This window comes from Hypanus sabinus, chromosome 17 (genome assembly GCF_030144855.1).
Source record: "Hypanus sabinus isolate sHypSab1 chromosome 17, sHypSab1.hap1, whole genome shotgun sequence".
Classification (NCBI taxonomy): domain Eukaryota; kingdom Metazoa; phylum Chordata; class Chondrichthyes; order Myliobatiformes; family Dasyatidae; genus Hypanus; species Hypanus sabinus.
The window spans coordinates 2526266-2587213 of record NC_082722.1 but is presented as its reverse complement, the minus strand read 5'-3'; the positions used below and the strand labels follow the sequence as shown (position 1 = coordinate 2587213).

At 46.4% G+C, this 60948-nt stretch overlaps 2 protein-coding genes across 2 annotated transcripts; one reads left to right on the top strand and one right to left on the bottom strand.

Annotated features, from left to right (window-relative positions):
* The first annotated feature begins 18637 nt into the window (after nt 1-18637).
* On the top strand, nt 18638-21015 carry LOC132407111 (uncharacterized). The gene is made up of 3 exons (XM_059993404.1): nt 18638-18647; nt 18939-19037; nt 19583-21015. The coding sequence occupies exons 1-3, from the start codon at nt 18638-18640 to the stop codon at nt 20881-20883; spliced, it is 1410 nt and encodes a 469-aa protein (XP_059849387.1). The 3' UTR covers nt 20884-21015.
* Nucleotides 21016-21052: 37 nt separating this feature from the next.
* On the bottom strand, nt 21053-51606 carry LOC132406657 (oxidative stress-induced growth inhibitor 1-like). The gene is made up of 7 exons (XM_059992479.1): nt 51470-51606; nt 46623-46747; nt 41800-41907; nt 36149-36285; nt 31128-31319; nt 28240-28331; nt 21053-24316 (listed from the first exon to the last, which is right to left on the bottom strand). The coding sequence occupies exons 3-7, from the start codon at nt 41846-41848 to the stop codon at nt 23320-23322; spliced, it is 1467 nt and encodes a 488-aa protein (XP_059848462.1). The 5' UTR covers nt 41849-41907; nt 46623-46747; nt 51470-51606; the 3' UTR covers nt 21053-23319.
* Nucleotides 51607-60948: the final 9342 nt, after the last annotated feature.

Here is a 60948-nt window from a genome sequence, read left to right as displayed (position 1 = left end):
AAGAAACTTTGCCACATGGGGACTCTTTCAAACAAAGGGGGGGTGAATGTGGCGAACTATGTGCCTGTCTGGACACGCCCCCTTCTGACTGCTCCTGTGGCTCCTCCCACAGGCCCCTGTATAAAGGCGATTCAGGTCTAATCCTCTGCCTCATTCTCTAGGATGTAATATGATGGTCACTCACTGCTGGTTCCTTCTTCAGTCAATAAAAGGCGATATCTCGCCTACGTCTCAGTGTGAGTTATTGATGGTGCATCAATCATATTCATTAATAACTATCTAATAATAACATTAAAACACACCACTGTCTGAACGTGTAGTATCTCTGATTCAAACAATAATCTATTTTTTGGTTCCTCTTACTGAAGAGGGTGACTCACAGTTGCCCGTGTTAAACTCCAGCTGTTGTCCTTTCAATCGATCTATTTTTATCATGTTGCAGAACCACAATATCCTGATTACAACATAAACTTTTGCTTATTTTCATATCTCCAACAAACTGGGGAAACTTTACATATTGTTTCCCACTTTCAATTAAATAAAGTAAATGATAAACACTTGCAGGCAGCAAATCAATTCCCCTGGCCCACTGGTTGCATCCTTCCAGCCCGAAAAGCAGCCATTTATTCCAACTCATTGCTTTTAGTGTGTCAGCCAGCTTTCAGTCCTTCTGAGGTAGATCTCACTGAACTTCGTAGATTTGCAGTCTCTCTCCATTTAGAAAATAATCTGTTTTTTGATTCAAACTTCGTGTACATCTGTGTGAGGGCATGTAAATTAATTTTGTCTGTGCATCTCAGTCTTCGTGACTATTATATATTAATTACCTCACTCACACTTGCCCACATTAAACTCTATTTTCAGTGGTTGTGTTCAATCACAAACTCCCAGGCAAATGAAACAGGTGCAGTGGGGAAGAGCTGGCAGGGCTGGTGCTTTCCACAGGGAGAGTGGCAGAGTGTACGTCACAGACAACAGTCGGTAGTGGGGACTGGGCAAAGTTTGATACAGTGGTCTCTATACAGAATGGCTGCCAGGCTGCCAGAGTTCTCGGTGCCACCCACAGGTGTAGTATGTATCAGGACAGGGTTGAGAGCTATCAGGGTGTGAGGTTGAAGGGGCAGATGAGTCCCGGCCTCCACTCTGGGGTCCAGTGAAATGAAGAGAAGCAGTGGTGGGGTGGGGGGGATGAAGCATGGTAGGGTACTGCTGAAGAAATGTAACTTGATAGCCCTGTTGAACACATGTGCTATCACTTTACTGGTGATCGGAAGTAGACTTTTTGCTAACTAAGCGACACAGTGAAGCAATGGGTAAACAGTTCCAGTGCCAGGGACCCAGATTCAGTCCTGATCTGTGTGGAATCTGCATCTCCTCTCTGAAATGTTGTCCAAGTCGCATGCCATCTTGGACAATGACTCCCATCCACTCCATAATGTACTGGTTAGGCACAGGAGTACATTCAGCCAGAGACTCGTTCCACCGAGATGCAACACTGAGCGTCATAGGAAGTCATTCCTGCCTGTGGCCATCAAACTTTACAACTCCTCCCTCGGAGTGTCAGACACCCTGAGACAATAGGCTGGTCCTGGACTTATTTCCACTTGGAATAATTTACTTATTATTATTTAATTATTTATCATTTAATATTGCTATGTTTCTACACTATTCTTGGTTGGTGTGACTGTAACAAAACCCAATTTCCCTGGGGATCAATAAAGTATGTCTGTCTGTCTGTCTGTGTAGGCTTCTGACTGGGCGCTCTGCTTCCCTCCGACCCAGATAGGTGGGTAACTTGACCACTGTGAAGTTTACGAGTAGTACAGGCTGGGGGAGCTGATGAAATGTGGAGAAGACAGACAGTAATATTCATGCTGCATTGGTAGAGATGGTGTTGGTGGTCAGCCTGGACTCAGAGGAGGCTCCGTCTGTGCTGCATCTACCTCATTGATCATGATCACGGTGTCACTGCGGTCCTCCACTACATCCTGCTCTTCCCCGATGTGGGAGATGAGCCGGTGCATTTGGGCCCACAGTTACCGACAACCAAGTTTTGGAAATTCAGCAGAGGTACCCAATGTACGTGGAGCTGTGTAGATTTTATCTGATGGTCTGTATTTTCACTTTCTCAGTCAGGGCTGATGTGACTGTACCAGACACACTGAGCACCCTGTCTTAGTTGAGGTGGGCTCTGAGTGTCCCTCACAGTATAACTGACTGCCTCTCTGTCCTTCACATTCATAAGACCATAAAATATAGGAGCAGAAGTAGGCCATTCGGCCCATTTACTCTGCTCCGCCATTCAGTCATGGGCTGATCCATTTCTTCCATGTCCCTGCTTTCACCCCATACCCTTTGATGCCCTGGTTAATCAAGAACCTATCTACCTCTGTCTTAAGTACTCCCAAGGATTTGGACTCCACAGCCGCTCGTAGCAACAAATTCCACAGATTTACCACCCTCTGACTAAAGTAATTTCTCCACACCTCAGTTCTAAATGGACATCCTTCAATCCTGAAGTCATGCTCTCATGTCCTAGAACCATGGGAAATAACTTAGCCATATCTAATCTGTTCGGGTCTCTTAACATTCAGAATGTCTCTATGAGATCCCCCCTCATTCTCCTGAACGCCAGGGAATTCAGCCCAAGAGCTGCCAGACATTCCTCATACGGTAACCCTTTCATTCCTGGAATCATTCTCGTGAATCTTCTCTGTGGAAGGACCTGTTCCAATAATGTATGACTCTAAGTCTCCCGGTGTGGATTCTCTCAGGATGTGAGTGACCTTCACAGTGCAATAACTCTGAGGGGGATGCGGGGGTCAGCACCAACCATTGTGCATGACCTCTGGTCACCTTGCTAAAGCCTGGTTAACCATAGTTATGTTCACCTGGATGTATAATGACAACTGCTCTGTAAGAAAATGCAGAGAGCTGTGTGTACTGCTCAGAACATCACGGGAGCCAAGCCTCTGTCACTGCCTCAGTAAAACAGTCAATATGATCACAGACCCCACCCATCCTGGATATTATCCTTGCCTCGTCCACCATTCAGGAGATATCAGAGCTTGAAAGCACATGCCACCACTCCAGGACAGTTTCTCCCCGCTGCTAAAAGACTATTAAATAGTTCCCTATATTACAGAGACTTGGATGGCTCAGGGACAGGAATAGTTACTTTGAGTGCCGGGCTTTAGATGTTTCAGAAAGGACAGGGAGGGAGGCAAAAGAGGTGGGGGTGTGGCACTGTTGATCAGAGATAGTGTCACGGCTGCAGAAAAGGTGGAGGAATTATCTAGGGAGTCTCTGTGGGTGGAGGTTAGGAACAGGAAGGGGTCAATAACTTTACTGGGTGTTTTTTTATAGGCCACCCACTGGTAACAGGGACATCGAGGAGCAGATAGGGAAACAGATCCTGAAATGGTGTAATAATAACAGAGTTGTCATGATGGGAGATTTTATTTCCTCAAATATCGATTGGCATCTCCCCAGAGCAAGGGGTTTAGATGGGGTGGAGTTTGTTAGGTGTGTTCAGGAAGGTTTCTTGACACAATATGTCAAGGAGAGAGGCTGTACTTGATTTGCTATTGGGAAATGAACCTGGTCAGGTGTCAGATCTCTCAGTGGGAGAGCATGTTGGAGATAGTGATCATAATTCTATTTCCTTTACAATAGCATTGGAGAGAGAGAGGAACAGACAAGGTAGAAAAGCATTTAATTGGAGTAAGGGGAATTATAAGGCTATCAGGCAGGAAATTAGAAGCTTAAATTGGAAACATGTTCTTAGGGAAAAGTACAGAAGAAATGTGGCAAATGTTCAGGGGATATTTGCGTGGAGTTCTGCATAGGTAAGTTCCAATGAGACAGGAAAGTTATGGAAGAGTAAAGGAACCGTGGTGTACAAAGGCTGTAATAAATCTAGTCAAGAAGAAAAGAAAAGCTTACGATAGGTTCAGAGAGCTAGGTAATGTTAGAGATCTAGAAGATTATAAGGCTAACAGGAAGGAGCTTAAAAAGGAAATTAGGAGAGCCAGAAGGGGCCGTGAGAAGGCCTTGGCGGGCAGGATTAAGGAAAACTCCAAGGCATTCTGCAGGTATGTGAAGAGCAAGAGAATAAGATGTGAAAGAATAGGACCTGTCAAGTGTGACAGTGGAAAAGTGTTTATGGAACTGGGGGAAATAGCACAGATACTTAATGAATACTTTACTTCAGTATTCACTATGGCAAAGGATCTTGGTGATCGTAGTGATGAATTGCAGCAGACTGAAAAGCTTGAGCATATAGATATTAAGAAAGAGGATGTGCTGGAGCTTTTGGAAAGCATCAAGTTGGATAAGTCGCTGGGACCAGATGAGATGTACCCCAGGCTACTGTGGGAGGCGAGGGAGGAGATTGCTGAGTCTCTAGCATTGATCTTTGCATCATCAATGGGGATGGGAGAGGTTCTGGAGGACTGGAGGGTTGCGGATGTTGTTCCTTTATTCGGGAAAGGGAGTAGAGATAGCCCAGGAAATTATAGACCAGTGAGTCTTACCTCAGTGGTTGGTAAGTTGATGGAGAAAATCCTGAGAAGCAGGATTTATGGACATTTGGAGAGGTATAATGTGATTAGGAATAGTCAGCATGGCTTTGTCAAGGGCAGGTCGTGCCTTACGAGCCTGATTGAATTTTTTGAGGATGTGACTAAACACATTGATGAAGGAAGAGCAGTAGATGTAGTGTATATGTTTTTCAGCAAGGCATTAGATAAAGTACCCCATGCAAGGCTTATTGAGAAAGTAAGGAGGCATGGGATCCAAGAGGACATTGTTTTGTGGATCCAGAACTGGCTTGCCCACAGAAGGCGAAGAGTGGTTGCAGACGGGTCATATTCTGCATGGAGGTTGGTGACCTGTGTGTGCCTCAGGAATTTGTTCTGGGACCCTTACTCTTCGTGATTTTTATGAATGACCTAGATGAGGAAGTGGAGGAATGGGTTAGTAAGTTTGCTGATGTCAAAAAGGTTGCAGGTGTTGTGGATAGTGTAGAGGGCTGTCAGAGGTTACAGCGGGACATTGATAGGATGCAAAAATGGGCTGAGAAGTGGCAGATGGAGTTCGCCCCAGATAAGTGTGAAATGGCTTATTTTGGCAGGTCAAATATGATGGCAGAATATAGTATTAATGGTAAGATTCACGGCAGTGCGGAGGATCAGAGGGAACTTGGGGTCCGAGTCCATAGGACGCTCAAAGCAGCTGTGTAGGTTGACTCTGTAGTTAAGAAGGCGTACGGTGTATTGGCCTTCATCAATCGTGGAATTGAATTTAGGAGCCAAGAGGTAATGTTACAGCTATATAGGACCCAGGTCAGACCCCACTTGGGAGCACTTTGCTCAGTACTGGTCGCCTTACTACAGGAAGGATGTGGAAGCCATAGAAAGGGTGCAGAGGAGATTTACAAGGATGTTGTCTGGATTGGGGAGCATGCCGTATGAGAATATGTTGAGTGAACTCGGCCTTTTCTCCTTGGAGCGAAGGAGGTTGACAGATGACCTGATAGAGGAGTACAAGATGATGAGAAGCAATGATCGTGTGGATAGTCAGAGGCTTTTTCCCAGGGCTGGAATGGTTGCCACAAGAGGACACAGGTTTAAATGCTGGGGAATAGGTACAGAGGAGATGTCAAGGGTAAGTTTTTTATGCAGAGACTGGTGAGTGCGTGGAATGGGCTGCCAGCAACAGTGGTGGAGGTGGATACGATAGGGTTTATTAAGAGGCTTTTAGATAGGTACATAAAGCTTAGAAAAATAGAGGGCTATAGGTAAGCCTATTATTTTCCAAGGTAGGGACATGTTCGGCACAACATTGTGGGCCGAAGGGCTTGTATTGTGCTGTAGGTTTCTATGTTACTATTACTATGATATTTGTGCATTGACTTCACAATCTGCACTTCCTTTGCACTTATTGTCTCCCTGAACAGCACTTTTTTCTGTAGCTGTTACTCAACATTCGGCATTGTTATTGTTCTACCCTGTTCTTCCTCGATGTACTATGTAATGTTTTGAAGTTGATAGTAGTGGATGGCAATCTGTTGTTGTTGAACAAAGGGCTGGGGCCTCTGCCTGGGCTGTAGATGGCTTTGATAGCACTGGATGCCAATACATTGTTGAACAATAGAGATCAGCCTGATTGCATTAACTATCATGAAGTCAACTGCAAAGGAAGTCACCACAGGGTCCTGTCACTGCTATTCTCTCTACAGAGGTTGATAAAATCACGGTGGGTATTGGTGGGATACATAGGCACAGCCTTACCTCCAGGGTCAGGGAGTACAAAAACAAACTTTACACTGTGTCGTGGTACATGTGACAGTAATAAAGCAGCACTCGCCCAAGTGCCTTTCGATGTGGTCATTGACCCTTTATCCATCATCTCCTCCGGCAACAGGTTCGATAGAACCACGATAACCACTCCTCCACCCTCTGTGTGGAAACCATCACCCTCATATCTGCTTCTCATTTCTTCCTCCTGTCCTTAAATGTAGTCAGCCTCCTAAGTTCCTGTTAGAATATATCTCTTTCGCATTTCTTCCTCCTGTCCTTAAATGTCATCAGCCTCCCAAGTTCCAGTGAAAATATAGCCAGCCCATCCAATCTATCCTTTTAACTACAGCCCTCCGCTCCAGGCAATACCCTGGCAAATCTCATTTGCACTCTCTGAGTTGCTGCCACCTATTTCCTGTAGTGTGGCGAACAGAACTATACACAAAAGCTCTAACAGCAGGCTACAAGTGTTTTGTACAATTGCAACATAATTTCCAAACTCTTATACTAAGTGTGTCAGCCTAAGAAGGCAAGCACAGAAATGCCATCCTCACTACCTACAACACTATCATTAATAGACCATGGACTTGTACAAGGGTCACTCTGAAAGACCTTACCCAAATTTCACTGGTGGTTTAGGAGCCTTGCTCTTCTAATGTCATTGGCACATTCGGGGGACATGTCAACATCGAATTCAAGATGAGGAGAGATTAGACGGACAGTGAGTGGGACTTCAACCTATGGTATTTTGTGTGTCAGGAGTCAATCGCTCGAGTTAGCCTGTCTGAATTTCAAAGCTTAAGCCCCTGGATTTAACATTTAGTTCCCTCTCCTATCACAAGCATGTCAACCATGAGGTGATTTTCTAGTTTCCCACAGCAGGGTTCTATTTCCATGTTAACCCTTTCAGCCTGATTCAGAAGGGAATTGAGCTCCTCAGTCAGGCTCCAGCTAATTTTAGCTAATTCCATGTCTGCATTAAAGTCCATCTGCAATTTCAGCCCATTTTTCCAGCTGGTTCCAATCCCAGTGCAACCTTTGATGGTCTTCCTTGCTGTGCAGTATACTCTCAGTTATGGACAACTCACGTTGACAGTCACTGAATCTATGACCAATTTCTGTAACTAGCTACACAGATATCCGACCACATGGATCTTCCAGGGATTCTGCACTATTCAACTGATGACAGACATCTGCCCTCTACTTCGTGCTGACCATGCCAAGGGTGACATTGCCTTGGAAACACAGAACACAATTCCATATCACAGAATATGGAAATAGAGCCTGTACCCTCCATTAATCTCCCATCTACGCTGATCCTGCTTTATTCCTCCCACATTCACAGACTCGGGGCAATTTACAGCAGACAATTAGCCTTGCAACCCCCACACTTTTTTGGACTTGGAATAAGACTGAAGCACCCAGGGGAAAGCCAGTTAGCCACCGGAGAATGTGTAAACTCCACACGGTCGGCAGCTGAGGTCAGGACTGAACCCGGGTTTCCAGAGTTGGTCAACAGCAGCTCTGGTCACTGTGTCAATCCCTGCATTTTGGTGATGTTGTTTCTTAAAGCTTCTTAAACCTTGTAAGACCTACAATGAAGAGGAGAGGCTGTAATAGACCTCTACCTTTTTTTCTCTGGAGCTTACAATGCTGAGGGTGTGAACTTACAGAGGTGTATAAAATGTGGTTAAGTAGTCTGTATCCCAGGAAAGGGGAGCCTAAAACTAGAGGCCATAGAGTTAAGGTGAGAGGCATAGATTTAAAGGGGTCATGACAGGCAACTTCTTCACACATAGGGTACTGGGTATGTGGAACAAATTACAAGAGGTAGTGGAAGAGATGGGTACAGTTGTAACATTGAAAACACATTTAGATTGGAACACAGACAGAAGAGGTTTAGAAGGACATGGGTTCAATGCAGTAACATGGAAGCAATTTGCTCAGCATGGACAAGATGAGACAATGTGCCTGTTTATAGTACCATAGTGTCATAGAACATTACAGCACAGAGGCATTCCTGTCAGCCCATCCAGTGCATGCCGAACAACATCTCTACCTAGTTTCAAGGAGCTGCACCTGGACCATAGCTCCCCAAACCCTTCCTTATTTATCTCGCTATCCAAATTTCTCTTAAATGTTCAAATCAAGAGTGCATCAACCACTTCCACTGGCAACTCGTTTCACCCTCTGAATGAAGAAGCTCTCCCTCATGCCCCCCTTAAACATTTCACCCTTCACCCTTAACCTCTGATCTCCAGCTCTAGTCTCACCCAACCTCAGTGGAAAAAGCCTGCTTGCTTTTACCCTATTTACACCCCTCATAATTCTGTATACCTCAATCAATTCTGCCCTTATTCATCCACAGTCCAGGGAATAAAGTTCTAGCCAATTCAACCTTTCCCCACAACTCAGGTCCTCAAGTCCTGGCAACATTCTCTGCATCCTTGCAATCTTACTGATATCTTTCTTGGATGTAGGTGACCAGAACTCCAAATTAGACTTCACCAATGTCGAGGACGATTTCAATATAACATCCCAACTCTGTACTCATTACTTTGATTCCTGAAGTCTTTACGACCCAATCTGTCTGTGATGCCACTTTCAAGGAATCATGGATCATCCCTCTGTTCTATCACACTCCGCGGTGCCCTATTGCTTACTGTGTGAGTACTACCATGGCTTGCCCTCCCAAAATGCGACACCTCAAACTTGGCTGCATTAAATTCTGCCTGTCTAAGACCTGCAGTATTCATCCGAGCTCCATTATGTAGGATCTGATAAAAATAGGGTACCACACTACGAGTAACCGGATCAAATTTATTTATTGCCTCCAGAGACTCATGTTCGTCTAAAACTTCGAAATTAGGTATATATTTCCTAACATAACTTCAAATTTGTAAATATCTTAAAAAACCTAGATGCAGGGATATTGTAAACTGCTTGTAACTGTGCAAATGAGGCAAAGTTTCCATTTATATATGGGTCACCTACACTGCAGATGCCACAGATTAGAGTTTCCAGGACTCTAATTAATAATATTGATAGTTTCTCAGGTTTCTCTATTAATTGGGATAAGAGTGAACTAATGGCAGTCACTTATAATGGAGCTCGAGTGAATACTGCAGGTCTTAAACAGGCATGGGTGGATGAATTGGGAATAGAACTGACAGAGGGATGAGTGTTTAAAGAGTATACATGATTGTTCGGTCAATGTCAGCCACATACAGTTTAAAACAATACATAGACTCCATTATTCCAAAGAAAAGTTGCACAGCTTCTACCCTGATGTTTCACCAGTTTGTAATAGATGTAAATCTGTGAACAGTAACTGGTCACATTCATTCTGGTCACGTCGTAAGCTTTATGCACACTGGAAAAGTATTTTTCACTGTTTCTCTGAAGCTTATGGGAAGCGGTGGGAACCAGACCCGCTCACAGCCGTCCTTAGAGCAACAAGCTCCCTACCTTCAAATGGCTGTATTGTTTGGAATGGTGATTGCTAAGAAGTTAATCCTGCAAATGTGCCTGTGTACGATCTGTGGCTGAGAGAACTGACAAATACTTTACATTTGGAGAGACTGAGACTATGTAATGAGCACAGAGGGGACATCTTTGAAAGGATATGGGGCCCTGTTCTTACGGGGTGTGGCTGAGGTTTTTTGGTGCAGAGCACCTCTGCTGTGTGTTTACTTTTGCCTTGATATTATTCTCCCTTTTGCTGCTCAATATTTAATTTGATTTTGTTATGTTCATGGTTTTTGCGGATGAGTTTGTTTGTAGAAAAAAAAGAATAAAAATATATATTAAAAAATTTCTACCTGTCATTTTTCCAGATTGTGCAGATCCTGCTGCAAGCTTTTCTAGCCTTCCTCACTGTCCACTATGCCCCCAATCTTGGTGTTGTCCACAAATTTGGTGATCCAGTTAATCACATTATCAGCCAGATCGTTGATATAGGTGACAAATAACAGAGGACACAGCAACAATTCCTGCGGTACTCCACTACTCACAGGTCTCAAGTCAGTGAAGCAACTATCTACTGCCATTCTCCGGCTCCTCCAGCAGAGTCAAGTCTAACCTATTTTGCCTCCTCATCTTGAATGTTAAGTGACTGAACCTTTTTGACCAACTATCTATGCAGGACCTTGTCAAGGTCTTACTAGCATCTATGTAGACAACATCCACAGCCTTTTCTTCATCAATTTTCCTGGTGGCTGCCTTACAGAACTCTATTAGACCAGTTAGACACAAGCTATCTTGTACAAAGCCACGCTATTCAGTCCGTGTCTATCCATATACTTATATATCCAGTCCATTTCAATACAATACTGTGCAAAAGTCTTAAGCACATGTTAAAAAATCTCTAAAGTGAAGGTGATTTCAAAAATAATGAAATGAAAAGTTTCTAAGTATAAAAATATTTATAAAGAGCAGTAAACAGAAAAATGCTAAATCAAATCAATGGGTGACCATCCTTTGCCTTTAAAACTGCATTAGTTCTTTTAGGTACACTGTTGTGCAGTGTTGTAAGAACAACAGCTGGTAGGTTGTTCCAAGCATCTTGGAGAACTTGCCGCAGTCACCTGCAGACTTTGGCTGTCTCACTCGTTCCTGTCTCTCAAGGTAATCCCAGCTGGCCTTGATGATGCTGAGGTCAGAGCACTGTGGAAGCCATAGCATTTGAAACCAGATTAAAAATCTAGGGTGCCCAAGACTTTTGCAAAGTACTGTACTTTCCAATAACTCACCCGCTACTGATGTCAGGCTCGTTGGCCTAACATTTCTCAGTGGACTCTTACACCCTTTCTTAAACAGGGCAGCATTATCTATCATCCTGTCCTCTAGCACATCACCCATGGCTAAGAACGTTTTAAATACCTGTTTCAATACAGACTGGGAGTAGAAGGATGTCCTTTGAGAACTGTGATAAGGAGGATTTCTTTAGTCAGAGACTGGCGGGAGAACAGGTTTGCTGGAAAAACACTAGTGCATGGAAAAATAAATCAGCCATGATGGAATGGCAGAGCAGACCTGATGGGGCGGATGGCCCAATGCTCCCGTGTCTTGTGCCCTATTGGCCCAAGTATAGGGCCCTTGCAATTTCTCCACTAGACTCTCACAAGGGTCATGCGGTCATCTTGTCAGGCTCTGGGGATTTATTCATCCTAACTTTCCTCAAGATAGCAGATACCTTCTCGTCTATAATCTCTACTGGGTCTGTGAAGTTGATTCTGTTTTGCCTCACTTCTCTAGACTGAGTCTGTCCCCTGAGTAAGTACAGATGCAAAGATCTCCGCCATCTCCATCGTGGATAGATGACCACTCTGATCTTCAAACAGTCCAATTTTATCCCTTGCTATACTTTTGCTATCGTGACCCCATGCCTATGAGTCTTCTGGCTCCTATTTCTCCTCCCTAGTGGGTATAATCATAAGAGGGCATGTCCTGGGTGGTGAGGGTCATTATTGATGGACGACACCTTTTTGAGGCATAGTCTATTGAAGTGGGGAGACTAGTGCCCATGATGGAGCTGGCTGAGTTTACAAATCTCTGAAGCTTTTTGCAATCTTGCGCAGTGACCACTCCATACCAGACGGGGATGCAACCAGTTGGAATGTTCTCCATGGTGCACCCATACAAGTTTGCTAGAGCCTTTGAGACACTCCAAATCTCCCTGAACTCCTAATGCTCACCCTTTGCACCGCTGACTCCTCAATGAAGACTGGTGTGCGTTCCCTCAACTTATCCTTCCTGACGTCCACAATCAATTTCTTGTTTTTACCCATGTTGAGTGCAAAGTTATAGTGATACCACTCAACCAGCTGATTAATCTCAGTCCTGTACAACTCCTCATCACCAGATGAGATCCTGCTGACAGTACTTGTGTCATATGCATATTCATAGATAGTGTTTGCACTGTGCCTAAACATTTACTCATTTTATAACTTTGCCCTTTTTCCATTATTAGAATAAATCTCATGAAATTTCCATTGATATGAAATTGCTGTCTACTCTTTCCACTAGTACCGCCTCATTCCCCAATGTAAATCTAGGACTGCCCAGAGTCTGGGCTTGTTACATATTGCCTTGGGTATATCTGAGGAATCTTCTACCTGTCCCATTACACCGCTTCTATCCCTGTTAGTATTAGGCGCAGAGAATAGCATCACTGTTAATGCCATCCATGGGAGGAGGTACAGAGGACATTGTCTGGGATGGAGCATTTCACTTATGAGCAGAGACAGGAAAAGTGTATCTTTCCTCTGGTGTGGAGGAGGTTAAGAGGGAACATGACTGAAGTATATAAAATCATGTGAGGTATGGGAAAATCGGACTGCTAGAAACCTTCCTCATATCATTGCAGATAAAACTAGAGGACACAGATTCAGGGTAAGGGGAGAGAGATTCAGAGAGGAACTGAGGGGGACCTTATCCACACAGAGTGCGATGAATACCTGGAACAAATTGCTATAGAGAGTGGTGGAAGCAGAGTGACTGACAGCATTAAAAAATTGTCTGAATGAGTCTCCAGGTATATCAGAATCAGAATCAGGTTTAATATCAATGGCATATGTTGTGAAATTTGTTGTTAAAGAAATTATATATTACAATAAGAAATACACTGGATATAAAATCACATTAAATAAATGGTGCAAAAACAGAGCAAATAAAAAGTGAGGTAGTGTTCATGGGTTCAATGTCCATTCAGAGATCTGATGTCAGAGTGGAAGAAGCTGTCCTGAAATGTTGAGCATGTGTCTTCAGGCCCAAGTGTGTCCTCCTTGATGGTAGAAGTGAGAAGAGGGCATGTCCTGGATGACGGGGGTTCTTAATGATGGATGCTGCTTTTTTGAGTGGAGAGGGAAGAGTGGACAAGTGAGTCACATAGGGAGTGATCCCTGTGGAAAGCAGAAATTGGGGGTAGCAAAGGGTGTGCTTGATGGTGGGTTCCTGTTGGAGATGGTACAAGTTATGGAGAATTATGTGCTCAATACCTAGGCTAATGGGATAGTAGGTGAGGACGAGGAATCTATCCCCAGTATCGTGGCAGGAGTGTGGGGTGAGGGTAGGCATGCTTGAAATGGAAGAGATGCAGGTGAGGTCAGCATTAACGGTGGAGGAAAGAAAGCCCCTTTCTTTGAAGAAGGAGAATATCTCTAGTTCTGGAATGAAAAGCCTCACCCTGAGAGCAGATGCGGTGGAGATGGAGGAACTGAGAGAAGGGGATGGCAGCTTGTTCACGTGACGGGTTGGGAAGAGGTAGAGTCCGAGTATCTGTGAGAATTAGTGGATTTATAAAAGATATCGGTGGGATAAACTGTCTTCAGAGATAGAGGCAGACAGATTGAGAAAGGGGAGGGAGGCATCAGAAACAGAACAAGTAAATTCGAGGGCGAGGTGTAAGTTTGAGGTAAACTTGATGAGCTCAGCATGGTGCAGGGAGCAGCAGAATGTGGTTGTTGATGTAGCGAAGCAGCTACGCCATAACTTCTGCCATCTCCAATGAGATCTCACCACCTCCCACCCACTTTCTGCTTCCCGTAGGGATTGCTTCCTCCAGGAGTCCCTTGTACGTTCATCCCTCCCCACTGATCTCCCTCCTGGTACTTACTTTCCCCTACACCTCCTCCCTCACCACCATTCAGGGCCCCAAACAGTCTTTCCAGGTGAGGCAACACTTCACCTGTGAGCCTGTTGGGGTCATCAGTGCTCCCGGCGTGGCCTCCTGTATATCGGTGAGACCCGGCGTAGACTGGGAAAATGCTTCACTCCATCCAGCAGAACTAGTAGGATCGTCCGGTAGCCCGCCATTTCAATTCTGCTTTCCCATTCCCGTTCTGACATGTCAGTCCACGGCCTCCTCCGCTGTTGTGATGAGGCCACGCTCAGGCTGGAGGAGCAACTCCTCATATTCCAATAAAAACACAAAATGCTGGCAGAACTCAGCAGGCCAGACAGCAGCTATGGGAGGAGATAGTGACTACCTGCTGTCTGGCCTGGTGAGTTCTGCCAGCATTTTGAGTTTTTATTTATTTCCAGCATCTGCAGATTCACTCGTGTACTTTATATTCCATCTGGGTACACTCCATCCTGATGGTATGAACATTGATTTCTCCAATTTCTGGTAATTGCCCCCCCCCCCATCATTATTTCCCACTGCTGTATTTCTCTCTCACCTTTCTCCTTAACTGCCCAACACTTCCCTCCGGTGCTCCTCCTTCACCCTTTTCTTCCACGGTCTTCCATCCTTCAGCACTTTACCTCTTTCACTAACCACCCTCGCTCTCTCCCAGTTTCACACATCACCTACCACCTTCGTCCCCCCCCCCATCTTCTTACTCTCACTTTTCGTCTATTTCCAGGCCTGATGAAGGGTCTCAGGCCAAAATGTCAACTGTTTATTACTTTCCAAATTACTGCCTGGCCTGCGGAGTTCCTCCAGCAGTGTGTGTGCTTTGTGAGTGGGGAGCCTGTGAGACTGCAGCCACTTATTGTGGCAATCGGCAATCTGCAGCAGGTCCAAATCCTTGCTTAGACATCAGTTGATTCTGGCCAACCTCTCAAACATTTCATCACAGTAGATGAGCGTGCATTCTCGCCGTTCTTTCCCTGAGCCCTGACATGTTCTCTCTCTGTGGAGTATTGTGCAGTCCGCTGACTGAAAGCAGTCTTGTATGCGCTCCTGGTCCTCAGCCGTGGTGCTGAGGTCCCCCCTCTCTGCCCATACAGTGGGAGTAGAAGTGCAGCTAGGTGACTGGACTTAGCAAAGGGCAGGAATGGAATGTCATGGTAAACATTCCTGACAGTGTAATGACACTGGTCAAGTATGTTGGCTTCTCTGGTTCCACAGGTGATAGTTTGGTGCTGGTTGTTTAAGCTGGCCCGGTTAAATTCCCCTGCAGTGATAGGGAGGGCATCAGGGTATACAGTTTTATACCTGCTGCTCGCTGTGCTCAGCTCCTCCAGTGTCTGGCTCACGTTGACCTGAGGTGGAAAGTACACACTCTCAGCAAGATGGCTGAAAACTCTCGGCAGATAAAATGTGTCCATCAAACGATGTCCCTCTGACTCTTGAATCTTGCTCTGAGGTCTAAAAGTTTATTTTCCAGGGACTGTACATTCACTGGCAGGATCGTCGGGAGTGGTTGTCTAGGGCCTCTGCATTTCAAATGTACCAGTAGACCTATACAATACAATATGTGGGCCTAGTTCTGGAAGTTATCATTAATAGCAATGGGTGCCTATTTGTCAGCATGACTGAATAGCCTATTTCTTTGCTGCATGTCTCTTTGCTCCTTCTTCTTTCCAACCTCTCACATTTGTATGTCTGCTTTCCTTCTTTTGCTCTGATCCTCCTGTCAAGGTAGTTCATCTCCTCTCCCATCCCGACACTGTCGCAAAGCTGCCCACAGAGACCTTGGTTTCAGCTCCGACAATAACCTCTCGGTTTCATCAGAATATGAGTACCCACTTGCATCCCAAAAGTACGCAAGGGTAGGTCATTGACCATTGTAAGTTTCCCAGAGTGTGTAGAATATTGGGGTGCTGGTGGGGAAATGGGGAGAATAGGAAAGGTGGGATTAATATGCGACCATTGTGAGTAGTTTGTAAATGACATGGACTGAGTGGGCTGATGCCCTGTCTCTCTTACTCTTCCTGAACTTTCTAAGACACGGCTGCAGCAATTTGCCCTTCAACTTCTCAGACTGACTGACATTGATCAAAGTCAACTCCGGAGTGTCAATGTCATGCTTGTCCCTGGTACCACAGAATCCAATACAACCATGGAAGTATCAACCTCAAAGAAGAGAAAATGTGCTGATGCTAGAAATCCAAGCAACACACACAAAATGCCAGAGGATCTCAGTAGCCCAGGCAACATCAAAGAATTGAATTGACTTTATTTCTTATATTCTTCACAGACATGATGAGTAAGAATCTTTACGTTATGTTTTTGTCTGAATTTGCAATGTGCAAATGATAGCCATTTGTAATAAATAGTATGTACAGTGAGATATACAACAGAACAGGCAATATAGCTTTGAAATACAATTGTGTCAGTGTAATTAATCATTCTGATGGCCTAATGGAAGAAGCTGTCCCAGAGCCTGTTGGTCCTGGTTTTTACACTGTGGTACCGTTTCCCGGATGACAGCAGCCGGAACAGTTTGTGGTTGGGTTGACTTGGGACCACAGTGATCCTTTGGGCCCTTCTTCTGCACCTGTCATGTAAATGTCCTGAATCATGGGAGGTTCACAATTACAGATGCGCTGGGTTGTCTCATGAATAACCGGGTTTTTGCTGCCCCCACACAACCCCCTGAAAGGAGTTTGAGGGGTGACCTTAGCTGGGTTTATAAAATTATGAAAAGCATACATAGCAGATTTCACCCAGGACAAGGACATAAAGTAAGGGGCAGAGAATTAAAAGGGGATCTGAGTGGCCACTTTTTGAAGTGGGCTGGGCACGTGGAATGAGCAGCCTGAGAAAATGGTTGAGGCGTGTGCATTAAAAACATTTAAAGGACAGTTGGAAAGGTTTAATGCGATATGGGCCAATTAGGAGACCCCTCGTGAACGTGAGGAAGCAGGTACAGGAGCCTCAGGACTCACACCAGCAGGTTCAGGAACAGTTATTACCCCACAACAATTAGGCTTTTGAACCGGGGCGAATCTTCACTTGCCCCATCACTGAACTGTCCCCACAACCCATGGACTCACTTTCAAGGGTTCGTCATCTCACATTTGTTTGTTTGTTTGTTTGTTTGTTTGTTGTCTATTGCACACCGGTCTTTCGCCCTGTTGGTGTGGTCTTTTATTGATTCTGTTTTGATTATTTGATTTATTGAGTATGCCACAAGAAAATGAATCTCAGGGGATATATATGCACTCGATAACAAATTTACTTTGAACTTGGAAGCGTGGTTAAATGGGGATAGCATGGACTGGTGATTTGGTTGGGCTGAAGGATCTCCATGTTTGAAATGCACTTCGACAGATACCTGGGCCTGAGACGAGTAGCCAGCTGTTGGTAAATGGGTTTAGTGTAGATAGGCATTTTGGTTGGCATGGTCGAGGGGGCCATTTCCCTGCTGGCCGGGTCTATGGCTGTGTGAAACATGGTGTCCACATTTGTTGCTGCTTCACCGAGGGGCTGCAGTGACGGCAGCTGCTGCTCAAGCTTGAGTTCCTCTGGCCGATGATACTTCCTGCCTCTGCACTTGTCCAGCTGGTCACAGGGGAGCACCCAGATGGTGCCAAGTGTATCAGAGTGACCTGCAATGCCCCAGTTTATTGGAGTATCTCACAAGGAAGAATAAACTCTGAGTAGCACCTTGTTTGCACAATATTCAGGCCCTCACCCTAATGTCTGTGCCCCATTGACCTGGACTTTATTCATGATGTAGTAAATTGACTCATTCTTGTAATACTGGACAATACTGTTATGAGACAATATGGCACCAAAGACTCTTCCAAATTTCTATAACGTTCTTCCGGGCTGCATCACCACCTCGTATGGAAGCTCCAACTCACAGCACATTGTAGACACGGGCAGCTCCATCGCGGCCACAACCCTCACTACCATTGAGGACAAGTTCATCTGGCATTAGATTCAGAAGGCTGCATCCTTCATCATCTGGGACATGTACCCTTCTTGTTAATACTATCAGTGAGCTTGAACACCTAAACTCAGAGATTCAGAAAGAGTTTCTTCCTCTCTGCTATCAAATTTCCGAATGGTCCACAAACCCCTGAATGCAATTATTTATTTTATAATTTATTTATAATTTTTCTGTATCTTTGCACTGTAGTGTTGCTGCAAAATAACAATTTCATGTCATATAAGACAGTAATAATATATCAGATGCTGATTCTTCCAATGCAGATTTTGAAAACCACCTCCATGCCCTTTTAGAAACTTGCCAGAAACTTCATTGTAGTATTTATCACAAATAACATCTGCTAGCAAAAGAAACACCGTGTATCTCAGTGCAAAAGATCACTTTATTAGAAGAATATTAGTGTTTACAAACTTCAGAAAAGAAACTATGTTCACAAGTAGCGAGGCTGCTTTACACCTTGAGGGTAATTGTTCCACAACCCTGCCACAGCTCAATAAGGAGTAATAAGGAAGGAGTTCGCACTGACTTTCCTTGCTGGATGGCAAATACTTGTATCTCTTCGATCAGCTTTAGCATAGAACTAAGGAAAACACGTCTGAGCCCCTCCAATAAACAGGCATCTACGGCTGAAGGAGAGTGAAAGGGATTTTGCTGCTGCTGTACTTGGTGAGTCCACGACTCCTTGACATTGATGGCCTGGTGGGGGAGATGGAGCCTGGTAGGTGTTGTGGTTCCCAGGGGCCATGAGGAGGTAACGATATCACAGGATCGTAGAAGAGTTGAGAGCAGTCCATTTCTGCTAACCAATGGGACGGGACTCATTAGAGGGGAATAGGATTGGGTACCCATGCTTGTACAACAATTTAACACTGTCCTGATGTACTGTGCATCATGTGACCGCAGCAACTTCAGCCTGTACAGGGTGAGTGTAGGTACGCCAATGCTCTTGAATGGAAGCCATATGAAAAGGAATGAGTACATTATGGGGAATGCTCTCCCCACCATTGAGCACATCTACACAAAACACTGCCACCGGGAAAGAAATCCATCATCAGGGACACCACCACCCAGGGCCTGCTCTCTTCTTGCTGCTGCCGTCAGGAAGGAGGTACAGGAGCCTCAGGACCCACACCACCAGGTTCAGGAACAGTTATTACCCCTCAACCATCAAGAAGGTACAGGAGCCTCAGGACTCCCACCACCAGGTTCAGGAACAGTTATTACCCCTCAACCATCAAGAAGGTACAGGAGCCTCAGGACTCCCACCACCAGGTTCAGGAACAGTTATTACCCCTCAACCATCAGGAAGGTACAGGAGCCTCAGGACCCACACCACCAGGTTCAGGAACAGTTATTACCCCTCAACCATCAAGAAGGTACAGGAGCCTCAGGACTCCCACCACCAGGTTCAGGAACAGTTATTACCCCTCAACCATCAGGAAGGAGGTACAGGAGCCTCAGGACCCACACCACCAGGTTCAGGAACAGTTATTACCCCTCAACCATCAGGAAGAAAGTACAGGAGCCTCAGGGCTCTCACCACCAGGTTCAGGAACAGTTATTACCCCTCAACCATCAGGAAGGTACAGGAGCCTCAGGACCCACACCACCAGGTTCAGGAACAGTTATTACCCCTCAACCATCAGGAAGGAGGTACAGGAGCCTCAGGACTCTCACCACCAGGTTCAGGAACAGTTATTACCCCTCAACCATCAGGAAGGAGGTACAGGAGCCTCAGGACCCACACCACCAGGTTCAGGAACAGTTATTACCCCTCAACCATCAGGAAGGTACAGGAGCCTCAGGACCCACACCACCAGGTTCAGGAACAGTTATTACCCCTCAACCATCAGGAAGGAGGTACAGGAGCCTCAGGACTCTCACCACCAGGTTCAGGAACAGTTATTACCCCTCAACCATCAGGAAAGTACAGGAGCCTCAGGACTCTCACCACCAGGTTCAGGAACAGTTATTACCCCTCAACCATCAGGAAGGTACAGGAGCCTCAGGACTCTCACCACCAGGTTCAGGAACAGTTATTACCCCTCAACCATCAGGAAGGAGGTACAGGAGCCTCAGGACTCTCACCACCAGGTTCAGGAACAGTTATTACCCCTCAACCATCAGGAAAGTACAGGAGCCTCAGGACTCTCACCACCAGGTTCAGGAACAGTTATTACCCCTCAACCATCAGGAAGGTACAGGAGCCTCAGGACTCTCACCACCAGGTTCAGGAACAGTTATTACCCCTCAACCATCAGGAAGGTACAGGAGCCTCAGGACTCTCACCACCAGGTTCAGGAACAGTTATTACCCCTCAACCATCAGGAAGGTACAGGAGCCTCAGGACCCACACCACCAGGTTCAGGAACAGTTATTACCCCTCAACCATCAGGAAGGTACAGGAGCCTCAGGACCCACACCACCAGGTTCAGGAACAGTTATTACCCCTCAACCATCAGGAAGGAGGTACAGGAGCCTCAGGACTCTCACCACCAGGTTCAGGAACAGTTATTACCCCTCAACCATCAGGAAGAAAGTACAGGAGCCTCAGGTCCCACACCACCAGGTTCAGGGACAGTTATTACCCCACAACCATCAGGAAGGAGGTACAGGAGCCTCAGGGCTCTCACCACCAGGTTCAGGAACAGTTATTACCCCTCAACCATCAGGAAGGTACAGGAGCCTCAGGACTCTCACCACCAGGTTCAGGAACAGTTATTACCCCTCAACCATCAGGAAGGTACAGGAGCCTCAGGACTCTCACCACCAGGTTCAGGAACAGTTATTACCCCTCAACCATCAGGAAGAAAGTACAGGAGCCTCAGGTCCCACACCACCAGGTTCAGGGACAGTTATTACCCCACAACCATCAGGAAGGAGGTACAGGAGCCTCAGGACTCTCACCACCAGGTTCAGGAACAGTTATTACCCCTCAACCATCAGGCTGTTAAACCAAAAGGGATAACTTCACTTGCTCCATCACTGAAATGTTTCCACAACCTATGGTCTCTCTTCATCACATGTTCTCGATATTTATTGCTTGTTTATTTATTTTTATTATTTCTTTCTTTTTGTATTTTCACAGTTTGTTGTCTTTTGCACATCGGTTGAATGATCAAGTTGATATGGTCTTTCATTGATCCTATCATGGTTACTGATCTATTATTGACTTATCGAGTATGCCTGCAAGAAATGTTATCTCAGGGTTGTATATGGTGACTTACGTGTACTTTGATAATAAATTTACTTTGAACTTGATAGAGGTGTTCAAGATAATAAGAGGCATAGACAGAGACTTCCTTCCAAATTGCTGATACCAAGGGCCATAACCTTAAGGTGATAGAGGAAAGTATAGGCGGTACATCAAAGGCAAGTTCTTTAAGGAGAGAGTGGTGAGTGCACCCTGCCAATGGTGGTTCAGACAGATACATTTGGGGTGTTTAAGAAACTCTTAGATAGGCACATGGATGATTGAAAAATGGAGGGTCATGAAGAGGAAAGGATTAGATTAATCTAGGTCAGTACAACACGGTGTGCCAAATGGCCTGTACTGCTCTTTGTTCCATGGTTTTAAACAGGAGCAGCATACATAGAAATCCTTGTCAGCATGGGGGATTTGGGCTGAAGCGCCTTCTCCCATGGCATATGGCTCTATAACTCAATGCATTCAGGACTAAATGTTGCTTACTCTAGCCGAGTAAACAGACAGCTACAGGACAAATTGATGCGAGATTTAAGCAACAAAAGTGAGGCAGTCTTAAGAATAGCTTGAGTCAGGAATGGAAGAATATAGCAGTGGCTCCTGTGCAGGGATCACGAGAAGGTGACTGAGAAAACAAACAAGAAATCTTGGGGAAACAGAGGTAACCGTAGAGCAGGTAATGATGGTGTGTCTGAACCACAGCCTAGGGAGTGCTTTCACCAACAAGACCCAGACATTGATAATAGTGCTTCACAGCTCCTGAAAGAATGGTCTAGTTGACAATCTGATGTCTCTGAGGGGGAAGACGAAACTGCAGAGTCACGTAATACCAGAGTCAATCTTTATCAGACTCTACTTGCACCGTAAGTGAGCAGTAAGCTTGCTGTAGGAAAGGGTCAATGGGGGCTTGAAGCTCAATCCCTCCCAAGGGAGCTGAATGGCCTTGGTTTGCTCCCAGCCTCTGGTACTGATAATCTTGCTCCACACTTGGGAGGTCATATGGTCTAATATCTGCGTCAATATGGATAAGATCAACGTGAATCGATTGCGGTCGACCTGTAGAACCAGCTGCGCTTTAGCGGGTCCAGCTGAGGCTTCTCAAACTGAAACATTGACTGTACATTTCTCTGCACAGATGTTACCCGACCTGAATAGCTCCTCCAGCATCTTGGATGTCATTCTTAACTCTCAGGCTGAGTTATTCATCCTCAAAGGCTTTTATGAAGCAGAAGATTGTAGGAGCAATTCCTCATAGCAGAGGTGCATAAAACCTCCTTGGGGTGAGAGGGAAGACGTTACAAGAGGAAACTTTCCAGAGAGGTGTAAGAATCTAGAATGCACTGCCTGAGGGAGTGTTAGAGGCAGAGACTCCCACAACGTTTAAGCAATATCGAGACGAGCACTTGCATTGTTAGTGCATGGAAGGCAGTGGATCCAGTGCTGGTGGATGGAATTTGCATAGGTGTGTCAGTATGAATATGATGGGACAAATGGCCTGTTCTACACTGTAAAGTGTGAATCTGTAAGCAGGGCTGCCTGCTTACAAGTCTTGGCCCGTCCTACACTGTATAACCCTGAGTTTGTAACCGGGCTGCCAGCTTGCACAGTCAGTTTACAGACCTTGGCCTGTAGTGTCACTGAGCACTACTGATCCACACTGCAGCCTCGTAGCACCTCTGCACTGCATCATCTGTCAGGGACCCCATCCAGGTTCCTGGACGTAAACAGGTGCTTTTCAGGGAACCTGCAGGGGCTCCAGAATTCCCATATACCTTCTTGGGAATAAAGCCGAGGGCCAGTCTGAGAGATTTCCCTGGCAAGGCCAGGGTTTCCTGCACTTCTTCAGGCTGGCTGCTTGGTGTTTATAGCACCTCGGTCCAGATCCCAACCTGCATGGGAAGATGTGAGCCTAAGTACTCTAATTTAGCGCGTGCTGGTGAGTGTGAACGGGTAAGGGGATCCCGGCATTAAAACCAGACATGCTGATGCAGGTCATGCTCATATCAGCAACTTCTTTCCAAATCACCAGAAGTGTTCGACTTCTGCAGGTGAGCCAGACTGCAGCCTGAGTTAGCCAGCGCTAACCAAAGCCTGGCATCAGCCTAGGTCTGAAAGTAACAGTAGTTCCCAGAAGTGACCCTAACCCTACCCTTGAGCACCGTTTATGAGTTGACACACCGGCTGGTCACAGGCTGCTCCCAGACTGGACATCAGCGTGAGACCTGGCCTTGCTCAGAGCGCTGGTGATGGCAAGGGCACCACCCTGCAGGAAGCGGACAAAATTGTCGGCCACCAGGGGGCCGAGCGCATACATTCCCCTCTCTCGCGTACACTCGTACGTATAGCGGTCCACGTCTATGGGGTTGCGCCTGGTGCTGATCGGGAGCTCTGGGTTGACAGCCAGCGACCTTCCACCATTGGGCAGAAAGGCCAGGTTGGGCTCTGAGCCGATCAGAATGAGGGCCTTGAAGATGTTGGCTGTCCTGCTCCCTCCCAATGCCAGGTCCTGAAGGACACACTTCTTGCCGTGGGTGAAGCGTAGCACTTGGTGTCCGGGAAGGCTGAGGTAGTCATTGTAGGGCCCTATGCTGGTACACGCCTGCTGGACCATCATCTGGTGCACCTTGTGATACTCGGGGTACATTAGTTTGGAAAGCTGATTGAAGATGAGACATGGGTCATTCACCTCCCTGCGGAAGACGTGGATTACTGGGACGTTGCTATGACGAGCAGCAATGACAGCATCGGCAGCAGTCAAACCTGCTCCCACAATCAAAATGGGGTCAAAGCTCTTTGCCCTCTGGTACTCCTTAATGACCGTTTCCACTTCCGAGGTGGCGTGATGGACAAAGGGGAGGTCTTCACCTTCAATGCCCAGCCAGGCGGGGCTGTCATAGGTCCCTGTTGCCAGCACGACGTTCTCGGTGCAGATGGAGAAGGCCTCCTCTGAGCCAGCCTTTGTGATGCTGTAGCCGCTCACCTCAAACAGGCTGGCCAAAGGGTTATCCGAGGCTGCCCTGTCCGCACACGTCTGCTCCTCCCGGCCGGGCGGCTGACTGAGCCTTCTCACTGAGGTCACGACAGTTCCACACACAAACCTCTCCTGCAGCTGCTTAGCCTGGATGTAGTGCTGGTAATATTGGGCGACATCGGCGGTCATGGCCCTGTCATTCCGCAGGTACCTGCAAGACAATCACAGACATGCAGTGAGGCTCACAGCGGAGACATCCCACTGCCCCTGCTCAGCTCCCTGATAACGGTGCCTGCCACTGGCATGACCGGTGTTTGTGGCTCAAGTGAGAAGCCTGGTCACAGGCTGCCCGTGTCCTCGCTGGGATGGCAAACCTATCCTCTGCTCTCACTACTCTATCCATGGAGTGATACAGCACAGAAACGAGATCTACAGGCAATTTGTCACCCTGACATCAGGCTCCGCTACACTAGTCCCATTTCCTGATATTAGCCCATGTCCATCTGCTTGACCAAATGCTCTTTAGATGCTGTAACTGGACATAATTACACCACTTCCTCCATACACCTACCTGTCTTTGTGACAGGTCCCTTTTAGTTTGCTTCCTCTCACCTTAATCCTGTACCCTCTAATTCTAGACTGCTCTAGGAAGCAAACAAAGAGATTGTGGTGATCTCACTTATCTAAGGTCCTCCTAAGGTAGGACAGTTTATCCAAATAATTTTTCCCATTCTAGGGGTATCAAAAATTAAGAGGCATAGGTTTAGAGTGCATGGAAGGCATTTTAAGGGGGATCTGAGAGGTGAGTTCCTCCAGCATTTTGTGTGCGTTGATCTGAGAGTTGAGTCTTTGTTACAGTGAGATTGATCATGTGCTGCCAGGGAAGGTGGTGGAATCAGATACAGTCATGATAGTTAAGAGTTAGTTAGACAGTCACTCATGTGGGCAAGAATACAAATACGATGAGTGTAAGTGGGCAAAAAGGGTCAGCATTGATATGGTGGGCCGAATGGCCTGTTTCTGAGCTGTACGATTCTGTGATTCAATGTCACTGTCACTACGTGCTGCATTTTGTTTTGTCTTGTTTTCTCTATGAATGTACATTGTTGACAAGTCTTTATCGCCTACCAGTGAGACTTATTCTTGAAGTCGGGCATCTGAGTGACTGCAGACAACCACCTGCCCAGACTAGCCACTAGCCACGGCTGGCAGTGAACTCGGTGGAAACCTACCAGGCTCACAGTCATCAGCTTTTTAATTAAAAACTTCAGCCTTCCAGCTGCTGTGGTGGGAATCGTCAGTCATCCAATGCACCATAATTCTCCACCTGTGGTCCTCTGCATTATTCAGATCAAGATAATACAGTGGTAAAGAATGTAAACAGGCCAGTAGGGCCATACTGACTGGGGACTTCCATCTGTGTTAATGCCAGTCTGTAGCCCTCTTCACCTGAGCGATTCAACCGCTCCATCCAGACACCTCTCCAGCGCTGTCCGTGACTCTCCCGTGTTCCAGCTACTCACCACGCTCAGGGTGAGAAAGGTTCCCCTTAGACCCACTCTCACCATTGCTAACACATCTTTCCTTTGGTACGGTGATCTGAACTGCACACAGTATTTCAGCTGAGGTCTGACGAACATTTTGTAAAGCTCAAGCATAAACTGAATGCCTAGAATAAAAGTTAAAGATAACAATTGTCGGGAACCTTGGTTTTCAAAAGATATTGAGGCTCTGGTTAAGAGAAAAAAGGAAGTGCATTGCAGGTGTAGGCAGGCGGGAAAAACTGAGATGCTTATGGAGAACAAGAAATGCAAGAGGAGATTTAAGAAAGAAATCAGGGAGGCTAAAAGGAGGCATGAAGTTGCTCTGGCAGGCAAGGTGAAGGAGAATCCTAAGGGGCACGATAACGGCAAAGGGATAGTAAGGGGCAAAACTGGTCCTCTACAAGATCAGAATGGCAATCCATGTGTGCAGCCAAAACAAATGTAGGAGGTCTTAAATCATTTTGTTTGCATCTGTATTTACTTGGGAGATGGATACAGTCTACAGAAGTGAGGCAGGGTGGTATCAACTTCATGAACTCTGCACAGCTTACCGAGGAGGAAGTGTTTGCAACCCCGAAGCAAATCAGAGTGGATAAATCCCCAGGGACTGACAAGGTGTTCCCTCAGACCCTACGGGAGGCAAGTGCCGAAATTGCCAGGGCACTTAAATCATCCTTAGTGATGGGAGAGTTACCAGAGCATTGGAGGCTAGCCAAGGTTGCTCTGCTGTTTAAAAAGGCTCTAAACATAAATTAGGCTCAAAACAGGAAATTATCAGCCAGCAAGTCTGACAGCAGTTATGGGAAAGTTATTGAAAGGTATTCTAATGGACTAAATTTATACCATAAGTATTTGGATAGACATGGACTGATTAAGGATAGTCAGCATAGCTTCGTGTATGGTAGGTCATGTCTAACCATTCATATACAGTTCTTCAAGGATGTTACCAGGAAGGTGGATGAAAGCAAAGCAGTGGATGTTGTCTATGTGGATTTTTAGCAAGCCATTTGACAGGGTCCTGCATGGGAGGGTGGTCAAGAAAATTCAGGCGCTTGAATTCAAGATGAGGTAGTAAATTGGATTAGGCGCTGGCTCTGTGGGAGAAGCCAGAGATCAGTAGTAAATGGCTGCCTCTCTGACTGGAGGCCTGTGACTAGTGGAGTGCTGCAGGGATCAGTGCTGGGTCCTTTGTTGTTTGTCATCTGTATCAATGATCTTGATGATAATGTGGTTAACTGGATCAGCAAATTTGCGGCTGACACTAAGATCGGGGGTGAAGTGGACAGTGAGGAAGGCCATCATGGCTTGTAGAGGGATCTGCATCAGTTGGAAAAAATGGCTGAAAGATGGCAGATGGAACTTAATACAGAGAAGTGCAAGGTCTTGCACTTTGGTAGGACCAAACGGGGTAGGACTTACACTGTGAACAGTAGGGTACTGAGGTGTGTGATAGAACAAAGGAATACAGCTCCATAATTCATTGAAAGTGGCGTCACAGATAGATAGGGTCATAAAGAAAGCATTTGGCACATTGGTCTTCATAAATCAATATACTGAGTACAGGAAATGAGATGTTCTGTTGAAGTTTTATAAGACGTTGGTGAGGCCCAAATGGAGCATTGTGTGCAATTTTGTTCACCTTCCTACAGAAAAGATGCAATTAAGTTTGAAATAGTACAGAGCAAATTTAAAAGGACCTTGCTGGGTCTGCTAGACCTGAGTTACAATGAAAGATTGAATAGATTAGGACTTTATTCCTTAAATGTAGATGATTGAGAAGAGATTTGATAGAGGTATACCAAATTATGAGGGGTATAGATAGGATAAATGTAAGCACACTTTTTCCACTGAGGTTGGTTGGGCCTACAATCAAAGGTCAAAAGTTAAAGGTGAAAGATTTAAGGGGAACATGATAGGAAACTCCAAGGGTCATGAGGGTGTGAAATAAGTTGTTAGCACAAGTGGTACATGCAAATTCGATTTCAATGTTTAAGGGAAGTTTGGATAGGCACATGGATGGTAGGGGCATGGAGGGTTATGGTTCCGATGCTGGTCGATGGGAGTAGACAGTTTAAGTGGTTTCAACATGGACTAGATGGGCTGAAGGGTCTGTTTCTGTGCTGTACTTCTCTATGATTCTGTGACTCTATGACTCTAATGAAGGCGAGAATCTCATCAGCCTTCTGAACCGCATTATAAACATTGTCACCTTCGAGGATCCTTAGACATATACCGGTGCTGGTAACAAGGTGAAATTGTGCATTTGAACGAACACAGATAAGGAGGGTAATGGTCATTGTATTCACATGGTAATCAGTCACATCCTCCTTATAGAAGGTCAATTCCCATGCTCTGTGACTCCACGACTGGGGAAGAATGTGTAAACTCCACACAGACGGTGCCCAAAGTCAGGAATGAAGCCAGGCGTCTGGCACCAAGAGATAGTGGCTCGCCTGGCTGCACCATTGTGCCACAGTTAGTTCTTCACTCAGTGTGGCTTCCATGGCCACATGACTGTGGTACCCATGTCTTATTGTCTGGTAAAGAGTGAGAAGATGAGGAGACAGCTGAAATGTAGATGATCCTTTACCTTCTCTTGTCCCTCATCCAGTCTCTGAAAGGCAGGTCAGGCAACTCCATCCATTCTCCAAGACTCAATGTAAATACAGATCCCTCAATGGACTGTTAAAGAAACAGAATCAATGGATCGTCATCCTGAACTTTAACGTGCTTTTCCCAACTTAATGGAAATCCATATTACAACAGTTTAACCTGTTGTAAAAATACATGTTATACCTGATGCACCATCAATAACTCACACTGAGACGTAGGCGAGATATCGGCTTTTATTGACTGGAAGAAGGAACCAGGAGTGAGTGTCTATCATACAAGGTCTTGGAGACTGAGGCCGAGCGTCAGGCCGCAGGTCTCCTTTATACAGGGGCCTGTGGGAGGAGCCACAGGAGCAGTCAGCAGGGGCGTGTCCCGACAGGCACATAGTTCACCACAATACCTACATTGAGAATTAATGTTCAGGAATTACACATTATATGACAGGCATCCCACAATGACGAGCCGTAGGGATTACATGGGATAAAAGGATATACTATGTAAATCACTGGAGCACTGGGGATTTTGGAGGCCCGGTGTCTGTGAGGAAAATTAGATTTCTGCAGCAACAGCAGCCCAGTATGTTATAAACTGACATTAATTACATCAATTTTACCTTGCTAGGGCCTGGCAACAGCTGTTAGACACCTCCTCTTACTTACCCCTTGAACAAGACCCCACCAAGGAAGACCAGGACATTGTCTCCCACACCATCACTGACCTTATTAGCTCTGGGGATCTCCCATCCACTGCCACCAAGCTCATAGTTCACACAACCCACGCCTCCCATTTCTACCTCCTACCCAAGATCCACAAGCCGGCCTGTCCAGGTAGACCCATTGTCTCAGCTTGCTCCTGCCCCACTGCACACCTTGACTCAGCTTTATTCCACCCCCTCCCTCAGTTCAGTCCCTTCCTACCTACATCCAATACACTTCACACACTTTCAAGTTCCCTAACCCCAGTCCCTAGGAGCCTCTATCCCCCACCAGGAAGGCGTCAAAGTTCTCTGTTTCGTTCTGGACATAGAACAAAATGGTCCACCTCCACCATCACTCTTCTCCATCTGACAGAACTTGTCCTCACTCTCCAGACCTTCTCCTTTGGCTCCTTTCACTTCCTTCAGACAAAAGGTGTAGCATTCGCATGGGTCCCAGAAATACTGGCCTTTTTGTCCGCTACGTGGAACAGTCTATGTTTCAAGCCCACACTGGTATCACTTCCCAACTTTGCCTACACTACATCAATGACTTCACTGGCACTGTTCCTGCACCCATGCTGAATTCGTTGGCTTCATCAACTTTGCCTCCAACTTCCATCCTGTCCTCAAATTTCCCTGGTCCATTTCTGACACCTCCTCTCCCCTCTTTCCTGATCTCTCTATCTCTGGAGACAGCTTATCTACTGATGTCTATTATAAACCCATGGATTCTCACAGCTACCTGGACTATACCTCTTCCCACCCTATTACTTTCAAAAAGGCCATCCCTTTCTCTCAATTCTTCCATCTCCATCACATCTGCTCTCAGGATGAGGCTTTTCATTTCAGAATTAAAGAGAAGTCTTCCTTCTTCAAAGAAAGGGGCTTCCTTTCCTCCACCATCAATGTTGCCTTCAACCGCACATCTCTTCCATTTCACACACATCTGTCCTCATCCCGTTCTTTCAGCATTCTTTTGTCTTCGACTACCACGCCACCCAGCCTCCGCGTCCAGCACATAATTCACCATAACTTCTTTCATCTTCAATGGGATCCCATCACCAAATACTTCTTTCCCTCTCCTCCGCACTTACTGCTTTCTGCAAGAATCACTCCATACGTTACTCACTTGTCAATTTATTCCCTCCCCACTGATCTCACTCCTGGAACTTATCCTTGCAAGTGGAATACCTGCCCCTTCACCTTCTACCTCACTACCATTCAGGGTCCTAAACAGTCCTCCCAGCTGAGGCGACACTTCATCTGTGAGTCTGTTGGAGTCGTCTACTGTATGCGACGCTCTTGGTGTGGCCTCCTCTATATCGGTGAGATTCGGTATAGATTGTGAGGCTGTTTCGCTGAGCATACTCGGTCCGCCAGAAAAAGCAGGAGCTCCCAGTGGCCACACATTTGAATTCTGACATCTCAGTCTATGGCATTCTCTACTGCCACAATGATGCCACACTCAGGTTAAAGGAACAATACCTTATGTACTGTTTGGATAGCCTCAAAACTGATGGCATGAACATCGGTTCCTTGAACTTCCTGTAATGCCCCCCTTTGCACCATTTGCCTTTCCTACTTCCTTCTCTCACCTTCCCTGCCCATGGATTTGGAGCATAGAAGGTTGAGGGGGGACTTGATAGGGGTATTTAAAATTATGAGGGGGATAGATCGAGTTGATGTGGATAGGCTTTTTCCATTGAGAGTAGGGGAGATTCAAACAAGAGGACATGAGTTGAGAGTTAGGGGGCAAAAGTTTAAGGGTAACATGCGGGGGAACTTCTTTACTCAGAGAATGGTAGCTGTGTGGAATGAGCTTCCAGTAGAAGTGGTAGAGGCAGGTTTGGTATTGTCATTTAAAGTAAAATTGGATAGGTATATGGACAGGAAAGGAATGGAGGGTTATGGGCTGAGTGTGGGCCAATGGGACTATGTGAGTGTAAGCATTCAGCACAGACTAGGAGGGCCAAGATGGCCTGTTTCCGTGCTGTAATTGTTATATGGTTATATATGACATATATATAGTCCAGAGCTCTATATACTCTATAGTCCAGTGCAATATATACTCAATGGATGACGGGAGGTAAAATTGCCACCAGGAGCCAGGAGCACCAAGTAAAGGCAGCAAGATAGTCTGGAACTTTGGGAAATGTTTCCATACTTACATGCCAAGCACCACCAGGAGGTCCCTTTCCCAGGATGAGATGAGGAATGTATTGGTTTGGCTCAAGTCTCCAGCTCAGCACAGAATCTAAGGATACGCCCAAATCAGCATCAGGTCGCAGGATGGAATCAAACAGAACGGCAACTGGACTGTGGGAACGGCCCTCCAATCCCTCAGACAGGAACTCCAGGTTCTGGGAACAGCAGGGTAGATAAAAAAGTATATGACAATACTGATGAAGAGGTGTGTAATGGTGCGGTGCTGAACAACACGTCCCACATGTAGTGCTGAAGACGATTATTTCCCTTGTTCCAAGCAAAAGAAGTATTTTCATCCTAACTTCTCACCTTCAGCTTTCTGGGTGTAAGCATCACCAATAATTTGTCCTGGTCCAAGCAGGTGTTCATGAGCAAAGGAGCACACCAACACCTTGACCTCCTCATGAGGATAAACAGCTTCCCCAGTCACCCTCACAATTTGTACAACAGAAAGCATCCTATTTAGATGCATCGTAGCTTTGTATGGAAACTTCTCTGCCCACGATTCCAAGAAATAGCGGAGAGTTGTGATCACAGCCCAGCTCATCATGAAAACTGGCCTTCTTCCACTGCCCCTGTCTACATTTATGACTACCAGCAACATAATCAAAACCCCCATCCCACCCCAGTCATTATCTCTTCTCCCTCCTCCCACTAGGTAAAAGATCCAAAAACTTGAGAACTCATACTATTAGTCTGAAAGAAGACTTCTGTCCCACTGTTATAGGACTTTTGAACAGGCCAATTATACAATAATTATGTCTTATTATGTCCAAATATTTCAAGAGTCATGAAGTTATGCTTCAGCTTTATAAAATTCTGGCTAGGGGGCATCTGGAGTACTGCATTCTGTTCTGGTTGCCTCATTCTAGGGTGTGGAGGCTTTGGAAAGTCATAAAATCATACAGCACTACAGCACAGAAACAGTCCCTTTGGCCCATCTAATCCATGCTGAACTGTTCCATTGACCCATACTAGACTACAACCTTCAACACCCTTCCCATCCGTGTACTTAAATGTTGATATCAAACCTATATTCTTTATTTCCACTGGCAGCTCATTCCATACACTTACCACCCTCAGATTCCCCTTAAGTCTTTCACCTTTCACCTTTAACCTATGAACTCTCACCAGAAATCAGTGCTTGCCCCTACTGAGACCCCTCAAGGTGCAGAAAAGGTTTACAAGGATACTGCCTGGATTAGAGGGTATGTGCTGTAAAGAGAATCTCGACATTCTTGGATTGTTTATTCTGAAGTGCTGGAGACTGATAGAAGTTTAAAACTTTATGAGAGACTTTCATGTATCTTCCAGGATTGAGACGTCCAATACTAGAGGGCATGCATTTAAAGTCAGAGGGTCTAGGTTCAAAGGAGATGTACCTGGCAGGACTTTTATTTCACATAAAATGATGGATGCTTGAAATCTGTTACCAGTGGTGGTGCTGGAGACAGATACTATAGAGCCATTTAACAGGCTCCTTGATAGACACGTGAATGTTCAGTGAATGGACCATGTGTGGGATGAAGGGATTTGGTGTCATTAACTTAATGAGTTTGCCACAAGTTTGCGGGCCAAAGGATCTGTACTGTACTGTACTGATCTATGTCCCAGGCTGAGTGTTCCACATGTGGGGCACTGCCAACTGGAACCATTAGGATATGAAGGGGAGAAATGGGAGGCTGGAAAGCTGAAATCCCAAGTGGATCCAGGTATATTGGTGTTTGGGATACAGAAGTCCCATGGGACAGTGACCAGACGATGTGTGGGGTGATACAGAAGTGTAATGGTCAGCATAACGGTATTCCAGCCCCAGCGACTGGGATTCAATTCCCGCCACTATCTGTAAGCAGTTTCTACACTCGTTGTGTGACTGTGTGCATTTTCTCCAGGTATTCCAGTTTTCTCGCACAAACAGGTTAATTGGACAATGTGTACAATTGGGTGCTTCGGCCGGAAGGGCTGTTACCATGCTGTATCTCTAAATAAAGTTTAAATCTGAATTTGGATTCTATCCTCTGTTAGAACAGTTACATTTTTTATGTAATAAATCTGAAAGTAAAAACAGCACCATGCAAATGTGTCCACCAAACTGCCAGATTGGCGTCGGAACACTAGGGGGAATAATGCTCTCTTTTCTCAATGCCAATCTATGCATGACACCAGTGTCAAGTGTTGATATTTAAGAGGAAGCTGATGTTGCTTTTAGGTAAAATAGTACCTTTACTGTGGCAAGGTCATTAAAAACACAACACAGGGGCATTATCAAACAAAAACTGTCTTCTTTTAACAGGGTCTTCATAACCAATCCTCATGGAGGGTTCAGAAGTGGAGAGAATGAATAGATTAGGACTTTCTGGGTGACAAGATCTCTGATGATCTAACCTGGCCCCAACATATCAATGTAGTCAAGACAGTGGCTATACGTTATCAGGAGTTTGAAGAGATTTGGCATATCAACAAATACACTCAAAAACTTCTATAGTTGTACCACGGAGAGCATTCTGACAGGCTGCATCACTGTCTGGAATGGAGGGGCTACTGCACAGGACTGAACGAAGCTGCAGAAGGTTGTAAATCTAGTCAGCTCCATCTTGGGCACTAGCCTACAAAGTACTCAGGACATCTTCAGGGAGTGGTGTCTCAGAAAGGCAGTGTCCATTATTAAAGACCCCTAGCACCAGGGCAGACCCTTTTCTCACTGTTACAGGTAGGAGATACAGAAGCCTGAAGGCACACACTCAGCGATTCAGGAACAGCTTCTTCCCCTCTGTCATCCGGTTCCTGAATGGACATTGAAGCTTTGGACAATACTTTACATTTTTAAAAAATATACAGTATTTCTGTCTTTGTATGTTTTTTAAAACATATTCAATATATGTACATATACTGTATTTGATTTACTTGTTTATTTATTATTATTTTATTTATTATTATTATTATTGATTTTTTCCTGCTAGATTATGTATTGCATTGAACTGCTGCTAAATTAACAAATTTCATGTCACTTACCAGTGATAATAAATCTGATTCTGATTATGAATGATAGAAGGGTTGATTATGAAAGCTCGACATGGATTAACTTTGAGAGTCATTGAGTCATACAGGAGAGAAACAGTCCCTTTGATCCATCATATCCATGCTAGCTCTGCACAAATCTGATTTCTGTGCATTAGGACTACATCCTCTCTGCCTTGCCTATTTAAGTATGCGTTTACATAGTGATTGTATCAGATTCCACCATTCTACATATCCCTTTAAAGCTCCTTCCTCTCACCTTAAACCTACGCTTTCTTGTTTTCAATGCCACTAATACAATATGGCTTAAATAGGAAAGTAGGGAAGAGAGATGAGGCTTTGGAAGATAATTCCAGGGAGTTGAAAGAATCATGACTAATGGCAGGGTGATTGAATCTGGGGATTTCCTTGTGGCCAGACACGTAAGGAGGTGTATATTGAAGTTGCAGGGCAGGTGACCACGGAAGAATATGTAATCAGGCAGTGAAGGGGAATCAGCAAGAACAGAGATGACATGTGAATGGGCAACGAGTGGGGAAGACGTGGCCCATCTCACAGTGACTTGGAGTGAGCAAGGCTTAACAGAACAAAGGTATGGATGATGGTTTTCAGGAATGGAGATGACTCAGTGAAGGTGGCTTTTGTGATGGTGTGGAAGCAAGGCCTAAAACTTGCTCAGAAATGTTAAAAAGGTTGTGAGCGGGGAGGAGGTTGGGATTTAGTAACCAGGAACAGTTTGTGATGAAGTCCTGTTTCATTGCTCTTGCATTTTGGACAGTCTGTGAATTTACAGGCAGTGGAGGAATGAAGAAGCAGGGCAGTTCAGTCACCAAACTAGTCAACAGTGGCCAGGACAAACAGTCCAGAGACATGCATTCAAATCACGATGGGGCATCAGTGAAGTTCGGAAAACTCACTTTAGTAATGATGGTCACAAAATCTACCATCTCATTCACTGATGCCCTTCAGTGATGGGTCTCTGCTTTGGATTATTCAGGACCCACATGGCCTCACAAGCTGCTTGTTTAGGATCAGTTCCGGCCTTTCCGCTGGCTTGTTGTCACTTGCACTGAGATGGAGTGAAAAGCTCATCTTGCAAACTGTTTTCACAGATCAATACAGTATGAGATGAAATGAGACTTAGTGCCTCGGCCAGTCTCACCCACACACCCAGAGTGAGGTGGGTGACAGACAGTTCTGGAGATGGTCAGAGAACAGGTTTCTCTATTGCCCCATCTCTGCCAGCCTCCAGCGTCTCTTCAGACTGTGAACAACCTTGGAGGGAGAGCAGGTGGGCCTGTACTGAGCAAGGCCTCTGAAATAGCTAAAGCAGGGGGCGGATATCCTCTGCCTGGGAAGGTGATCATGGAAGCAAGTCCAACGGGTTCTTGACAGTGAAGAAATATGGTTTGAAAAATTAAAAATAAGTGTAATTGCTTTTTCACAGAGCTAGAACATGATGGTGCAGGAATGGACTCAGAAACGTACTAGGCAGTGACACAACAGGCAGAGCCGGACACAGGTTCAATCCCAACCTTCAGTGCTGTTTGTGTGGAGCTCGCATGCTCTCCCTGTAACTGAATGTGTTCCCGTTGGGTGCTTGGGTTTATACCCATATCCTAAAAAACAGCTGATTGATTGATAGGCTGCTGAAAATTACCCCTGGTGTGTGAGTGCGGGGTTGAATCCATGGGGGAGTTGATGGTGACTGTGGAGAATAAAAATGCAGTATTAATGTCATTTTAGTGTAAATGGATAGCAGATGGTTAGCATGGATTCAGTGGGCTGAAAGGCTTTTATCCATGCTATACCTCTGTCTATGACACATGGCTTTTATAAGTCTGTTTAACTGTGCTAGAAACATTCATGATTCTTTAAGCATACTGTATGGTTCAAAAGCTGAAAGGGGAAAAAGATCAAATGCAGCAAAGTCTCCTTGTCCTCAAACCTAGTCACTTTACATTACCTGATCGACGATGGATCTCCCCAGATTTGCCTCCAATTTCCGTTGAAGAATTGGATTGGGATGGACTGAAGATTCCTTAAAGTAAGGCCGATATCCAGACAGGAAATAGGACAGACAAATGGCAGAGGGCCCATTCCCTGTTGAAAGACACAAAACCCTGTCAGAGGTTGTGAAGATCCTCAGCTGCTAGTGAAATAAAACAGTCAGTGAGGCTCTGCTCAGAGACAGAGGAGCTCACAGTGGCATGGGATGGGGAATGAGATAGTCAGGATGGAGCCGTCAACATCCTCCCCAGAAATCACTGTAAACCCCACCCTAACATCCACTGGGGTGATTGCAGAAAGCAATGTTTCCATCCCGCCCCTCTACAACTACGTCCTCATCCCTCCATTCCTTTCTCTCTACTCCCTCTACAATTCCATCTCTCTCTGCTTCACTCTCCTCAATCACCCTGACTCCCACCGTTCGCATCTCCATTCCACGCCTTTTCCATTAGTCACCCTTTCCCCAGCTCTCCTCACTCATACCACCCCCTCTCAGCTCTCCTTTCTTCCCATCTCCCCCTCCTCATGATAGCCTGAACAGCGCCTTCCTACTCTTGTCAACACCCAGCAGTTACTACCACGCCCCAGTGAGAACATCCATCAGTAAACTGGTTTATTCATTTGCGAATGCATTGAGGTAGAGCAAGAGGAAGCAGTTACAGAATGCTGAATAGAATGTTCCAGAGAAAGTGTGGTGCAGGCGGGAGATAAGGTGCAAGGCCATGACGAAGTCGATGGTAAGGTCAAGATCACTCAAAAGTCATAAAAGAGCTGTCCTTCAGCCTGTTGGAATGTGCTTTCAGACGTGTGTCATCTGCCCAATGGGAGGGCGAGATGCGAGTGTCCGGAGCGGGTGGGGTCTTTGCTTTAGCTCCGTAGAGGGAAAGCTGATTTCTATGAAGTGCTGAGCTAAAACTGCAGTTCTCTGCAGTCACTTGCGGTCTAGACCAGAGCAGTTGTCATGCTCCCCATGGAGATCAATAAAAGTTAAAGGGACGTATACATTTCTTTAGTCTCCTGAGGAATCAATGGATGTGACTTAACTATAAATACAATGAAAGACTTAATTTTGGTTTGCATTATTCCTGATTGCTACCACTGATTAATTGATAACCCAATTCATATTTCTCCACAATTCAAGCTTCTATTTATATTGCGTGGAATCTTTAATCATCCAGATATTTTGTCAAGCTCTTGGTCCCTGACTTATCACCTAGGTTATGAATACCTGATTTATTTTCATGCCTACATAGGAATGAGCTCTCATAATATTATTAAATTCAAAAATCCCTTGTGGGTGCATATATTCTTCCCTTCAAATGGCCAAAATAGTTTGTTCTCCTTCCCAACTTTGACTAATTGTACAGCATAAACAAAATGCTGGAGGAACTCAGCAGGTCAGGTGGTATCGGTGGAGGAGAATGGGGTGCCTCTGTAGATGTTGCCTGACTTGCTGAGTTTCTCCAGCATTTTGACATATTTTAGATGCCATTCATTGCAATACCATGGAGGCACAGTGCCCGATCAAGTGATTTTTATCTATTTTCTGACTTAAGGACAAAAACAACATAAGAACGGGACCTGCTTGCTACCCACGCATGGGCTGTACAACTACCAGTCCAAAGAGACTAATATTCCTTTAGTCTCAGCCAAACACCTCAACAGGCCATTAATTAAGGTTAAAGTTCATGAGAGAATCACATGCTGAAGGGTAGAGAGCCCAGGGTCAAGGCTGTCATGGGGCAGTAGGTATTGAAACTGAAGCTGAGAGATTCTGCCTAGGGTGTGCAGTACTCAGAAGCAGCTTTAGGCAGTAATAGAGGGGGGTCATGGTGGGGAGGGCAGTAATTGCTGATGAGATTGCACTCTCCCAGTTGAGGGTACTGGCTGGGAATAGGCAGTGGCACCTCGGCCAGACACAGACACAGTCTTTTAGCTCAGCCCCCGCCTTTGACCAGTTCCTTCAGGTGAATGCTTAGTCATAGAATGAATCAGCGGGAAACAGGCCTTTCGGCCCACCATGCTTACTCACAGTGAATCAGACAGAAGCAGGCCTCTTGGCCCACCAGGCCCATACTTACTGACAGTGAATCAGCTGGAAGCAGCCCTCTCGGCCCACAAGGCTCATTCTTACTCACAGAGTGAATCAGCTGGAAACAGGCCTTTCGGCCCACCAAGTCCATGCTTACTCACAGAGTGAATCAGACAGAAACAGGCCTCTCGGCCCACCAGGCCCATGCTTACTCACAGAGTGAATCAGCCAGAAACAGGCCTTTCGACCCACCAAGTCCATGCTTAATCACGGAGTGAATCAGACAGAAACAGCCCTCTGGGCCCACCAGGCCCAAGCTCACTCACAGAGTGAATCAGATAGAAACAGGCCTTTCGGCCCACCAGGCCCATGCTTACTCACAGGGTGAATCAGCTGGAAACAGCCCTCTGGGCCCACCAGGCCCATGCTTACTCACAGAGTGATTCAGACAGAAACAGGCCTTTCGGCCCACCAAGTCCATTCTTACTCACAGAGTGAATCAGACAGAAACAGGCCTCTCAGCCCAACAGGCCCATGCTTACAAACAGTGAATCAGCTGGAAATAGGCCTTTCAGGCCACCAAATCCATGCTTACTCACAGAGTGGATCAGACTGAAACAGGCAGTTTAACACACCAGGTCCATACTGACAATCAACTACACATTTACATGAATCCTACATTAATATGATTTTCTCAATTGCAACCACAGCCCCAGATTCCTTTATTCACCCACACAGTGGGGATGATTTACAGTGCATAATTAACCATCTGAACTACACGTCTTTGGGATGTGGGAGGGAATAAGAGTATCTGGGCAAAACCCTGCAGATTCCGGGGTGGGGGGGGGGGTGCATAGACAACATTTGAGGTTGCAGTCGAACCTGGGTCTCTGGTACTTTGAGGGTTTGAGGTGGGAATCGAACCTGTGTCTCTGGTACATGGAGGGTTTGCGGTGGGAATCGAACCTGGGTCTCTGGTACTTTGAGGGTTTGAGGTGGGAATCGAACCTATGTCTCTGGTACTTGGAGGGTTTGAGGTGGGAATCGAACCTGGGTCTTTGGTACTTTGAGGGTTTGAGGTGGGAGTCGAACCTGGGTCTCTGGTACTTTGAGGGTTTGAGGTGGGAATCAAACCTGGGTCTCTGGTACTTTGAGGGTTTGAGGTGGGAATTGAACCTGGGTCTTTGGTACTTTGATGGTTTGAGGTGGGAATCAAACCTGGGTCTCTGGTACTTTGAGGGTTTGAGGTGGGAATTGAACCTGGGTCTTTGGTACTTTGATGGTTTGAGGTGGGAATCGAACCTGGGTCTCTGGTACTTGGAGGGTTTGAGGTGGGAATCGAACACGGGTCTCTGGTACTTTGAGGGTTTGAGGTGGGAATCGAACCTGGGTCTCTGGTACTTTGAGGGTTTGAGATGGGAATCGAACCTGGGTTTCTGGTACATGGAGGGTTTGAGGTGGGAATCGAACCTGGGTTTCTGGTACTTGGAGGGTTTGAGGTGGGAATCGAACCTGGGTCTTTGGTACTTTGAGGGTTTGAGGTGGGAATCGAACCTGGGTCTCTGGTACATGGAGGGTTTGAGGTGGGAATCGAACCTGGGTCTCTAGTACATGGAGGGTTTGAGGTGGGAATCGAACCTGGGTCTCTGGTACTTTGAGGGTTTGAGGTGGGAATCGAACCTGTGTCTCTGGTACTTTGAGGGTTTGAGGTGGGAATCGAACCTGTGTCTCTGGTACTTTGAGGGTTTGAGGTGGGAATCGAACCTGGGTCTCTGGTACTTTGAGGGTTTGAGATGGGAATCGAACCTGTGTCTCTGGTACATGGAGGGTTTGAGGTGGGAATCAAACCTGGGTCTCTGGTACTTTGAGGGTTTGAGATGGGAATCGAACCTGGGACTCTGGTACTTTGAGGGTTTGAGGTGGAAATCGAACCTGGGTCTTTGGTACTTTGAGGGTTTGAGATGGGAATCGAACCTGGGTCTTTGGTACTTTGAGGGTTTGAGGTGGGAATCGAACCTGGGTCTCTGGTACTTTGAGGGTTTGAGGTGGGAATCGAACCTGTGTCTCTGGTACTTGGAGGGTTTGAGGTGGGAATCGAACCTGGGTCTTTGGTACTTTGAGGGTTTGAGGTGGGAATCGAACCTGGGTCTCTGGTACTTGGAGGGTTTGAGGTGGGAATCGAACCTGGGTCTCTGGTACTTGGAGGGTTTGAGGTGGGAATCGAACCTGGGTCTCTGGTACTTGGAGGATTTGAGGTGGGAATCGAACCTGAGTCTCTGGTAGTTTGATGGTTTGAGGTGGGAATCGAACCTGGGTCTCTGGTACTTGGAGGGTTTGAGGCGGGAATCAAACCTGGGTCTTTGGTACATGGAGGGTTTGAGGCGGGAATCAAACCTGGGTCTCTGGTACTTGGAGGGTTTGAGGCGGGAATCAAACCTGGGTCTCTGGTAGTTTGATGGTTTGAGGTGGGAATCGAACCTGGGTCTCTGGTACTTTGATGGTTTGAGGTGGGAATCGAACCTGTGTCTCTGGTAGTTTGATGGTTTGTGGTGGGAATCGAACCTGTGTCTCTGGTACTTGGAGGGTTTGAGGTGGGAATTGAACCTGGGTCTTTGGTACTTTGAGTGTTTGAGGTGGGAATTGAACCTGGGTCTTTGGTATTTTGAGGGTTTGAGGTGGGAATTGAACCTGGGTCTCTGGTACTTTGAGGGTTTGAGGTGGGAATTGAACCTGGGTCTCTGGTACTTTGAGGGTTTGAGGTGGAAATCGAACCTGGGTCTTTGGTACTTTGAGGGTTTGAGGTGGGAATTGAACCTGGGTTTCTGGTACTTTGAGGGTTTGAGGTGGGAATCGAACCTGGGTCTCTGGTACTTGGAGGGTTTGAGGTGGGAATCGAACCTGGGTCTCTGGTACTTGGAGGGTTTGAGGTGGGAATCGAACCTGGGTCTCTGGTACTTGGAGGGTTTGAGGTGGGAATCGAACCTGAGTCTCTGGTAGTTTGATGGTTTGAGGTGGGAATCGAACCTGGGTCTCTGGTACTTGGAGGGTTTGAGGCGGGAATCAAACCTGGGTCTCTGGTACTTTGAGGGTTTGAGGTGGGAATCGAACCTGGGTCTCTGGTACTTTGATGGTTTGAGGTGGGAATCGAACCTGTGTCTCTGGTAGTTTGATGGTTTGAGGTGGGAATCGAACCTGTGTCTCTGGTAGTTTGATCGTTTGAGGTGGGAATCGAACCTGAGTCTCTGGTAGTTTCATGGTTTGATCAGGCAGGTCATTGGAGCTGGTGCACACTCTGACATAATCCACCTACCTTCACACTGACAATCATTGCAGTGAGACTGAGGGCCAGAAAATATAACAACCACCTTATGATGTCAGAAGGAGAAGGTAGAATGTCTGACGATACAAAAAGCAAAAACGTTTAACTCTGAATTCTACATAAGTAGAGAGGGATGATGGTAAGAGGATTTTGGACACTCTGACTCCCTCTCAGAAGTAAGTATTACAGAGACTATGCACTCCAGCATATTGGGGTTACTAGATGTTGGTATGATTGGTCGGAGATGCTATCTTACCGATTACAACCACAGGAAGGGGACTGAGTCTTTGTGTAGCCTGGTCCATCGCTCATGGAAACACACCCAGACAGCTTGTCTCCTCCAAAAGATTCCTCAGCTCTCAATCTGCCAGAAAAGAACAGGAACTGTTAATGACATCTGCATGATTAATCCAATGTGCTGCCTTTCCGACCAAGTCCCTGCTACGATCATACAAAAACCTGCCATTTGGCCAAATATGCCCACGCTGACTGGTAGGCACCCCTCTTTGAGGCCTGGGGACTTAGCCATGTCAGACTGGGTGACTCACGCAGACACCTCCTCAATACTGTCAAACAGATGTGTTTTCCACAGAGAGCACCGGGTACCTGGAATGGACTAGCAGGCTGTCACGGAAGGTGATGGAGATCGATATGAGAGCAATGTTTAAGAGCATGGAGACAGGCATATCCAGAGGCAAGGAGTGGAGGGATATGCTTGACATGCAGACAGAAGGAACCTCTTTAGCACAGACATCGCAGGCCAAAGGGCACGTTACCATACTGTTCCATGTCCTATAATAGTTACCTGAAAGTTAGTGGGACAATGTTACTGTAAAGGGCAAAGTAATGATGTTCTGAACCCTTTGTATATCTAGGTCCTTGGGAATGAGATAGTGTGGAATCTGCTTCTCGGAAATGAGCCATGGGCTGTGTATGAGCAGGGAGCCCCTGGAGAACACCGGTCATTGAACCAAAAAGTTCAGGTTAATAACCATGTTCATGTGGGCTAACTTCAGAGGGGTGTGCAGGGACCTGCCAGGGGTGGTGGAATCAAATATTGGCAGGTAAATTATCACAGATCAGCCTAAAGCACGCATGGTCCCAGGAGCAGAAGTTAGAAAACCAAAAGTGGACTCCTGAGATGATGAAGGAGAGAAATGAAAAAAGGCAGAGGTGGAGGAGAGGTTTTGTGAGAGAGGGAGAGAAAGAAAGAAGAGAGAAAGGAAAAAGGAGGGAGAAACAGAGCATGGGATGACAGGGAGAGGACAGTGGAGGAAAAGGAATGAGAGAAGGGGAAGAAATTAAGAGAGAGGAAAACAGAGAGGGCAGACAGTCAAGGAGAGGACAAGAGAGCAGAAGACAGAGAAAATGGCAGGGAGGGAGAAAGAAAGGAAAACAGAGAGGGAAAGAGAGAAAGACGGAGAGGCAGAAATGGAGGGAGGAGGAGGGAGGAATTAGAGAGGGGAGGAAGAGAGTGATGAATGCCAGTGAGAGGCAGGCTGACACTAATGTATGAACAAGGAAGCATCACTACAGAGAGACCATGTTTTTAGAACAGTATAAGCCCTTCAGCTCATGATATTACACCGACCTTTTAACCTACGCTCAAATCAATTTATGAGGGGTGATTGATAAGTTCGTGGCCTACGGTAGAAGGAGATGAGTTATACAGCTCTCGTTACATGCACGTGCAGTTCAACTCTGAGTGATTATGCAGAAAGTTTGAAGTTAATAACTCATCTCCTATTTTAGGCCACAAACTTATCAAACACCCCTGATGAGTTAACTTCAAATTTCCTGCATTTTTGTTGTACATCCATTCTCAGTCATGCTCTAATGTTTCTGCCTATTAGTATCATAATTTGACCTCCCCAAATTAAGCTCTGCCCCATAGTGTCTGCTCCTATCCCTTTCCAAGTCTAGGCTAAAGATGAGGGGTTATGGTCACTCTCTCTGAAATGCTCACTCAGCAAGCAATGTGACAGCTGACCTGATTTCTTGCCTCGTACCTGTGGTGAACTATGTGCCTGTCTGGACACGCCCCTGCTGAATGCTCCTGTGGCTCCTCCCACAGGCCCCTGTATAAAGGCGATCTGAGGCCTGACGCTCGGCCTCAGTCTCCAGGACATAGTATGATGGACACTCACTCCTGGTTCCTTCTTCCAGTCAATAAAAGCCGATATCTCGCCTTACGTCTCAGTGTGAGTTATTGATGGTGCATCAGTACCAGAGAAAAGAGAAGTGATAGATAGCAGTGATGTAAACAGAGCAGCAGGAGAGAGAGGAGGCAGGGCTCAGCACAGAGAGGAGATGATTGGTGTGCATACGTGGAAACAATAGATGTGCTATTTTCACCGATCACTTTGTACACCGCAATGCTGCCTGTTCCCAAGAGGAAGAAGAGGCAGCGGAATGTTGAATGGATGCCGGAGGTGTCGTCGTGGTTACTGGAAGCAGCTGGAACAACAACAAATATGAAGCTCCCACAAGCCACTTCTGGAACAGAGCCTTTCTCACGGAGAGTAGCTGAAATTTTCCTGCTCCATTGACTGCATGAACTCAGGCTGACACAGAATACAGAACCATTTAGCACTGCAACAGACCACTCAGCTCATTCTGTTGTGCTTAACCCGACAAGACGGGACATTGAAACTGAAGCATAAAGTCAGAGGTCTGAAGAATACCACATTGCCATTCCCAATGATTCCCCTGTGTTATTTTTCCACAAATCATTCAGAGTTTGAATGAACCCTCGTTAACTTGTTTTGCACATGTTCTACCTGGACTATATCCTTCCTTGCAGGGGAGACAAGGCCAGTACATCAAACTCCAGATCTGGTTGTACTGGGGCCACATGTATTTGGAGTTAGCTGGCTCTCATTGTCTTAAAGTGAAGTTCATCACATTGTTTGCCTTCTCAATGAACTTGCTACACCTGCATGCTCATCTGATACATGGATACTCTGGTCTCTCTGAACACCAGAACATCCTTAAACCTCTCGCCAAAGAATAAAGCACTTTTCTGTCTTTCTATGAAAGTGGGAGAGTTGCTCACATTGCATGCCTCTTTCCACCTGCCAGCTGCTTTCCCAGCCACACAGCCTCTCTCACTCTGCAGGATGCCTGGCCAGCTTTGTGCCATCTAATATTGCGCACATGAATCCCCTCCCTCTGTGACCATCGGTGATGTTGGACAGCCACTGTGTCCAAACAAATGAGCTCCCCTCATCTTCTGAGGCAGTCCCTCAGCACTGACGGTGACCTGCACCCTCCCTGGGGGGTGGCTGATGGGGTGTGTGAAGAGTCTGTTACGCACTGTCCTGCTTGCTCCCAATAAATGAATTTGAGGGTCTCAGTACGATCCAAAAGATCCTCCTTCACTAAGAGCGGTCACGTCAGAGGGCCGCAGAAGTCCATCACATGCTCCAGAAGATTTGGCCACACTTTAGCCCCATGCACCTAATCTTTGGTTCCACCACAGTGTGGAGGGAGGGGGCTCATGGGTCTGTGCTGAAGGCTCCTCGCTAGCTGACCTGTTCCTCTTCGGTGGCTATGACTGTGCCAGTGTGTCCCTGGGAAATAGCCCGTGGTGTGCATGAGTGCAGAGTGATGAGCATGTCACAGCGATGAACTGTAAATGCTGTGTACGGTGAAGCAGTATAACATTGCATTCTGTAACCATTGAATAATCCTCTTTCAGAAGAGGAAAGGAAAAAGAGGCTTTGAACACATCCTTGAATGTTTTCCTCTCTAACCTCCTCCCATGAACGAACACATCCTTGGAGACTAATGATAAAGTTAGTCAAAGTCAGCATGCTTCGGTAAAGGAAATCTTGCCTGACAAATCTGTTAGAGTTCTTCGAGTAAGTAACAAGTAGGCTGGACAAAGGAGAGGCAGTGGATGTCATTTACTAGGATTTCAGATGGTTTTTGATAAGGTGCCACACATGAGGCTGCTTAACCAAATAAAATCCTCTGGTGTTACAGGGAAGATACTGGCATGGACAGAGGAAGGGCTGACAGGCAGGAGGCAGTGAGTGGGAATAAAAGGGGCCTTTTCTGGTTGGTTGCCAGTGATGAGAGGTGGTCCTCAGGGGTCAGTGTGGCAAAGTATGTGAATGATATGAAGATAGGATATGCAGTGCTGAGGAAGCAATTTGATTGCAGCAGGACTTAGACAAATTGGAAGAATGGGCAAAAAAGTGGCAATGGAATACAGTGTTGGGAAATGTATGGTAATATATTTTGGTAAAAGGAACAATAGTGTGAATTATTATCGAAAGAGAAGCTAGTTCAAACATCAGAGGTGCAGAGGGACTTAGGAGTCCTCATGCAAGACTCCCAGAAAGTTAATTTACAGTTGAGTCTGTGGTAAAGAGGGCAAATGCAATGTTGGCATTTATTTCAATAGGAATAGAATATAAAATCAAGGAGTCAGCTTTACAAGACACTAGTCAGGCTGCTCTTGAGGTATTGTCAACCGTTTTGGGCCTCATATCTTGGAAGGGATGTGTTGTCTTTGGAAAGAGTTCATAGGAGGTTCATGAAGATTATTCCAGGGATGAAGAGGTTAACATATGATGAGTGTTTGGCAGCTTTGGGCCTGTACTCACTGTAATTTAGAAGAATGCATGGGGATCTCATTAATGTTGAAAGGACGGGATAAAGTGGATATGGAGAGGATGTTTCCTATGGTGGGGGTATCCAGAACCAGAGAGCACAGCCTCAAACTTGCCCTTTTAGAGCAGAGGTAAGGAAGAATTTTTTTAAACAGAGTGGTGAATCTGTGGAATGCTCTGCCACAGACTGCGATGGAGGCCAAGTCCGTGCGTATATTTAAGGCAGAAGTTGATCGTGTCGTGATCGGTCAGTGTATCAAAGAGTATGGCGAGAAGGTGGGTGTAAGGGTTTGAGTGGGGTCCGAGGTCAGCCATGATGGAATAACAGAGCAGACTCAATGGGCTTAATGGCCTAATTCTGTCCCTTTGTATTATGGTCTTATTCCTGACTGCTTTCCTCTAGTAACCCCTTCCAATGAATGAATACTTCCTTGAATATTTTCCTCTGGTAGCTTCTTACCTTGACAAACTTCAGTCGTGACGCAGGGTCTCAATCCAAATGGTTGACTATCCCATCCCTCACAGATGTAGTTCGACCCACTGAGTTATTCCAGCAGTTTTTCTTTCACTCCAGATTTCCAACACCTGTATCCAAATAGGAGATCTGATGTTAAGCCTGTGAATGACCCAGCTAAGCCCAAAGTAATCAACTGACTCGGGAAACAGTTCCTGGGGAAGTAGGATCACTTATCCTTCCAGTGGAACATTCTGCAGAAACATTTTTGGGAATATCACTCTGGAACACTGAGGTATGGGTGTGGGGTCTTGATCTTGGAAGCATATAGGAGGACAGGGATCTTCATCGTCTGCCCCTCCTTCTTAGTTTGGCTTCAGCCCCCTTCCTTTCCAGCCCTGATGACCGGTCCTGGCCTACAATGTCAACTGTTTATTTCCCTCCATCGATGCTGTCATGAGTTCCACCAGCACCTGTGTGTCTCAGTCAATTGTTAGTTCTGTGTTTTATTTGAGGCCTTGATTTCCTTGACTGATGAAAGCATATCCAATAGATTGAAGGCTGTGGTGAGTGTCAGGCCTCAGTTCCTCCCAGAACATGGAAAGAACTATAGGTTTTGTGGTGGGTCCGTCCCTCGACTCTATGGACCACCTTCCCTTCCTGTCAGACTCCAACTTCTTCCACCCTTGCTCACTTTTACTTATCACGTCCCAGCTTCTGACAACAGCCCCACTCTCCCCCTCCCTAATCTGCTTATTTGCCCTCCTCATCTGGGTCCACCTGTGTCCTGCCAGCTCTTGCTCCACCCTTTCTTCTGGCTACCACTGCTCTTGCTTTCCAGTCCTGATGAAGGACGTGATCCATATCGTCAACTGTCCGTTCCCCACTGCCTGACCCACTGTGCTCTGTGTGTGTGGCATGCTTGCAGGACAGTGTTTCACGGTGGACAGGCCAGCAGCGGACTTTTCATTTTGAAGTTGCTGAGCGCAAGTCCCATCCCATCACAAGTTTCAAGGAACATATTGGCGATGATTTGCAGATTGGCTTCTGAATGTGTAGAAGAAGATGCCAGATATTGGGGAGGGCAGGTAAGTGTAGGACTGATTTCTCAAGGCAGACAAATGTCAGAAGCGATCCCAACAGACCATCCCGACTGGCTTTTGGAGCCTGGAAGTGGTCATACACCAGGTGTCTCTCTTGGGGCTGTCTAGATGCTCCATGCAGGACAGAATCCGCACCACAGCTCTTCATCCACTCTGTTGACTCTGGATCTGAGTTCTCCTGAGGCACAGAGCACGGACGCCTCCTCCTTGATGACAGTTCCTGACCCAGCCCCTCTTCCAAATCCAGGAGATGAGTCTGTGGGGAAATTCTGGCTTCTGGCACAGACAAGTAGCTTCTCCCCGGCAGCATGAACATCAAAGTTCAAAGTAAATTTATTATCAAAGTAGATATATACAACCCTGAGATTCATTTTCCTGTGGGCGCACACAATAATTGTAATAGAATCAATGAAAGACCACACCAACAAGGTGAACAACCAATGTGCAAAAGACAACAAACCTCAAATACAAACAGAAATAATAACAGTAATATTAATAATAAATAAATATACAATAAATTTTGAGAACATAAGCTGTAGAGTCCTTGAAAGTGGATCCGTAGGTTGTGGGAACATTTCAGTGATGGGCATGTGAAGTTCTCCCATTTGGTTGAAGGACAATAATGGTTGAGGGGTAATCACTGTTTCTGAACTCGGTGGTGTGAGTTGTGAGGCTTCTTCCTGATGGCAGCAATGAGAAAAGAGCAGGTCCTGGGTGTGGGGTCCACGATGATGAATGCTGATTTCCTGTGACAATACTCCACTTGGATGTGCTCAATGGCGGGCTGGACTTTACTCATGGTGGAGGAGGCTGTATCCACTACTTTTGGAAAATTTTTCATTCAAGGACATTGGTGTTTCCATACCAGGCTGTGATGCAGCCAGTCAATACACTCTCCACTCCATCTATGAAAGTTTGCCAAAGTTTTAGATGTCATGCCAAATCTTCCAAGACTTTAAACTCCTAAAGAAGTAGAGGCACTACTGTGCTTTCCTCATAATTGCACTTACATGCTAGGCCCAGGGCAAGTCCTCTGAAATGATAACACCGAGCAATTTAAAGTTGCTGACCCTCTCCACCTTCGATTCCCCCGATGAGGACTCTCTCATGAACCTCAGGTTTCCTCCTCCTAAGGTCATAAAATCGAGGTGAGGCAGAATCCATGGAGGGAAATGAATGGTTCACGTTTCAGGTTGACGTCACTCAGATGGACATTTCATTCACCCATTGTCTACTTCCTTCCACACCTGCTGAGTTCCTCCAGTAGTTTGTGCTTGTTGCTCCATGTTTCCATCAGCTTCAGCATCCTGTTTTTCACTGATAGCCTGTCGACTTCTATCCGACAAGGAGCCCACTATTTACGGGCTGCCTTGAGGGCCCCACAGTTAGCACTTGCAAGGAAAAGAAGCCACCAGGTCCAGTTTGATGAGATTGAGCAGGAGATCCAGTAGCTAACTCGCCAGTGCACTTGGAGGAAAGGACCTGCCCCCCGGCTCCTGGCAGCAGAGAAACCCGTGTTGAAGAACACGTGGTACATGGAGCCCGGCTCCTGGCAGCAGAGAAACCCGTGTTGAAGAACACGTGGTACATGGAGCCCGGCTCCTGACAGCAGAGAAACCTGTGTTGAAGAACACGTGGTACATGGAGCCCGGCTCCTGGCAGCAGAGAAACCCGTGTTGAAGAACACGTGGTACATGGAGCCTGGCTCCTGACAGCAGAGAAACCCGTGTTGAAGAACACGTGGTACATGGAGCCTGGCTCCTGACAGCAGAGAAACCCGTGTTGAAGAACACGTGGTACATGGAGCCCGGCTCCTGGCAGCAGAGAAACCCGTGTTGAAGAACACGTGGTACATGGAGTCTGGCTCCTGACAGCAGAGAAACCCGTGTTGAAGAACACGTGGTACATGGAGCCCGGCTCCTGGCAGCAGACAAACCCGTGTTGAAGAACACGTGGTACATGGAGCCCGGCTCCTGACAGCAGAGAAACCCATGTTGAAGAACACGTGGTACATGGAGCCCGGCTCCTGACAGCAGAGAAACCCGTGTTGAAGAACACGTGGTACATGGAGCCCGGCTCCTGGCAGCAGAGAAACCCGTGTTGAAGAACACGTGGTACATGGAGCCCGGCTCCTGGCAGCAGAGAAACCCGTGTTGAAGAACACGTGGTACATGGAGCCCGGCTCCTGACAGCAGAGAAACCCATGTTGAAGAACACGTGGTACATGGAGCCCGGCTCCTGGCAGCAGAGAAACCCGTGTTGAAGAACACGTGGTACATGGAGCCTGGCTCCTGACAGCAGAGAAACCCGTGTTGAAGAACACGTGGTACATGGAGCCTGGCTCCTGACAGCAGAGAAACCCGTGTTGAAGAACACGTGGTACATGGAGCCCGGCTCCTGGCAGCAGAGAAACCCGTGTTGAAGAACACGTGGTACATGGAGTCTGGCTCCTGACAGCAGAGAAACCCGTGTTGAAGAACACGTGGTACATGGAGCCCGGCTCCTGGCAGCAGACAAACCCGTGTTGAAGAACACGTGGTACATGGAGCCCGGCTCCTGACAGCAGAGAAACCCATGTTGAAGAACACGTGGTACATGGAGCCCGGCTCCTGACAGCAGAGAAACCCGTGTTGAAGAACACGTGGTACATGGAGCCCGGCTCCTGGCAGCAGAGAAACCCGTGTTGAAGAACACGTGGTACATGGAGCCCGGCTCCTGACAGCAGAGAAACCCGTGTTGAAGAACTCGTGGTACATGGAGCCCGGCTCCCAAGCAGCTGACACATGGCTATGACATGCACGACTCCTTCACAAATGCTGAGGTCACACAGAGCGGAAACATCAAACGTGCCTCTCCGCCAACAGTCGGTGATGGGGGAGGGGGGTGCGTGTAACTCGGTTATGGACAGAAACACAGTAAACGCCTATTTGAAAGAGCAAAGTTGTCAGCCTGACGAGGGCCCCCTGACTTTGTGGACCAGAATCGCTGTCTCCGGGAGAGATGGGAATCAGGAAAGAGATGTTGCCGGGCTGCCAACCAAAGACCTGGCAGCAGACATTGTCCATGCGGAAGGTGTACAGATGCATAGAGAACTTCTGGACCCAAATCCAAAAGTGACAGCTCGCTGTGGACAAAGCAGGTTGCCTCACAGCCAAGCAGCCTTCACCTGAGGACACAAAAGCTTGCCCTTGCTGCCAGACCAGACATGCATCCCCAACACCCCGCCTAGGGCCAGCCCCTGCCCCGTCAGCACGACGCCTGTCGGCAGAGCCGGTTGCTCGGGATGGAGTCCACGCTGCTAGGAAAAGCCAGGATCTGGAGCTGGGCGCGAACCTGTTACCTGAGCCTCGGCCTTAACTGCTGCAGACTTCGGGGAGGGAGCTGATGAGGTTGAGAGGCTGTTGACAAAGAGATGGAAGATGGCCCCATCCTTACCCAGCTTCCGCAGGACGTAGTGGAGAAGACAACCGAGTGATTCTTGTCGTAAGAGACCAAATCTGGCTCTTCCTGTCAATATCATCCACGCTCGAGGCAGGGGCCAGAGGCCATTCGACATAGAGGTTTTTGAGAGGATGCCTGACTTGAGAGGGGTGGCAGAGAGGGGCCACTATATGCCTAGCACCTCCCAGCAGCTCCAGTGGGGAGGGAGGAGTGTAATCACACCACATCTACCGCCCCCACCAACCCTTCAACATTTAGACCAGAGCCACTGGTGTTACAAGCAGGAACATTGACAGATGAAACGCTTACCAGCTGGGGTTGCACTCCAGGGGGATGGCCAGCTCACCGACCTGCAGGAACTCTGCTCGTTCTTGGCTCTGCCTCGGGATTTTACAGTGGCAAGGAGGAGCTTGAGCAGCAGAGGCGTGTCGGGAAAAGCTGCTGAGAGAGAATGACTCAGCACAAGTTCGCCACGAGCCAGCAGGGTTGGGATACTGAGGGACAGCCACAGGGCAAAGACACGTCCCACAGACAGACATGCAACAGCACCAACACCAATGCTCCTGAATATGCTGATCAGCTGGTACAAGGAAAGGAAAAGGTTACCTGCAATGTTTTATTTTCATGTATATTCATACATTACGAATAAAGATTATTTTTGAAATTATAAAAAGTATGCATGTGTGCTGAAACAAAAGCACTCCCACTCTCCACACTCTCAAACTCCACACTTTGACCCTGCACACTCTGACCCTCCATTCTCTGACTCTTCATTATCTGACCCTTTACATCTGACCCTCCACACCCTGACCCTTCATACTCTGACTCCTCACACTCTGACCCTCTGCACTCTGACCCTTTACATTCCGTCACTCCACACTCCGATCTTCCACATTCTCACCCTTCACACTCTGTGACCCATGACACCGTACAGTTTCACGTTATGGTCTCTTGTATTGAGCTTTAAGACTCTGACCCACCATACTCCAGGCCCTCACATAGTAATCCTGCCCACTCTCAGATCAGCCCAATCCTTCAGGTGCAAACACCAGCCCCTCCTATCACAAATAAATGCTTATAGTATTTCTCCTCCCTTTCACAAAAGTTTAGTCACATGAAGTCATAACATTTTATCCAGGGCCTCGCTGAGACTTGTTCAACTTTTTCATGTGATGAAAAGTGTCTGCTAAGTAGGCCTTTCATCATCAAAGCACTTGGCAGAATCAACGAGGTCCTGGAGGGGGCTCAGCTTCCAAGCATTGCAGGCACTTTGCTGCTCCAGCAGTTCCACTGGCCAGGCCACGTGTCTCGTACGGACAACTCCAGGTTACCGAAAGCAGTACTTCAGGGCAAGAGAGATCATGGTGCCCCGCGCAAGAGGTACACAGACCAACTTAAGCAGCAGCTGTCTCAGACAAATATCGACGTCAACGAGTGTCTGCAGCCGGCTTGGGACAGAGACTGCCGGTGCAACCAAGGATGGAGGAATCCAGAAGAGGAGACGTAGGAAGTGCCCACATCCCGGCTGCTCCCGAGTCCCGACTGTGCCAGTCTGCAGATCCAGAATCGTCACCGACGATCGCGCCATCACTCCTCAGCACTCTTCTTCCTTCCTGATCATCACAAGTGATCATCACTGAGTGTGAAACCTTCTCAATTTCTCGTACTGCATCTTGTCCGAGCATTTTACCCACTATAATTTTACATGCCGACATTATCAGCTTCTCAACGACTGTGTGACGTTTCCCTTTCTGGGTAATAAGTTCTGCTGCAAAGTGACTTGCTTTACGGGTCTTACCTGTGGCTTCATCAACAAAAGCTTTACTCCTTGGGATTCCAAAAGCTGTTTAAAATAACCTGCACTTTTATGAGTCACATGGCTGTGATTTGGAGTTAAGTGGCTTTTCCGTTTTGCTGGGGCCATTGCTGCATTTATAGGTTGTTAACCACCATATAACCTTATATAACAATCACAGCACGGAAACAGGCCATCTCGGCCCTCCTAGTCCGTGCTGAACTCTTAATCTCACCTAGTCCCTGATGCACCATCAATAACTCACACTGAGACGTAAGGCGAGATATCGGCTTTTATTGACTGGAAGAAGGAACCAGGAGTGAGTGTCCATCATACTATGTCCTGGAGACTGAGGCCGAGCGTCAGGCCTCAGATCGCCTTTATACAGGGGCCTGTGGGAGGAGCCACAGGAGCAGTCAGCAGGGGCGTGTCCAGACAGGCACATAGTTCACCACAGTCCCACCTACCCGCACTCAGTCCATAACCCTCCACTCCTCTCCTGTCCATATACCTATCCAATTTTACCTTAAATGACACAACTGAACTGGCCTCTACTACTTCTACAGGAAGCTCATTCTACACAGCTATCACTCTCTGAGTAAAGAAATACCCCCTCGTGTTTCCCTTAAACTTCTGCCCCCTAACTCTCAAATCATGTCCTCTCGTTTGAATCTCCCCTACTCTCAATGGAAACAGCCTATTCACGTCAACTCTATCTATCCCTCTCAAAATGTTAAATACCTCGATCAAATCCCCCCTCAACCTTCTACGCTCAAATGAATAGGGTCCTAACTTGTTCAACCTTTCTCTGTAACTCAAGTGCTGAAACCCAGGTAACATCCTAGTAAATCGTCTCTGCACTCTTTCTAATTTATTGATATCTTTCCTATAATTCAGTGACCAGAACTGCACACAATATTCCAAATTTGGCCTTACCAATGCCTTGTACAATTTTAACATTACATCCCAACTTTGGTACTCAATGCTTTGATTTATAAAGGCCAGCATTCCAAAAGCCTTCTTCACCACCCTATCTACATGAGACTCCACCTTCAGGGAACTATGCACAGTTATTCCTAGATCTCTCTGTTCCTCTGCATTCCTCAATGCCCTACCATTTACCCTGTATGTTCTATTTGGATTATTCCTGCCAAAATGTAGAACCTCACACTTCTCAGCATTAAACTCCATCTGCCAACGTTCAGCCCATTCTTCTAACTGGCATAAATCTCCCTGCAAGCTTTGAAAACCCACCTCATTATCCACAACACCTCCTACCTTAGTATCATCAGCATACTTACTAATCCAATTTACCACCCCATTATCCAGGTCATTTATGTATATTACAAACAACATTGGGCCCAAAACAGATCCCTGAGGCACCCCGCTAGTCACTGACTTCCATCCCGATAAACAATTATCCACCACTACTCTCTGGCATCTCCCATCTAGCCACTGTTGAATCCATTTTATTACTCCAGCATTAATACCTAACGACTGAACCTTCTTAACTAACCTTCCATGTGGAACTTTGTCAAAGGCTTTGCTGAAGTCCATATAGACTACATCCACTGCCTTACCCTCGTCAACATTCCTCGTAACTTCTTCAAAAAATTCAATAAGGTTTGTCAAACATGACCTTCCACACACAAATCCATGCTGGCTACTTCTAATCAGATCCCGTCTATCCAGATAATTATAAATACTATCTCTAAGAATACTTTCCATTAATTTACCCACCACTGATGTCAAACTGACAGGTCTATAATTGCTAGGCTTCCTTCTAGAACCCTTTTTAAACAATGGAACCACATGAGCAATATGCCAATCCTCCGGCACAATCCCCGTTTCTAATGACATCTTAAAGATCTCCGTCAGAGCTCCTGCTATCTCTACACAAACTTCCCTCAAGGTCCTGGGGAACAATAGTGCAGGCTAAAATCTAAATGAGGAGAAGGTTCAAACTTCAGAGGTGCTGAGGAACTTCAGGGTCTTCATGCAAGACTCCCAAATGGTTAACGTACAGGTGAGTCTGTGGTAAAGTAGACAAAAGCAATTTTGGCATTTATTTCAAGGGGAATAGAATATAAAAGCAAGGAGATAATGCTGAGCCTTTAATAAGACACAAGTCAGACTGCACTTGGAGTATTGTCAACAGTTTTTGGGCTCCGTATATTAGAGAGTCCAGAGAAGGTTCATGAGGTTGATTCCAGGAATGAAGGGGTTAACATATGAGGAGTGTTTGGCAACTTTGGGCCTGTACTCACTGGAATCTGGAAGAATGAGGGGGATCTCATTGAAACCTACTGAATGTTGAAAGGCCGAGATAAGGTGGATGTGGAGAGGATGTTCCCTCTGGTGGGGATATCCAGAACAGGAGGGCACAGCTTCAAAGTTGAGGGCCGAGCTTTTAGATCAGAGGTGAGGGGGTATTTTCTTAGCTGAAGAGTAGAGAACTTGTGGAATTTTCTGCCACAGACTGTGGTGGAGGTTCATGACTAGGTTCATGGGTATATTTAAGGCAGAAGTTGATTGTTTTCTGATTTGTCAGAGCATCAAAGGATACGGTGAGAAGGCAGGTGTATGGAGTTGAGTGGAATGCGGGATCAGCCATGACAGAATGGCGGAGCAGACTCGATGGGCTAATTCTGCTCCTATGTCTTATTGGCTTATGGCTATCTGTCTCAATTTCCTTCATATATATGTGTCTATCTGAAAGCATCTTTAATTCCACTGGACTGTCTGTTTCGACTGCTATCCCAGGTAACCTATACTGTCACCTACCTGTCCCTGCATAAGAAAACGTCCCTCACGTTGCTTTTAAACTTCTTCTATGTAACTGTAGAAGCAAAACCATTAAAAATGTTTGGCATTTCTACCCTGGAGAAAAGATTTTGACCCTCTATCTGTGCCTCTCAATCTTGGTGTGGTCTCCATCACCCAAGTTTGTCCAACCTTTCCTGAAAGCTCAGTTGCTCTAATCCGGGCAACTTTCATTGTAACCCTTTTTTGTGCCCTCTCCACTTGCTTCCTCCAATGGGCTGACCGGAGCAGTACTGGGTCCGGTCTGAGTAAAGTTTTATATTGCTTCAGCATGGCTTCCTCACTCTTATATTCAGCACACATAGCAAGGAAAACAAGCATGCTAGCTTTCTCATGCAGCCCTGCCCTTTCCGATATCCAAGCAGTCCCTCCAGCTGAAAGCAACTATTCACTGACACTACGTCCAATATCTTGTTCTGCATTTCGGGCTCACATTTGGTTTCTTTTTTGAAAAGACCTCAAACTTCCTGTTATCTACAGCTTTCTCTCTCTTCCCTATTCAGACTAGTCTGTGACCTCCAGTGTTATTCTAATGGGCCTCCCGGAGTCAGTATGAAGGTAATGACCTCAGTGTGCTCCCTTATCAGAACTGGTCAGTTCTAAGTGGAGGGTGACGATCTGTAACACTGTCTCTGCACAGGGCATTTCCAGCACTCTCATTCTGCACACCAGGTGTCCAAAGGCCAAACATATGAAGGTGTGATATGAAAGTTTATTTTGTGCTTGCCTTTAATCGATGCAATGAGTTCAAGACAGCAAGTTACGTAGCAGCTATATAAAACCGGTTAGACCACATCAATTCTGGTTGCCGCATTGCATGAAGGATGTGGAGGCTATGGAAAGGGTGCAGAAGAGGTTGACAGAATGTTGTCTGGCTTAGAGGGCAGTTGTAGTAGAGTTGTGGACAAACTTGGGTTGGTTTCTCTTGGATCCAGAGAGGCCAAGGGAAGCCTATATGAAGAAATTATTCAGTGCGTACATGGTGTCACTAGGCAAAAAAATTGCACAGCACAAGATTTTTGTGCACACTGGTCATTGCAAATTAGAGGGAACAATAGTGTCAGGCTGGTCACTCTGCTGCCACGTCTAGCATTAAACTCATGCTTCCAGAGCAGCAGTGATTACTGCCCTTCTAAATCCTTCATGCACTACCAATGACAGCTGCTTTGAGGCTCTGAAAATAATAACCTCAATGCCATCTGTGCAATAAAGTCACAAATGAACCTGTAACTGCCCTCTCCCACTCTGATACCCAGTCAATTTGTGGGGTTGGTCAGTGGCTGACACCGGACTTCCAAAATAGACTTTGTCATGGGAAGAATTCAGCAGGCCGAACAAGAGAAAGATTTGAGGATTTGTCTTTGCCTTCTTGAGGAAATCCAGTACCCAGCTGATTCCCGGAAAAGTATGACAGATGTGCTAAACCCTAACTTGGAGAAGAATGCTTATTAGAATATCCCTTATTTACGTACAGTACAAAAATAACACCTATTGTACTAGTGCATTTCAAATTGGCTCCATTCTCCTGCACTACCTGTCCAGTTACTGGTCTCCTAAGAGAGCCAAGACATACTTTGGTTAATTTCAGAGAATTTTGTATAATTACGAGAGGCTTAGATGGAGTGAACTTGTCATAGTATATCTATGACAAGAAGCCATGCATTTAAGGTGAGAGGGGTAAAGTTTGAAGTAAACGTATAGGTCAAGTACAGATTGGGGGATGCCTGGAATGCACTACCAGGGATGGTGTTGAAGGCAGATACAACAGAGGGGTTTAAGATGCTCCTAGAGAGTGACATGAATATCAAAGTGACAGTTGAGCTTTCTGGCAATTATGTATGCACAGGTTTAATGGAGAACTGACTCATCACAAGTTGCAAAGAACAGAGAGATATGGCACATGAGCTGCCAGAAGGGATTAGTGAAATTAGCCATCATTAGTTTAGGTAGCTGGACATAGTCCGGTGGGCCGAAGGGCCTGTTCTTCTGTGTTCCGTAAGTCAGTGCAGATGTTGCATTGCTTTGAGCACATCCTTGGTCATTTTCCCTTCTCTGTCTTGTCATCTCAGCCCATGAGTTTTGGGAATCATGAAGCCTGTGCAAAGTGCCTGATTGACTGTCACTGCTGGGGGATGTTGATTGGGAGCAGACTCTGATGTTGATTCACGTATCCTTCCTTTCAGAGAATGTCCAGGATCTGGTCAAACGGGTGTTGCAGGTGGGCTGGAGACGAGCAGGAGAGCCGCCACCACTGTTGCTGGGTAGGCCAGGTACCAATTTGTAGCTCTGGTCTTTAAATATAGTTTATCAATCAACTGAAGCCCATGCTGACTTGTTGAACCAGAGTCCACCCTGTACAATTCTGGTGGACAAATTACACAGTGTAGCACTGGAAAGTTTACTGACAGGATTTATAAGGAGCTGAACAATGCACTCAGCCATTTGAGTGAGGAGCAGGATCCCAAATCTGCTCCAGCAGCTGACCCAATAGTTAACTGAGATGCACATACTTGCTTACCCGCAGTGAATTCCTGTTGATCACAGATCTACCTTCCTCAGCTGCTAAAGTATTCAAAGACTTTGCTTTTGCCACCCTTTGTAAATTCTGCAAGAGAAAAAGATTGCTTTGTTACTGTTAAAGAAGTGACAATTTACTAATAAATAGTGACTCCCTATCCTACATCCATCTACAAGAGAAAACCTTATTTCTACATCCACCTTGTTGAGAATCCTTAAGATCTTAGTCAGTTCCTCCCCACTCTGCTGCTTAAATGTTTAGTTTGTTCAACATTTCTTCACAAGAAAACACACCCATTCCAGGCATTAAACTTGTTAACCTTCTCCAAACTGTCACCAAAACATTTATATTCTTCCTTCTATGTAGTCTCTAAATAATTGAAATACATTTTGTATTCAAATTCCACTCTTGGTAACAATAAAAATCTACTTGATTTCCCAACTAAGCCAGTAGCCCCCAGTCAGGGGGCTTTTCACTATGCATCTGAAGAGAATGAGAGGTGACAATACAGGTGTATAAGGTGATAAGAGGCATAGAGTGCACAGCCAGAGACTTTCTCCCCAGGGCGGCCATGGCTAATACAAGGGGGCATCATTTTTAAGGTGCTTGGAGGAAAATATCAAAGGTAGTTTTTTTTCACTCACAGAGCAGAGGGTATATGGTGGTGGAGACAAATAGATTAGTGATATGGGGATATGAGGTAGGCACATGGCTGATTGAAAAGTGAAGGGCTATGTAGGAACGAAGGCTTAGTTTGAGTTGCTCAGTAGAACACCGCCTGCATCTACGGTACTGCTCATTGCCTGCTGTTCAGAGCTCTGTAATCATCTATCTGCCAATGAGCAACAGAGTGTACAAACTGACAGCATTGAACAGGGAACAACACAGAAACACAGAAAACCCACAGCACAATACAGGCCCTTCGGCTGTGTCAAACATGTCCCTACCTTAGAACTACCTAGGCTTTACCCATAGCCCTCTATTTTTCTAAGCTCCATGTAGCCATCCAGGAGTCTCTTAAAAGACCCTATTGTATCCACCTCCAGCACCGTTGCTGGCAGCCCATTCTACGCACTCACCACTCTCTGCGTAAAAAATCACCCCTGACATCTCCTCTGTACCTACTTCCAGGCACCTTAAAACTATGCCCTCTCGTGTTAGCCATTTCAGCCCTGGGAAAAAGCCTCTGACAATCTGCACAATCAATGCCTCTCATTATCTTATACACCTCTATCAGGTCGCCTCTCATCCTCCGTCGCTCCAAGGAGAAAAGGCTGAGTCCACTCAACCTATTCTCATAAGGCATGCTCCCCAATCCAGGCAACATCCTCGTAAATCTCCTCTGCACCCTTTCTATGGTTTCCATGTTCTTCTTATGGTAAGGTGACCAGAACTGAGCACAGTAATCCAAGTGGGGTCTGCCCAGGGTCCTATATAGCTGTAACATTACCTCTCAGCTTTTAAACTCAGTCCCAAGACTGCTGAAGGACAATGAACTGTATACTTTCTGAACCCCAAAATCAACCTGTGCAGCAGCTTTGAGAGTCCTATGGACTCGGATCCCAAGATCTCTCTGATACTCCACACTGCCAAGAGTCTTACCATTAATACTATATTCTGTCATCATATTTGACCTACCAAAATGAACCACTTCACATTTATCTGGGTTAAACTCCATCTGCCACTTCTCAGCCCAGTTTTGCATCCCATCAATGTCCCACTGTAATCTCTGACAGCCCTCCACACCATCCACAACACCCCCAACCTTTGTCTCATCAGCAAATTTACTAACCCATCCCTCCACTTCCTCATCTAGGTCATTTATAAAAATCACGAAGAGAAGGGTTCCCAGAACAGATCCCTGAGGCACTCCACTGGTCACCGATCTCCATGCAGAATATGACCCATCTGCAACCACTGTTTGACTTCTGTGGGCAAGCCATTTCTGGATCCACAAAGCAATGTCACCATGGATCCTGTTACAAGGGGGGTGCTGGGAGCGAAGACACAGACACCGAAGTAGTGAGTACAGAAATAAGATTATCCAGAAAGCAAGGGAAGCTGGGAGGAAACAACGCTGGACATTGACACACAGACCCTGGATGAGACTAGGATTCAGGACCAGGGCTAGGTCTAAGAAAGCGGGACCAGACAAGGAACTAGGAACCAGGTGCCTGGACTAGGACTCCGAGCCAGAAGCAGGACAGGGACCCGGAACCTATGTCTTGATTCGGGCTCGGACCTCGGATCTAGGCGAGGACGAGACGTGACTAGGGTACAGGACTGGACGTGGAACTGCTGCACAGGATGAGGCACATGGACAGAATGAGAACACAAAGCCATGACTTGGACAGGATGAGGTTCTTGGACATGGCTTGGACAGGACAGGAGACTCCTGGACACGACAAGGGAAGTCCAGCACCAGGCTGGGCAAGGAATCTCCAGCACCGGACGAGGCTCTTGGACTAGTTTTGGCTCAGCTCTTGGTCTTGGCTTATTTAGGCTCATGAGTACGGGGCCGGGACCCTTACTAGGATGCAGGGCCGGGCCCGTTTCTAGGACGCAGAGCCGGGATGCTTTCGCAGGTCCGGGACCCTTACTAGGATGCAGGGCCGGGCCCGTTTCTAGGACGCAGAGCCGGGATGCTTTCGC

What these genes read in the sequence shown, in the direction of transcription:
- LOC132407111 (XM_059993404.1), top strand. An exon ending in CTGCTGCCGTCAGGAAGGAG is followed by an intron (nt 19,038 to 19,582) that starts GTACAGGAGCCT and finishes ATCAGGAAGGAG; the next exon opens with GTACAGGAGCCTCAGGACTC.
- LOC132406657 (XM_059992479.1), bottom strand. Translation starts at nt 41,848, where the DNA reads ATGGACCAGGCTACACAAAGACTCAGTCCCCTTCCTGTGGTTGTAATC. An exon ending in CCTTCCTGTGGTTGTAATCG is followed by an intron (nt 36,286 to 41,799) that starts GTAAGATAGCAT and finishes GTCTTTCAACAG; the next exon opens with GGAATGGGCCCTCTGCCATT. An exon ending in TGGATGAGGGACAAGAGAAG is followed by an intron (nt 24,317 to 28,239) that starts GTAAAGGATCAT and finishes ATTGTCTTGCAG; the next exon opens with GTACCTGCGGAATGACAGGG.